This window comes from Pecten maximus, chromosome 7, assembly GCF_902652985.1.
Source record: "Pecten maximus chromosome 7, xPecMax1.1, whole genome shotgun sequence".
NCBI lineage: Eukaryota > Metazoa > Mollusca > Bivalvia > Pectinida > Pectinidae > Pecten > Pecten maximus.
The window spans coordinates 45,105,577-45,177,665 of NC_047021.1; the positions used below are offsets into that span (position 1 = coordinate 45,105,577).

The 72,089-nt window shown below is 36.9% G+C and overlaps 1 protein-coding gene and 1 non-coding gene across 2 annotated transcripts; one reads left to right on the plus strand and one right to left on the minus strand.

Annotated features, from left to right (window-relative positions):
- Positions 1-23,350: 23,350 nt before the first annotated feature.
- On the minus strand, positions 23,351-34,104 carry LOC117331065 (NADPH-dependent aldo-keto reductase, chloroplastic-like). Its single transcript, XM_033889662.1, has 10 exons — positions 34,025-34,104; positions 32,950-33,117; positions 32,746-32,862; positions 32,040-32,114; positions 31,298-31,414; positions 30,772-30,893; positions 30,508-30,589; positions 27,337-27,420; positions 24,109-24,191; positions 23,351-23,737 (listed from the first exon to the last, which is right to left on the minus strand). The coding sequence occupies exons 1-10, from the start codon at positions 34,064-34,066 to the stop codon at positions 23,698-23,700; spliced, it is 930 nt and encodes a 309-aa protein (XP_033745553.1). The 5' UTR covers positions 34,067-34,104; the 3' UTR covers positions 23,351-23,697.
- Positions 27,740-27,811, plus strand: Trnas-aga. The gene has a single exon. It is a non-coding gene; the product is annotated as a tRNA-Ser (tRNA).
- Positions 34,105-72,089: the final 37,985 nt, after the last annotated feature.

Genomic DNA, 72,089 nt, shown 5'->3' on the forward strand with positions numbered 1-72,089 from the left:
ACAACGACAAATATTTGATATATAATATATATCTATATTTTGAGGGAAAGCCAAAAAAAGCATTACACTGACCATGTATAAATGAATAAGTATCAACTTCAATAAAATGCTCTTCTTGGTCCGGATGATAAAAAGGAGGTTCGCAGGAGTCTTCTAGAGGTCTGGTTTGGTTTGTATTGTTTAACGTCCTATCAACAGCTAACGTCATTTAAGGACGGCCTTCCCTGTGTACGAGATCGTTTGTATCGTTTAACGTCCTATCAACAGCTAACGTCATTAAAGGACGGCCTTCCCTGTGTACAAGATTGTTTGGTTTGGTTTGTATTGTTTAACGTCCTTTCTACCACAATACCCTGTGTTATTCAACTCTCAGACCATCAGTTAATCATTGCAGCTGTTGATTAACAATATGTTTATACCACACGTGGTTTAAACTCTGTACGCATTTCGATTGGCTAACACGGTGAACTTTGACCCAAGCTGCAATTGTTATTGACGTCATCAATAATCTAATGACGTCACATCATCGGGTCCCGGACGTCACCGGTACACTTTATTTGCATACGCGAAATTATACTTGGCCACGTTTCCTTTTGATTCAAGCCGATATTATTGTGGTAGAAACAGGTCACACGACTCGAAATTTTTGGATATGGAATTTATTTCACACTCGTAAGTTATTTTTTAAAAGTTGCAAAAAACACTCGCTAAAGCTCGTGTCTTTTGTAACTTTTAAAAAATAACTTACTCGTGTGAAATAAATTCCATATCCAACAACCACTCGTTGTGTAACCTCTATTTCTACCGCAATACCCTGTGTTATTCAACTCTCAGACCATCAGTTAATCATTACAGCTGTTGATTAACAATCTGTTTATACCACACGTGGTATAAAATCCGTACGTATTTCGATTGGCTAACACGGTGAACTTTGACCCAAGCTGCAATTGCTATTGACGTCATCAATAATCTAATGACGTCACATCATCGGGTCCCGGACGTCACCGGTACACTTTATTTGCATACGCGAAATTATACTTGGCCACGTTTCCCTTTGATTCAAGCCGATATTATTGTGGTAGAAACGGGTCACACGACTCGAAATTGTTGGATATGGAATTTATTTCACACTCGTAAGTTATTTTTTAAAAGTTGCAAAAAACACTCGCTAAAGCTCGTGTCTTTTGTAACTTTTAAAAAATAACTTACTCGTGTGAAATAAATTCCATATCCAACAACCACTCGTTGTGTAACCTCTATATCAACAGCTAACGTCATTTAAGGACGACCTTCCCTGTGTTCGAGATGGTTTGTATCGTTTAACGTCCTATCAACAGCTAACGTCATTTAAGGACGGCCTCCCTTGTGTACAAGATTGTTTGGTTTGGTTTGTATTGTTTAACGTCCTATCAACAGCTAATGGTCATTCAAGGACGGCCTTCCCTGTGTACGAGATTGTTTGGTTTGGTTTGTATTGTTTAACGTCCTATCAACAGCTATGGTCATTCAAGGACGGCTGCCCGTATGTATGAGATACAAGCGTGTGGTGTACATTGTATGTGTGTGTTTTGGGAGAATGCGGTATATTTATAACAATAATGATAATAGGCTTTATTTATTCTTGATAACATATGGTCAAGCAAAATGTACATTACTTATAACATCATTACAATATTGATATCATTAGTTAATTAGAAATACAAAAATGTTAAGTTAAAATAATAATTGGATACATAAGTATGTAATATATGTAGCTATAAAATAAATAGTTCAGTAGTAAAATAATGACGGATAAATTTCACAGTTATATTATTTGAGATTGGCATTTTGCACTAATATTCCAGTTTCCTGGTAGCCTGATCAATCATGCAGAGTGATCTGCTTCTGTGTTGGTCATATCAACTCTTACCACGTCTACAGAGTCATCAGCATGATTGACCAGGCTTCACACTGGTCAACCAATTTTTTTTATATAGTACAGATACTTCAAAACTTGTGTTTATCTCGTAGTGATAACGCGGAACTGATGTCGACATTATAGCGCAACCTCACTGAAACATACTGCCGAAGACACCCAGCTGGATACCCTCCTGGTCACTTTGTACTGATGATGGGCGAACCAGTCCCCACAGTCCGAAAATGCTGGGCGTTAAGCAGGTGTAATATCTACAATTTTGTATACTCTGGTATGTTTCGGTCATAGAGCGCGGAAACGCAAGCCTTGAATTCGCGAGGGAGGAAACCGGAAGTTTCTACGGAGCAGGGTCCAGTATGTGGCTCTTAACCATTTCACACCAGACCAGGATGAAAGGCGGTGTGTTTGGATTCAAAAGCGCCACCCACTCAATGCTTTTACGGCTTATATCACTTCCACAGCATATAGTTTTTTTAGAACAAGCATCTCTACCAGAGGTTTTGATGACAAGTCTTCTGTCTCACAGCGCTGTGGCTACATATTCCATTGACGTTCATATGCATTAATTTAGTTATAATCTTGATGACCGCCCCGCTGGGCTTTGATTCTGAAACATTTGTACGAGGAACTAATAAGGGTTCTGATTTTATCTGTTTAAATACATCTCCTGTTGCCAAAAAAAAAAAAAATAAAAAAAAATTAAAAAATTATTAATGGTTATATACACAAAAAGGAAAAATTCTTCTGGTTAATGATAATTTGGCCTCAAGCTTCAAAGTACATACGCGGTAATGACAGAAGAAAAGCTGGTCTTCTGTAAGCATTTAAAAGATAACAATCTTAAAGAATCCGAATAAGAGCGGAAAAGGACCATCTAATGATTTATCAATCATGTTACACACCCTGCTAATGGACCTCGTGCCATCTACTAATGTATCATGATCATCCATAAACACACCATCGTCACTCCGTTTTCACTTTAAATGTGCTCAGATTACGAGTTTCAATTTTCGTCTAAACTCGGTTTATCTTAAAGCGATACACGGTGACGCAGGGGATGGCCTGAAGAGATAAAAAGCGTTACACACCGTAATTTAACACCAGAAGAAAAGAGTGATTAGATGGCCGAATTCGGACACTGATTTAATCAGCTCGGACAATGGACTGTAGGTCTGTATCTAGGAAAAGGAAGTCACCTACCTAAAAAGGGAAGACAGAACGACGTCAGCACTTCCGGTTGCGATGTCGTCGTTGTGATGGCTAAATCACTTAATCATTACAGTAAAAACAATTGTATAGCTTTCAAACTAGACGGAGGGTTTCTAAACACGCATTCTCGCCATTTGTCAACGTCCATCTTCAGAGTGGTAAGCATCGTGGTCAACACACTGCACGATTTCTTAGGAGTGATTATTTTAAATAAAACACGGTTTCACGAATTACATTACCTGGTTTTGTTATCATCGCAATCAATCCTAAGCACGGAGAGAGAATTGGGGACATGGCTTGTCAGTTATTTTGTCAATAAAATGGATGACACTATTCAAACAGATATCACTTGATCGTGTCATGGATAATTCTGGCGCATGGTGTGGGAAATGATCCGCCATATTAATGTATTGATAGTTAAAGCATGTTTTAGATTGATATGACATCATGGATAGCTACCGTACTTCATCTCTAAACTGAAGCTTTTCCGAATTTTTTCAGATCTTTCAAATGACCAGTATTTACTGCTAATAAAATGTTGGAGAATCCTGATACTCCGAAATTAAAACATACCTATATTGCATCGGAAATGGGATTTTCTGATGAACAACAGGGAATCTAAGTCATAATCGACAAAAGAGGGCATAAGAGCAATATATTTTTGCATGGAGACACTTGAAAGTACAAGAAGAATTAGACACAGCGGATCGCGGTCTTGGTTTGGTGTCCGAAAATGGGACTGTTGTAGCAATGTGTAGTAAATGAACAAGTTCACGCCATCTTTCTATGCAACAAACAGCTAGACGGTGTAAAGGATATTTATCAGTGCGAGAAATTTGTTCCCGTTGACAATTCGGAAAATATTTTGAAAAAGTTGTTCGATTATACGGATAGTAAATGATGAGGGAAAACTAAAATTTAAGAATTTTTATTCTATTTTAATTATTTTCATCAGAGGCGTATATATCACAAATATACGTGTCTGTTTTCATGCACGTTTTTGTTTACCAATCATCACACATACCAGACATTTTAAGTTCACCATTTGTACGAGATGTATGAAGAAAACTAGTACATTGGTTCCATTTCCTATCATCGTCTGATTCTTTGTTGATGATGGCCAACAACATTCTTGTTGTAGTTTCACGAGGACTGATTGATATGTTAGACTATGCTTCAGGCAGTTACGGGAACTTAAGCGCCGCGGAAAGCTCACTAAAGGCGTTTTACTCCATCAGCCGCGGAAAGCTCACTAAAGGTGTGTTACTCCATCAGAACAATGGTCCTGTTCACAATTCTGTCATTGCCAGGGCTGTCATTCACGTTTGTGGCTTTAAATTGATTGAGCATCCGCCTTATTCACCTTATTTCGCTCCATCAGACTTATTTATTTCCAAAACTGAAAAGCAGCTCTTTCAGGCACCCACTTTCAGTCCGATAATACCGTCATACATGCACTGAACAGCCAAAAAAAGTAGTTCTGTAAAAGTGGCATTGAGGCCCTTAAACATCGCTGACAAAAGTGTATAGATACTGAAGGGAATTATGTTGAAAATTAATACAATATGTCCAGAAAAATTCAAATCCTTCAATATGAGGCTCACAACATACCAATCAGCCCTCGTAGTATGGTAAAGTGTCTGTCTGTATGATGGGCTATCATTCTTTTTATATGCGAGTATGTCTGTCTGTCCGTACTCACGCAGATGTACTTCCAAGGTGATTTCGCGATTTATTCCGTGAAAACATCTTCGTCGCAAGCCATTAGGTGACGAAATTTGTTTTTTCTTCTTCTCACAATTCATCATTAAACCCCTCTTTGCACGTGTTTTTTTCTTTCTTTTTTTTTTTTGCGACGGAAAGAATGGAAATAAAAGTGAATCAGTATCAAAAATCTAAAACTGTACGCTGCACCCCACACGCTATAGGAGAAACGAATGCAACCAATAAGTCAAATTAACCCTTACGTCCGTCCGTCCGTCCGTCTGTCTGACTGTCTTTCTTTTTGTCTGTCTGATATATATTCTGTGTAGAGGAAGGGAAATTGAACATAATCACCACCAGATAATACAAATTCTATCTTGGAAGCTCGTAAATCATATAAAACAATCTCAAGGTCATAACACTCGATCAATGACCATAGCAAGGTCATCACGCTCTACCTGTATAATTGAAAAAGTCAGTTACCACTCAGGAGTGTCAAACAAGGAAAGTGTTTCCGGTCAGACATTTTTTACACACTCTACATAATCGTTTCCAATAAATCACCAATTTCTATCTAATTCCACCGGGTAAGCGTTGGTGTTCTGGTTTTATTAGCTACTTCCGGTGCCATCTTTGTTCAATAACTAGATATATTTACGTGTCAGCATTGTAATAGCATTACAGACTTCCGGTGTCAATCTGACCGACATCTCTATTTCAACTTATAACTTTCGTCTTTCTTCTTTGCCGTCCTGCCGAGTGGTCCTGTTGTCATCACTTAAGTTCTGATTTTGAGAATGCGACTGAAACCAGATTTGACCTAAATTTGAGTGGCGGTCGTCGTCGATGAATGAGAGGCGTTTTTCATTCAAAAACACCTGGTTTTATTTTCATTGTACTTTTTCTTTGAAAATCCATGTTTTTCGTGTTTTCGTATTTTTGTCCACTTTTGATCAATTTTGAGTTAAAATTATGATATCGTTATTACGTCGCTTTTCTCTGTTGTTTTTCACAAGGGTACATGTATGTTCAGTGAGATCCGCCAATAGTTCAGTGTGTTACGGAGAGAAAACTGTTTCCTGTGGTATGCGTATCCGGTCAAACATAGGGATATGAACAAATCGACCTGTAAGCCTCTCGTTCTGAAAGGAAGTACGGACAAATTGGAACGCGAACCTCCAATTCAGGAAGAATTCTCAGACAAATCGAAAAAGACAATATGGACACATTTGCCTGCGAACCTTTCATTCAAAAAGACAGTATGGACAAATTGTCCCACGAAGCATTCATTCAGAAAGACGGTATGGACAAATTTGCCCGCGAAGCATTCATTCAGGAAGACTGTATGGACAAATTGTCCGAAGAAGCATTCATTCAGAAAGACGGTATGAACAAATTGTCCGGCGAAGCATTCATTCAGAAAGACGGTATGGACAAATTGTCCCGCGAAGCATTCATTCAGAAAGACGGTATGGACCAGTTTGCCGTAAAACTTTCATTTAGAAAGACGTTATGGACAAATTGTCCCGCGAAGCATTCATTCAGAAAGACGGTATGGACCAGTTTGCCGTAAAACTTTCATTTAGAAAGACGGCATGGACAAATTTCCCCCGAAGTATTCATTCAGAAAGATGGAAACGACAAATTTGCCCGTAAATCTTTCATTCAAAAAGACGGCATGGACAAGTTGCCCAACGAACCTTTCATTTAGAAAATTGGTATAATACAAAGTAGTCGTCAATCCTGTTATCCGTCCGCGAATTTTAATCACCAAACCGTTTAAAGAACGGCTTTAGACGGAATTGGATTGTGCCTGTAAGTAGCCTAGAGTGATTAAACAGTTCATTCTCTCTAATTACCGCTGCTGTTATTTTACGCTTGATTAGACTTTATTCATAACTTACATTAAGACGTTATGATATCATTATCTTTATGTGTATCATATTAATAAAAATATGAGTCAGTTATTCAATCTTAAAATCGATAAAAAGACTAGATTTTTCTAAAATGAATAATTCAACTTGACAATAGAATAACCATGGACTTTATTTCTACAGACCAAACATCTTCTGTATCATGTCATGTGTGTTTCTAGGTGAAGCAAAGGTAATGTCACGTTCTCATAATAAGAGCCGTGTTTTGGAAAGTCTACCATCAGGTATATATACGAGCATCAAGTATCTACAATGTCATATTACATGATATATTTGCTAGTCAAGGGTTCCACTCGTATATATACCCATTACGCTCTGAGCTGATTTAACCTTGTCTACATACAAAAATGTGTTCCCTCTTAGAGGAGAATTTAATCATCGCTCATCGCCAGCGAAAACTTTAATCAACTTACATGTTTAAAATAAACAGATTATTTATGATATTTTCATTTTCACATAATAAAAGAAAATAAATAATTAAAGCAATTTTTCGTGTAGTAACAGATAATTATATAAAATATCACCTTCCTTTGTGTTTTGGCGAAATACCATGACACAGTCCACAGTCGGTACTATCACTGCAATTACTTTTTACCTTGACTGTCAATCCCGTATGTAAGACGAAACTTTATTGGATGTTTTGGAAAAACAGGGCGTTACAATTTGAAAGTTAAGAAAATAAGGCGAAATCCGCCAAAATGTGAATTAGATGAACCATTGCCAAGCGAAGATGACAAACATGAATAATCCGAACACGTCATATTAATACCAATGTACAATGTACACTGTATCTAACATACGTTTTATAGATAACACCTTGATATCTAGCATATCATACAAATATGAAATGATTTGAAATTGCTTTTCTTTGAGTTCTGTCTTAGCAGGGACGTATAATATCTTATTATATGTCCCTGGTCTTAGTTGAAAGGGGAACACAGTTTTGGAAATGCAATAGTTAAGATAAACCAACCAGAATGTATCAATGCCCTTGAACAGTGCATGTTTTGTGATTTAAGGGGATGGACAAGGATCTGTCCAACAGGTGGCGCTGTGTGATTAATGAAATAAACAGAAAGAAATGGTGCTGTGTAATTTGAGAGGTGAGCACGGATCTGTCCAACATATGACACTGTGTGATTGAGTAGGTGAACAAGGATCTGTCCAACAGATGGCGCTGTGTGGTTTAGTAGATGAACAGGAATATGTCCATCAGATGGCGCTGTGTGATTTAGTAAGTGAACAGGAATATGTCCATCAGATGGCGCTGTGTGATTTAGTAGGTGAACAGGAATATGTCCATCAGATGGCGCTGTGTGATTTAGTAGGTTAACAGGAATATGTCCATCAGATGGCGCTGTGTGATTTAGTGGGTGAACAGGAATATATACATCAGATGGCGCTGTGTAATTTAGTGGGTGAAAAGGAATATGTCCATCAGATGGCGCTGTGTGATTTAGTGGGTGAACAGGAATATATACATCAGATGGCGCTGTGTGATTTAGTGGGTGAACAGGAATATGTCCATCAAATGGCGCTGTGTGGGTTAGCAGAAAGGAGAATTTGCCAATGCTCATTAAACCAGATGCTTAACATAGAGGACCTACTAATCGATAAACAAGATATTTTATAGCTTGACAAGTACATTTTAACTATTAAATATTGTTGTGCGTTTAACTCCGCCATAAACATCTTAATTAACTTGTACGATAGTTTTACACTCCTTCACCAATTTGAAAAATGAACTAATGAAAAAATCCTTAATTGTAAAGCAGATTGATATTTCGATATTGTCATAAGACCGCATAACTTCAGCCCACGGTAAGCTAAGCGATCAGCGCCATGTTGCTAATTAGATAAACAAGCGCCTGCGCGACTGATTTCAAAGATTTATTGGACCCAGATAGATCGATTTTGACGCTGAAACCGTAAAACAAACACATCAAACTTGCGTAAAGATTAAATCAAGTTAATGACTCAATCCTATGTAAGACTCTTAAGTTATTAGCATGTCTCTCGTTCCAGTTGTTGTTTACAACAGTGCATAACATTATGTAGCATTTCACCTTTGTATAGTACACGTGATAAATGGTCTATTAATAAAGATTCCAATGGATGGTGTTGGAAATCGTATTTCATTTAGATCTTGTTTTCTTAACACAATTTCACATATTTGTGAAGATTCAAAGTGACATTGAATTTTCAGCTACTTCATAACATGTAACACCAGCGGGTATTTTCAAGTACTACATTTTCATCCGTCATACATATGACGTCATACGTAATACATGTCGCCCAGTACATATGACGTCAACTGTTATCGATCCATAGGAAATGTTCGTTGCCAACTGCGGGCATACTACCGTATACGCAGTCAAAATGAGGTACAATCCTTATATTTACATCAAACAAATCGTTTAAATACAATACGAAGAAAATAAATTCAAGGTGTGTTGCGACGTTGGTAACTACGGCAGCCGTGGTTGCTAAGGTAATATAGTGCCAGCGAATCTACGTAAAGACACCAAGTATTGTTAACCGAATTAATAGAAACAACTCAACATTTTTGTTTAACACCTTTTATGTTTTTAATTGATTGATCTATTCACAATCCATAATTTCCGTTTCAGATTAACTATGGTTGTCAAGCACAGCGTGTATTGTCACAGATTTAGTAGTGACGTGGTCAAATGTTCTTCTGGAACTGCAATTGCTGTTAGCTTACCTCATGGAGAAGTTAAATATGCACTCATTTCAGCAATATTCGATTTAGTCTTTGACTCTGCGATTGCTTTTTGTGCAGAGATCATCGGGTAACAGGAGAAAACGCTAAAGTTGCGTTGATCAGTCCTTTCAAAATGGCGACGTCTATTTGACGTTCTGGTAACATCACAAATAGACGACGTCATAATTATGGTACCGATTCCCCCGCTTATAAATCCACTGAGCCTTTTTTCATTGCATATACGCTCATTTATTCGCAGTCAGAGTTTACTAAGCTGAAGAAGGGAGAGAGATGTAAATATATTTGTAAGTCGTCCAGTACGGATGATGTCAACTGTTAGATACAATGTATGATATATCTCGTCATACATATCACATTTGTGTGTCGCACAGTGCATATGACGCCAAGTGTTATAAGTAATATATCTTGTCATACATATGACGTCATCCGTCATATATGATGTCAAACAGTACTTATGATGTCAGCTGTTATGATATCTTATCTCATTTATGTAACAGCGTATTTGTTTGGATTATGTTGATCACGTGCCTGACTGTCAAACTATCGTTTCGCCACTCTCGATCGAGCAGCCCCAATCATGCCTCGTCCCCTCTCCCAATAATCGCCCCCATTCGGAGTCTCTCTTACATGTCAGCAGGAGTTATCGGTCTTTGCCCGCGAATTCCGAATCCAAACAGACGACAACATATTTCACATTCCAAATACGGGAAGAAACACTGAAAAATTATATCTTTATGTTTTCAAGACAAAAGTTTTAAAAGATTCTTGAAAGAAAATGAACTAGAGAAAAAATTGACCAATTTGAACAAAAGGAATTGGACACTATCCTGTGGGGATTTGCTGAAATTCTGTTATTTTTTCAGTTTAATAAACCACTTGCTTCCCTTGCGTCAGGGATATATTTGTTCACTCTCGACATGTCATTTCCCCTCGGTCATATTTATGGTGTCGCCGGTCACAAGCAGTGACAGACATTCCCGAATTCACTTTCCGATATGGAAGAATTAGAAAACGGAAAATGCCAGATTATGGTCAGGAGTCACCGGCGTTTGCATTACTGGACGTATCCTAGATGATAAACACGTGCAACGGAATTCCAAGTAAATGTGATTTTCCGTTTTTTCTACCCATGTAGTATTTGTTATTGTGTCCATTTCATGGAGATCTCATTCTGTCTACTTATACATACATTTATAGAATAAAGTCATCTTTCCACAAGGAACTTTCAAAACAGAAACGCATTATTATATATATTCATCATAGCATAAAATCGTAGACATTCACGCGGTATGATAGGAATTAAAAACATCCACTAACTATTAATTCCTCGGAATCCATAACATAATTATATTTTGTACTGAACTACTCTTAAGTATATATCTACTAATTGTGTACTCCTAAAAAACCGAAATTAAAACTCTGAGCCAATACCCATGGATAGCGTTTATCTTTCGTTTTCCTGCATGTTAAACGTTGTAAGCAGTTATTGAAGCCTACAAACCGCCCCTTCAATTCCTACAGAGAAAGGCTCCATGCTATATATCATGCTTACCGCGGTGCCGTACTCATTACAGGAATCCCATTTTGTGTAATTAAAAAGCCATTTATATCTATAGCGTTCCCGATAATTAGAATTAATTACTGACGTTTTAATGAGGTCCAGACTCCTGTTTAAAATCGTATTTATCAGTTGAATTTTCAAATTCAAAAAGCAGAAATGCGAAGATGTTCCGAAATTCTGGTTCTAGGTCACACTGTCTAGAACTAAGGGACAATCTAGAATTCTCTGTCTAGAGAGTTAAGCATTCTGTAAGTGAATCTCGATTCATCAATAACTATTACTGTTTATATGGCCTTAAACAATACTCCTATAACTACTAAACGTGACCATTAAAGCGTCTACCGCTAAAAAAAATCACGTTTTTTTTATATGTCGTAAAACAAAGATTTTCCCTAATTACGAAATTACCTATATCCTATCGTTATTGAAATATAACTTGCTAAATACTTTTCACAAACACGGTGGTAAATAGAATGTTATATATATGACAAAATTGTGTTAATCACATACCAAAAAAAGCAAATGTATATATTTTATCAACCATCACGTGTGTATCTGGGTTATATAATGTCATCTTTCTATGTTAGTGTATTGTTCCGTAATTTGTGTCCATCCATCACCGGAAGTTGTTTTAGATGTAATTAGACGACTCGAGAATAAATGGCCGAAACCAGCCATACTTGTTCTCAGCCTTTTACGCTACCAAGCGATTATCTACACAGCAAGAATTCCGCGTGGACCCAAAAAGACCAAGTATACATACCTGTTAAAACACTTGCTGCTTCTTAAAGTCAAAATCATTATAAAATACATCTGCTTCTTATAAGAAATACTAGCTGCTTGATGAAAGTTGAAAAAAGCAACACAAGATTCTTCTAGAAGGTCATAAAAAACTATAGCTACATTGTACTTTCTGAAATTCGAAATCGCTAGCTGCTACCACAAAAACAAAAACAAAAATCCCACACAAGCCTTTAATAGAAAGTCAAAATCACTTACTTCTTCTAGAAATTATAAAAAAAACAATGGCTGCTTTTTAGAAACACACAGTAACAAATGCAGTATTAGTATTTTTCTTTGGTTTAAAAAGTATTCTTATTTCGGTTCTGTTAATCTCATGTATATCTGGTTTGACGGTTCCAACAACCCTCGATTATCTTTTAAAATGTCTGATGTTGTTACCCTGTAAATGACGTCATACAGAAGTATTATTTATGCCGGAAACACTTCGGACCCAGGATCCTAGCGATTTTAGTCTGTCCTCTTTCGTAGTGAAAACCGCATTCAACACATTCATTCCATAACACAACATGTACTACAGTTTAAAATGTATTTCCTTGTGAAACCTGTAGTTAAAATCTGCGACGTCGGTTGATTTAATTGCAGGTGACAGACTTCCCCCGGAGAATACTCGATTCACTTCCGCATGATGTCCCTCCCCTGCCTCGAAGTACAACAATGTCAAGTTGTAGTAACGAGCAGGGGTCTACGTCTCTGACGGCTGCCGCTGGTAAACTCCATTAGCGACATGTTTAACCAGAACACCCGATGATAAATTATATTCTGCAGCGAATTCATAAAACCAGGCAAAATAGATGTCTTATTTTGATGTTCTTGCCAATTAAACGATAATGAATATTAATTATCTTTTTAATGAGATATTGGATTTCATTCCTTCGTTAAATATCATAAGTTATATTTCTAACACTGTGAATATTGACCAACAGCAATGTAGTGTTAAACTGCATAAAAGTCGCAGATATTTTTGTTCAGATGAAAGGAAGGTATCGCAGGTTGACCAACCTGCTCTACTGATAGCACGGTAGATTTTAACAGGTAATACCGGGAAATGTGAGTGGTGTATTAAAGATGGCCCACAGCAATGTTGACAAGCGTGATGTCATTAGATATTGCTTGAAACGGAACGCTGGAAACAGATTTGGTAATATTGTTTTCGCCGCACATTACGGGTATAATAAATCAAAAAGGAAATTCAATAATTATTTCCGTTATGTTTCACTTGCAACATGTGAAAACATCACTATTATGCATTTCCTCGTTGTGTCACACTCGTGAAAACATCACTATTCTGCTTTTTCTCGTTGTGTCACACTCGTGACTCATGTCAGATTTCAGATCAAAAATGAAATTTATTACTATTAGATCATTTATCGATAATAAAAACTCTTCCATGGTCTTCAGCAACCTACATCTCTCGAAATCCTTTGTTGTTAGTAGTTTTCCGTCAGATTTCGACATCTGTCACGGAAGTCGAGGTAGTGGTTACAATTCCGCGAGCATCGAATCTAGAGAAAGCGGGAATGTTACTATCTAAAAATGAAAAAATAACAATGTGAAAATTTGAATCATCATGCTTGTAATACAGCTTATAGTGCAAGCTATTCCTGCTGGTTACGTTGTAAGTAAACACGGGGCAAGCTGCTGATGCTGAAGAGAGACTGTAGTATCCAAGTTAAAGTAATGTATCATATCATGTATATGTATTTGAAACTTCAATATTATAATATCGGAAGCTAAAAAGGTATAATATCTTATCTGTGTTACAAAGTCGTCGTGTATACATGTATTCATGATTAATGACTAAATTTTAAGAGCACAAGGAGAACGATGGTAGTTAAAAGGTTTAATATCTTATGTTGAATACAGACAAAAAGAAGCTATGAAAGTATTTAAACGTCACGGAGGTTCAGTTTTTTTTATACAACTTTATGTCGCTGTACTAGAATAAATGCTCGATATAAGTTGACGGCCAGACAAGTTTCCCACTGGGTCAGATAGTCCAGAAGTGGAGTCCCTCACGACGTGTCGTATTTCATACACTTCTGTAAGATTACCGAGGAGAAAATATCATACGAACATGGTGGTTCTCTGTTGTTGTGTTTGTTGTTGCTGTTGTTGATGTTGTTGATGATGATGTTGTTATTGTTGTTGCCGTTGTTGTTGTTGTTGTTGTTGTTGTGGTTGTTGTTGTTGTTGTGTTTGTTGTTGTTGTTGCTATTGTTGTTGCCGTTGTTGTTGTTGTTGTTGTTGTTGTTGCTTCTGTTGTAGTTGTTGCCGTTGTTGTTGTTGTTGTTGCCGTTGTTGTTGTTGTTGTTGTTGCTTCTGTTGTAGTTGTTGTCGTCGTCGTTGTTGTTGTTGTTGTTGCCGTTGTTGTTGTTGTTGTTGTTGCTTCTGTTGTAGTTGTTGCTGCTGCTGCTTTTGTTGGCCGTGTTTGGTAGACCAGTATTACAGTAAATGATGTATTGTTTACGAACATCTTCTCTAAATAATTTATTTTTCAATTGTTTTCAAAGACAGATGTTTGGATGCCAACCATTCAAACACAGTTTCTTCCTGTGTTAAGAGAAACACCATCATGGTCACATCGCCTATCATGATTTGTCAATGGTTGAAGTAACATTTGTGTTTTGAGTAGGTTTGTGTCCTTATGACGAGGCTTCTTAGAACAAAGCCACCTAAAATACACTACACAATATAGCTATTATATATAGTTTATGTTAAGGCATATTTCTGTGTTGTGGGCGTCCTACTAAATGAGGAAACTTTGGGTAACCAGAAGTGTACAGAAAATATCAGACGCACATATGATAAATGTTTACATCAAAACAATTTATCATACTTTAGCTATTGTTTAACAATAATGTATATAGATAAGATTTTTAATATCGACTATGAATAAGCTTTCTGCATATGGTGAGAATTAATCCCAGCTCACTTGACTTACGCGTCTAGACTGCAGAAATATTCTATTTTCGAATGATCTTGGTAATTTTGTTGAAAAAAATACAGACATAGCTAAGACAAGCGATCTAGTATTTCTCCCGTCACATTACCTGAAGACGAACTTTATTAAACTAGATTTTACATTTCTGCCGAAATTCTGTTTCAGATACTACCGATTATTTGGAATTACTCAACATACTTAACATACTAGCAACAATATTGACAGAATTTAATTGGTTTGAATATTTGAAAATGTAGTGTTTTGTCTGGAAGATGTGTTATAAAGGGTGTTTGCAAATGAATGCATTTGCCTCTAAAGCATAGACGCCCATAGCGTCTCTGAATACGTATGACGTAGTTTCATTTATTTTGGCTCGACAGTATCAAAATTGCATTGAATTGGTTATATATTGTGTTATCACTGTAGAACCTCTAAACATGGTTTATTTTGTCAACATCCTCTAGTCTAGGACGAATGACTTTGTCAACAAGCTGAACTGCAGCGTGTGAGATGAGGACAGATGAGGGTATAACATGAATACAATTGGCAGCTTAAAGTAAGATTGAAACTGGATTAAAGTAAGATTTAAACTGGATTAAAGTAAGATTGAAACTGGATTAAAGTAAGATTGAAACTGGATTAAAGTAATGTTGAAACTGGATTAATTACAGATTGAAACTAGATTAAAGTAAGATTGAAACTGGATTAAAGTCAGAATAAAACTGGATTAAAGTAAGATTGAAACTGGATTAAAGTAAGGTTGAAACTGGATTAATGTCAGATTTAACCTAGATTAAAGTCAGAATATACTAGATTAAAGTAAGATTGAAACTGGATTAAAGTAAGATTGAAACTGGATTAAAGTAAGGTTGAAACTGGATTAAAGTCAGATTGAAACTAGATTAAAGTCAGAATAAAACTAGATTAAAGTAAGATTGAAACTGGAATAAAGTCAAATTGAACTAGATGAAGGTCAAATTGAAACTAGATTAAAGTCAGGTTGAAACTGGATTAAAGCCAGATTGAAACTAGATTAAAGTCAGGTTGAAACTGGATTAAAGCCAGATTGAAACTAGATTAAAGTCAAATTGAAACTAGCTTAAAGTCAGAATGCAACTAAACTAAACTTGTTTTCAGATAATTGATGTTACGTTACATAAACTAGTTAAGCCACCTTAATATCAATTATTGGTGATAATCCAGTGCGAGGAAACCATTATAATTTATTAAAACAACTCTCGCTTGCAAGGAGGACTTTGATAAGAAAATCACTAATCCTTCTGGTACAATTATCTGAATTATCAATGAAAGTGCTAGAGTTAAACATATGTATTGATTTAGGGATAGTCATCAACTACACATACTTAGAGGCTGTAACTGTAAAATCGAATGGTAAAGACGAATGCCTCATACGCTACAATCTAGGTTTTGAATTCTCCTCATTGCCATCATGAAAGCAATTCAGTCAAAATTTCCAGCAAAGATGATATTTTCGATGAAAATGCTCCTATTTGGTGGGGTGTGGGTGTGGGTGTTGTAAATATCATGAACAACGGAAGTATTGTAATTAGCAGACTCGACGAGGCCAGTTATCGTAAATTCGTGCGATTGTTTTCGGACCCCTAGCCGGCATGCTAATTCCGGATAAGATACGACCCCATTACTTTTGCCCTAGAAGGTTAACCCAAACTAAGTCTGGATGATCCAATATTAGTCGTTTAAGTGTCAACATTTTCGTAAATTACGTAATTTGGCTTTGTTTATGTAGCGTCTGCAGACCGACAGTATCGTCATCAAAACGAGGCTTGCGCACAAAGGGAGGTAATCCTGATAACAAAAATAATACCGCATGGGCAAATCAACAGGGGACCGAGAGGTCATAAACCTGTCTGATATTCTTGTCCAGTTTTAAATGGAACTAATAAAAAAGATGATAGCATATGTAACCTGCCCATAAATAAACTTTATTTTCCTCTCTTCTGCAATTATTGTCGGCTAAACCCGTCGCAAATGTTAGAGAATTATGTTAGAGACTCTCTCTCTTACACAAACTGGCAATTTTTCGACCATATCTACGGATATATCTTCTACTGTAGACAAACTGTCCTAGCAATTTGAGAATATGGGGACCACTTAAACGGAAGAACGGACAAGGTAAAATCTTGTTTGGAGGAAAATCGGATCAAACCAGACAGAATAAATGGAGAGAAAAAGAAAGTTTGAAGGCACACAGATAACGTGCATGTAATGGTCAATGTATGTCTGTCGTCTGCTCGGGTATCTGATTTACTTTTTGACGCTTTGGCATGTGGTCTCTTCGGCGCGTTCTAAAAGCACCAACACGAGATTTAACGGATAAAATGACATCTTGTCGCGTTATAAACCCGCAAAAAAGGCTACAACAAGCCACTGAGCCAAAGCGCCAACACGCAAACACGACGTATTGAACACTGTAATTATCGTGCATAGAGTGGCGTGTTGGCGCGGTAAAATGTTTTGGCAAAATCGCGAACAGGCTAAAGTGCAAACACGAGATGGCCGTAATAAAACACAATATCAGATAGGAGACACTCTGAAAAAAACAAACATAACATTTCATCACTTCTACTGTCTTTTGATTGGTCCTTAACTTACAAGTAAATGGCGAATGAATGCCAAAAACTTCAACCACGTGACAGCATAAGAGTTGGAGGAAACTGGGAACTGGACATTCCCCCAGACCCAAAGGCTGATACTATAATGTGATGTAAAATGATATAGATTTAAAAGAAAGCAGAGCAATCTGTCTACCAGAAAAATACCACCAAAAGCAACACTGCACAAATAAAGAGTTGGCTCCCTCTTATGACCGAATACAACTGCAACTTAGAACATTCTCATTAAAAAAATCAACATTGAACAAAAATATAAATAAGCAACCTATGTCTTTTTAACCTTGAATTATTTGAGTCAATCTATATAGCTTAACTAAAAATTGCTCATTATGCTGATGTAGTATTTTAATTTTGAACACCCAATGCACAAATTAGACCTCCAAGGCTGAATAGCCCAATTAGAATAATTGCTTTAATTTTATACTATTAAATTAAATGGCGATACAATAAATATGACTTAAATGGGCTCATCAAACCTTACTGAGTGTATGATAACTCTCAAAAGAGTAAGGACGTCAAAATACTGAAATAGAGACATAATCGGCAAATGAAACTATAAATTGATTTAAGCCAATATCAAGCAAAGGTCCGGAAGAGTAAAATTGCACCTGGTTACTGTAATGAACAGGTCACATGTCACACCATGCACGCTTGCAACTTTTTCGTTTTCACCGAATCAACGTGTAATGACACCATCGGCAACAAGCAACACACAACATACAAACGAAATAACAAGCCATTAAACCAATCCTCAGCAATTTGGTGCTATATGGCGGCTCTTACACTTTGGATGCAATCGGATTTCAATGATAACGATTTACCTGTCTCGGTAGCTTTTCCAAATATATCTACCGGATATACTATGCGAAGGGGGATAACTCCAAAATTAAGGGAGGTAACTTGGTAACTGTAAAGAGCAAAAGAGAATTACCGCAAATAGTCGAATACTGCAGGTGCATACTAGAAAAAGGAATTTTATAAATGGATATCAAACTAGCCCCAGAATAGATAAGCTGGTCTTCATATGTTAGATTAAAGTATATTTAAGAAATCATTTTTAATGATTTTTACTGATAAAGTCTTATTTGACGAAGTGCACGTCCTTACTTCCCTGAAAATCGATTTCGTCAGTGTATAACATCATATCATATTGAATAAAAGTTCAGATTACATATAGTTGCGGCGAAGTCATATGCATACATAAGTTGCGGCGTTTAATACAAACCAAAACAAATTAAGGTTTGATGTGATATTCATCAGCAGTACAATAGGTGGAAATTGTATGCAATGTTTTTGTGTCATATTTCGTTTTAAAACGGAAAACAACATTCCTTGAAAGGTTAGCCAAGGGTAGGGTTATTGAAGACTTTTCACTTTGAAAATTATATAACGTAGGTACAATCATATTACAAAGGTACACTTTTATAACAAAGCTTCAGTTACATTAAGAGATACATCTATATAACACAAATTAAGTGTGCAATTAATTACACATTAGAAAACATGAAGTGCTATTATAATGACGAACACAACTATCACAGACATCAAAAGATAAAAGAATCAAAGGGTTACATGTATATTGTGGAGAGTTACGTTAAAAAACTACTAAAAGGCACAAGTCAGAATCACAAGATATCGGAATGCAGAAATGAGAGAATACCTGTAAAATTAACTCTAAATATACATAATATACTGTAGCAATGTATGAAAACAACGAATAGACACTTCAAAAGACACATTCGTTGGATTTAGTCTATATCGGGGAGGTTTTACAGTTGAACATTCAATTATACTGTCAACTTTGCTAGATAAAATCATGCTGAACCTCTGAGGGAGATGGATTGATATTGACTTTAAACTTGTTTCCAGATCCTTTTGCAAATTATGAACTGATAGTTTTATATTTTTGCATGCAATGTCTATGGATTAGATAAACAAAATACTGTTTAACCTAATAGTTTGTGGATGTGTGTATGTGCGAGGAGACATATTTGGAAAAAAAAAAAAAAAAAAGGAAAAGAAAAGACCTGATCTAATGTATGAGGTGAATATAGGAGTAGATAGGAGAGAAATATGTCAGTCAGTAGCAGTTTGTAATCGCGTGGTTTGTCAAAGATATTGTTTAATATGTTCGGATAACTAGCAATCGTATATCGGTAGTTTCTGAAAATTAACGAGTTTGAGAAGTACCACCTAATAAGGGGAGCCATTATGATTGATGAATTATTTCCTTTACTCTCGTTAAAGTTCATATAGACTTTTACCTAATGGTCTTTAGTCAAGAATGTCTAACAAAAGGAAGTAATTCTTCTTAAAATTACAGATTTGGTTTTATCTAACAACACCGCAAAATGCTTTAAAGAATTATCCCGATCGATATGTGTATAAAATCTTGAATCTTAGTTACAGATGTTGGCTCTTTAAATGTTATTTAATAGTAATGTGTTTTTGAGCGATATTGTCAACATTGTTTATATTGTTTTAAATAAACGACACATATAAGTCTCTTGAGTGACTGATTTGAAGGTATTCTAATTGTTGACTGCCAAGCGTCATAATGAAAAAGACAACCCCACATATCTTATAATTATTTGTTTCATGGTTTATCTACTTAAGTAGGTATTATTCTTACTTCGTGTTATTACATGAAGGTATTTTTGTTAAAGTAATAATCACCTCCTATTCTGCTCTGCACCACAGCACTGTTCACATTTAGTATCGAAACGAAAGTAGGTGACGTCATCAGATGTTGTGTAGCTGAAATGACGTGCTTTTTGAACGTCCTATTATTTGTTCCTATGGTGTTATGTTCTCAATTATGTAACCTATCACAAGTATCATACTACATACATGCACATGTACAAGAAGATCCATTTTTACAGTCTTACAATCCTACAATACAAATAATTAATATGTATAAGATAACAGGCAAACCAAACATTATTTTAAAGACATCAAGGGGTTTTTGAGGTGGACATTACATTTGTTCATGTAACATTTCGAGTACTCTAGAGAAAGTGTCTTAAACGTTGTTTTTAACCCTTTAAAGTACCCACACTGGATTGGGGTGCCAGACCCCTAATTCCACATTTTCTTTAGACCAAGAATTCCTTTAAGATTTCTCTTGTTTTGTCCTTAATTTATCGTATGGTTTCCAGGGTTTATCGTCCTATGAACAGCCAAGGTCGTTTTGAGTCGACGTCTCCTTGTAGAAGTTGGTGACTACCCCACTGAAAAACATACTGTAGGCCTGGCACCTACCAATCAGAGCAATTAAAATAAAGTGTCTTGCCCAATGACACAGCCACAACAGCACAAACAGGCACAAAAAGGTTTCTCAAAAACACTAATCAACACGGTAAGGAAGTATCGAACCAAGAACATCGGACCTTCTTCCGAGATTACATGCCGGACGCTCTAACCGACTGAGCTATCACAGCCCCCTCACCTGAGGCTACGTGACCGACGCTCTAACCGACTGAGCTATCACGGTCCCCTCACCTGAGGCTACGTGACCGACGCTCTAACCGACTGAGCCATCACGGTCCCCTCACCTGAGGCTACGTGACCGACGCTCTAACCGACTGAGCTATCGCGGCCCCCTAACCCGAGGTTACGTGGTCAGCGCTCTAACCGACTGAGCTATCACGGTCCCCTCACCTGAGGCTACGTGACCGACGCTCTAACCGACTGAGCTATCACGGTCCCCTCACCCGAGGTTATGTGGCCAGTACTCTAACCGACTGAGCTATCACGGTCCCCTCACCTGAGGTTACGTGACCGACGCTCTAACCGACTGAGCTATCGCGGCCCCCTCACCGTATATCATTGCCTTTAAAGTACAGCCGTGTGATAAGTGTTATCTAAATACTAAATCCATATTTAATATGTCATTTCTGTGCGGGCTTCCTTTGTACAAACTATTGATGTTCAAAATACTACATTCTATGGCCTGTCATCATCTGAAATATATCATACCGCAAGATGCACACCCACACAGTACAGCAGCATGAGAAATGCCTAAGATCGCGTATTTTCAATTTGCTATGATTGTCTGATCAATATTAAGGATTGAAAAATAAATAGTCACCTACGCAGTACAGCGAGTACACTACAAACATTCGACAAATGCCTGCGAAACATAAGTCGGTCAATGGTCATCTCTAATGAGGACTTTTTGGATTAGAACTAAACAAACGCCGTTCGGGGAAGACATCAGGAAGAGAAAACGGGGGTGGATTGGCCATACAATGCGTAAAGCACAAGCAAACGTCACTCGACAGAAATTGAACTGAAACCCCAAAGGAAAAATATTGGCAGACCCAGGCAGAAGTGGCGAAGAAGCACGGACGCTGATATGAAGACAACCGGTATGACTGGGCCAAGCTGAAGAGGGTCTCTGAAAACCGTGTCCGTTGGAGGAGTACTGTTGTGACCCTTTCTTCCCGAGTGGAACCAGAACAATAAAAAAAAACCACAGTACAGCAGTGTTAGAAATTGCTAATGTCGCAAGTTTTCTATTTGCTACGACTTTCTTATTAATATTAAGGATTGAAAAATAAATAGTCACCCACACTGTACAGCAGTGTGACAAATGTTTAAGATCGTAAGTTTCTGATTTGCTACGATTGATCAATATTAAGGATTGAAAAATAAATGGAAGACTCTTGTACTTAAGATTACTGAAGGCCATAACATCATTAGTGTTGACTGGTTATTATAGCGAGGGCGTAGGTCAGTTATCAAATTTCAACAGGTCCAAAATGTTACTCAGGGGTGTAAAACACACCAGAAATTGTTCGCATCTATACTGTTCTGTCTAAAGCAATAGTGAAATTAGGGTAATTAAAAATAAGATTTATTTTTCGGCGGAATACATATGTAACCCCATGTTTACCCCATGGATGTAGCTCAGTGTTCACGGTATGATACTTTGTTTGTAAACGTGACGGCTTTTAATATGGTGTTTACATTGTAGATCTACATATACTGTGTGTTAACTATCATACTATGGCATTAATTGTACACGTGCATTTCATATGGCTATTTTGTTTCCCCTATCTGTCTCCAAATTAAATGGACGAACTAGGCACCAAGAGGAACCAACACATGAAGTTTGATGAATACAATCCCAGTATTTCGAAAGAAACAGTTTTAACAATGGTTGTTTACAGACGGATCACAGACGGATCAAAGACGAAGAGCGATTCGTATAGCCCGTCATCTGATAATGGTGGATTTCTAAAGGGACCACAGAACCAAATCAAAAATAGATTGTGGGTTTTCCCTGGTTTTCCCCGTTTTGGCAGAAGATTTAATAGGAAGATGAATGCATCTGGGCCTACTGATTGGATATTTAGGTGAGAGAAGTTTCCAAAGTTTTATGTGTGGGCTGGGCAATACATGCAGATGTAAAATATATAGAAAAAAAGGTTTTTTTTTCCTAGCCTGTTTTTGTCAGGGGGAGTTAATTAAGTGTGTATTTTGTTGTAAATTTAGATGAATTTTTGGTGCTGAATTCAATACAAGATGGTAGCTCCCATATAAAAAAAGTTCAAATTGGTAGAATTTGTAATCATTCTATTTACAGGTTTCCGAGATGACATACTTCAAGATTCTGGCTAGTGGACCAGTGTTGAAAACTCCATTTAAGCAGTACAGTGGTAAACGTTATCATTACCGTCTATGGGAAATCATTTGGTTCCGTGGTTCCTATACTATCTTTGGAAAGGGTTTGCAGCTATTCACATCTTCACATCATGTGTACATGTGTTAATTCAGTGTTAAACATAAGTTACACTACTCCAATACGTCTCTTTTGATGACTAATACAACACTAAATACAGATAATGTATAAGGGGAAAAGGATAAACAATTCTATATGAACATAGGTTATTGTATTGCAAAGAAATAAAATGGGTATTAGACATATACTAGTATGCAGTTCAAAGGGAAAAATCCACCTTGTCTGAGGCCGAAACCAAATGCCGCCTGGGAACATTGTCGTAGAGGTTACATATTTTCAATTATTCAATAACGGATATTGAGTACATCATGGTACTAAATACACAGGCATAGAACTCTTGACAGTCAAAACATTTATATAACAAGAGCATGCTACAGCACCTTAGCCACACAGTTCTGAATCATCGGACGAAACTCGCAAAGTCTTTGTAGTGATAGCTTAGATATATACTGTCACTCTTAGAAGCTGTTTCAAATCCTTGTTTCAACAAACGTCGTAATGATACTGAGGATGATTCTTGTACCTAGGAATAAAAATAAGGATATAAAAGATAACAATAATATATTATAATAAATGATTAAAGGCGTTTGATTATTTTAGTATTATAGTTTGTCCCTGTCCTATCTTACATCACTATCACTATCACTATCATAACTCTACAGCACCCATAGCAAATTATTGATGATTTTGAGAAATAACATGCTCAGATAGACATTTTGGTATATTACATGACTAAATATGTGCAAAGTTGTAGATATTTATTTGTTTTTAAAATTCAACATAATTCTCCTACATGTATATAGATGACCATTTATTTATACCCGACCTTCATGACATACAAGGAGGTCCATTCTTTAAAAGTAAATGTCATAATGATACTCATGGCTACCTTACCACAGAAAGACGAATCGACGTATTCCGTTGTCAAGTTCGTCCATTTTGTTCATATCAGCATCACTCAAAGAAAAACAGAAAATCTGCAAACCAAAATCAATCCCTATATATTTTTTTTCTGCTACTACCTCATTTTATTAATTTCAAAATGACCACCAAGTAAATGAAACCATAGACTAACATGACAACGTAACACATCACGGACGACATGGTTTACAGCAGGAACTTGCGTCTTGGATGTGGAAATATTCGCGTGCCAATATTTTCACGTGTTATTATATTCGCGTGTGGATATTTTCGCGGAAATTTAATGATCGCGAAATAAGCGAAAATTTCCACGCCGCGAACATTTCCACTTTTACAGCAATCTTTCTCTGCCTTTGGGGTGTGACTACAATCTCAACCCGAGGGGGAATTCATGAACGTCCATCCCGAGTCTTGCCGAGACTTGCCGAGGGTTGGACATTCATGAATTTCCCGAGGGTTGAGATTTCTTTGTCACACTCGCTAAGTAGGGAGTGACTACTTTTTCTCCCACCACTCAAAATCATTGCATGTCAAATCGGTGGTCAAGGTATGTTTGTAAACAAATGCACATGGTCGGTGCATGAATTCCCTCATTTGAAGAAGTACACATCACAACCCCCCCAAAAATGCACCAATATCATTACACAAGGAAACATAGGTCTACAATAAATAAAATTTTATTTACTCAAGCAGACACTAAAATAAAGTGCCAGTGATACTATTCTGATATTAATAACCTGGTCATTTCATAAAACTTTGTGTCTCTTACGCACAGGGGTTGACAGAGAAATCCCTCACGTCTAAAACTGGAGATAAACCGATGAACTGAGGGAGAAATACTTATTTACGTCTGTCAACCGAGTATTTTATGGACCTGAAATTATATTTATATTTCAAATATTATGGAAATGATTCTCTATGCTCTACAAATCAAACTCTGAGGACTCTGATTTAGAACAATATCATTTCCATGACGTCATTTTGGCTTTGTGCTGTGTGTCAGATTTGTTGCGAATCAATGACAGAGAGGTATTTGATTCAAAATTACTATTCTTTCAAATGAACGTACAGGGAAATGGGTTGAAAATAAGGACGTATTCATTTAGGAAAGACAAAGTTAAACATAGATAAATGTAAATATGCATGGCGCCCTTAACATTACCATTATATTGATCTGTCACTCGTATTACATGTATATTAACAATAAGTTCATTCTAACATGCGTTTGATTATTAAATATCTCCCTAATTTCAATCTTCAAAACAACTTAATATATACTCTGGTAGCCGACATATTCATATCAAAATTTATATACAAGGTTTATCTTTACACAAACAGTATAAGTAACAATGTGTACGTGTGTCATTCCAACGTTTCAAGACCGACTGGTCACTGTCAATCTCCGACTAGCTGTGTGAGTGGAAATCAGGTGTATCTGTACGTCTATGTAAACAATAGTAACTATGTATCATCACTCGATGGGACATTCCGTCTAACGACAAAGAGTGTATATACACATTGTACCGAAAAGGCTACTGAGCGGATGTAGACATATTCCCATGTCCCGCTTGAGTTAGTAATGGGTCATAAATGTGACTTAACTGGTGGGCCCCCTCATCTCTGTTCATGACTTTGGTTTGTATGGTTTTAATGGCTTCTTTAATTTGTCTTGCTTTTGTGTTTTGTTTTTTCTTCACAATTTTTGCATTTTCCCAATCAATTATGTGGTAGCATAGTCTGTTAATGCCGATTTGTTGTACTGGGCTGTAGATGTTTTTCATGTGTTTCGTATACAAGTGGTGTTGCTCATTCTTTCCATGTCTTTTTAGGCATTTTCCGAATGATCTTCCCGTTTCTCTTATGTATGATAGCTGCCAGTTCTTCCATGGGATTTGGTATACTACCTCTGTTTTGTCCTGAATGTCTTGTCTTTCGGGTGTACTAGTAGCTATCTGAGTGTTGTTAATGGTCTCATCGGGGTGCTGATATGGTGTTTTCTCATCACTCTTGAGAACGCCTCAGATGTCCCTTTCACATAAATGAAAGTAATCCTGACTTTGTATTTGGTCAGAGTAGGATATTTTCTTTTCTCCTTTTTTCTGTGTTTCCATGTATCGCTCTTTTTTAATTTGTTGTTCGACCGGTCGACTCTTCTGTACTGTGTATTTACACTCTATGTCGATAGACGAAATGTCCCATCGAGCGATAAGTAATGGATATCGGACGAAGTGGTGGTATGCATCGCTATATTAAACTGAGCACGTGCTCGTTGTGCAAATACCGAGCCGTGAAGCTTGCTATTTTTTTTAAAGATCCCGCTCGCTAACCATCCGTCTACTCTGCAACTACACCAATACCCGTGAATGTTTTATTTTGGAGACCATGCGGTAATACAAAGTTACAATTTCGTCGCGTAGACATACACATGCAACTGATTTCCGCTCACGCAGGCAGTGGGAGCTTTACAAAGAGACCAGTCGGCCTTGAAACATTGAAATGACGCACGTACGCATTGTTATATATACTGTTTGTGTAAAGATAAACATTGTATACATAAACATATCAAAAGCTGATGAATGTTATTAGACATATCAATATACATGTATATTATAAGGGAAACAACCAAAGCCTTTGTTTACGCGCTCGCCTTATAAACAGTAAATCACTTATATTTCGCGTGAGATTTATTTTCGCGTTAATTCGCGAGGAGAGTCAAACGCGAATTCAAATCCGTCGCGAATATTTATATAAGAATGACAAGAATAAGAAGCGTCCATTTTGAATCTACCGTAATCTTTAGTTGGTGAACAGACATCGCCGTTAAAGTAATAATAGAATGATATATTATATACTTATATCAGAGTGTAATTATATATCACAAAACACTACATACGAACGAGCGTGAAAGCTATATTTACATTGAAAATAACTCACTTCACTCTCCACAGGGAAATATCGCCGACCTGTTAACGTCATTCGCGAATTTAAAGTCATCTTGAGATCAGAATTATGTATTCGCGAATAAGTCGAATGAGGTGAGTTCGCGAAATTAAGTACTCGCGAAATATAAGTGATTTACAGTAGCCAAGCAGAACGTGACATACACCCTGATGCCATTGTCACAGTCGTACTAAATACACGCATACCTATGGGTACAAGCATGCATATATCAATACTTATATTTTCAGAATTAATAAGTACCTGTAAGTTCTCTTTCATCCTCTGTGGGTTTTCGGATTTCGGAACTACAGCTATACCCCTTTGAACAAGGTTCCGAAGAAGGATCTTTAAGTAAAAGAAACATTTATTTTAGCGATTGTTTGATATAATGACTAATTGTTTTGAAGGTTTGAAACAATTTGCTGCTTCTGACGTATATACTTTCTATATTCCAATTAATCATTTTTTCGTTTTGTTTTAGTTCAATCTTATTTTTACATAAGTTTCCTTCGTATACAATGTACGTATTGTTCGAGCGGGATATATCTTTATTTATATGCAAATCGTCTCTGTTGTGTTAGGACCTTACTTTAAAAAAAAAAAAAAATGTATTCATTATGTACACATATTTCTGTAGCGGAACTGGACTGGGTCGGTCATCGGAGACCAGGTAGCTCAGTGGAAGAGTGTCCGTCTAGAGTTCGGAGGGTCCCGAGTTCGAACCCCGGCCTGGCCGTGCCTTTTTCAACTCCTATTACATTTGGTGCCTGTGACCAAACCTTGTTGCAAGTGAGGTGAATACTTGACAAGGGGATGCCCGAACCTGAGTTGTGAGTTGTGAAGTCTTCGGGGTCGAAGACTTTAAAAAAAAATAGGAGGGAAGAGTGTAGCGGAATTGGACCGGGTCGATCATCGGCGACCAGGTAGTTCAATTGGTAGAGCATCCGGCTAGTGTTCGGAGGTCCCGGGTTCGAACCCCGGTCTGGATGCTACATTTTCTCCTCTCCTGTTACATTTCTATGCCTGACAGGACTAGCCAGATGCGATCTAGAATACCGATTCCTGCTGTTAGGATTCTTGATGAATCACCTTACGTTGAGATATAATTGTATTGCAGCATTGTCCAGATGTATTGAGGAAATGTCGAGTTGTCCAGATGTATGGTGGAAATGTCGAGTTATCCAGATGTATGGTGGAAATGTCGAGTTGTCCAGATGTATGGTGGAAATGTCGAGTTGTCCAGAAGTATTGAGGAAATGTCGAGTTGTCCAGATGTATAATGGAAATATCGAGTTGTCAAGAAGTATTGAGGAAATGTCGAGTTGTCCAGATGTATTTAGGAAATGTCGAGTTATCCAGACGTATGGTGGAAATGTCGAGTTATCTAGATGTATGGTGGAAATGTCGAGTTATCTAGATGTATGGTGGAAATGTCGAGTTATCTAGATGTATGGTGGAAATCTCGAGTTATCTAGATGTATTGTGAAATGTCGAGTTGTCCAGATGTATAGTAGAAATGTCGAGTTATCTAGATGTATAGTGGAAATGTCGAGTTATCTAGATGTATTGTGAAATGTCGAGTTGTCCAGATGTATAGTGGAAATGTCGAGTTATACAGATGTATGGTGGAAATGTCGAGTTATCTAGATGTATTGTGAAATGTCGAGTTGTCCAGATGTATAGTGGAAATGTCGAGTTATCCAGATGTATTGTGGAAATGTCGAGTTGTCCAGATGTATTGTGGAAATGTCGAGTTATCCAGATGTATGGTGGAAATGTCGAGTTGTCCAGATGTATTGTGGAAATGTCGAGTTGTCCAGATGTATTGTGGAAATGTCGAGTTATCCAGATGTATGGTGGAAATGTCGAGTTGTCCAGAAGTATTGAGGAAATGTCGAGTTGTCCAGATGTATAATGGAAATATCGAGTTGTCAAGAAGTATTGAGGAAATGTCGAGTTGTCCAGATGTATTGTGGAAATGTCGAGTTATCTAGATGTATGGTGGAAATGTCGAGTTATCTAGATGTATAGTGGAAATGTCGAGTTATCTAGATGTATGGTGGAAATGTCGAGTTATCTAGATGTATTGTGGAAATGTCGAGTTGTCCAGATGTATTGTGGTAATGTCGAGTTATCTAGATGTATAGTGGAAATGTCGAGTTATCCAGATGTATAGTGGAAATGTCGAGTTGTCCAGATGTATAGTGGAAATGTCGAGTTATCTAGATGTATAGTGGAAATGTCGAGTTATCCAGATGTATAGTGGAAATGTCGAGTTGTCCAGATGTATAGTGGAAATGTCGAGTTATCTAGATGTATAGTGGAAATGTCGAGTTATCCAGATGTATTGTGAAATGTCGAGTTGTCCAGATGTATTGTGGTAATGTCGAGTTATCTAGATGTATAGTGGAAATGTCGAGTTATCCAGATGTATTGTGAAATGTCGAGTTGTCCAGATGTATAGTGGAAATGTCGAGTTATCTAGATGTATGGTGGAAATGTCGAGTTATCTAGATGTATAGTGGAAATGTCGAGTTATCTAGATGTATAGTGGAAATGTCGAGTTATCCAGATGTATAGTGGAAATGTCGAGTTGTCCAGATGTATAGTGGAAATGTCGAGTTATCTAGATGTATAGTGGAAATGTCGAGTTATCTAGATGTATAGTGGAAATGTCGAGTTATCCAGATGTATTGTGGAAATGTCGAGTTGTCCAGATGTATAGTGGAATTGTCGAGTTATCCAGAAGTATTGAGGAAATGTCGAGTTGTCCAGAAGTATTGAGGAAATGTCGAGTTGTCCAGAAGTATTGAGGAAATGTCGAGTTGTCCAGAAGTATTGAGGAAATGTCGAGTTGTCCAGATGTATAGTGGAAATGTCGAGTTGTCCAGATGTATAGTGGAAATGTCGAGTTGTCCAGATGTATAGTGGAAATGTCGAGTTGTCCAGATGTATAGTGGAAATGTCGAGTTGTCCAGATGTATTGTGGAAATGTCGAGTTATCTAGATGTATGGTGGAAATGTCGAGTTATCCAGATGTATAGTAGAAATGTCGAGTTATCTAGATGTATAGTGGAAATGTCGAGTTATCTAGATGTATAGTGGAAATGTCGAGTTGTCCAGATGTATTGTGGAAATGTCGAGTTGTCCAGATGTATAGTGGAAATGTCGAGTTGTCCAGAAGTATTGAGGAAATGTCGAGTTGTCCAGAAGTATTGTGGAAATGTCGAGTTGTCCAGATGTATAGTGGAAATGTCGAGTTATCTAGATGTATAGTGGAAATGTCGAGTTATCTAGATGTATAGTGGAAATGTCGAGTTATCCAGAAGTATTGTGGAAATGTCGAGTAGTCCAGAAGTATTGAGGAAATGTCGAGTTATCCAGATGTATAGTAGACATGTCGAGTTATCCACATATATTATGTTTACTCACCTGTCCAGGTGTGCGTTTATACTTCTCGGCAATTTCCATAATAACAGGATGTTCTACCAAGTTATCCGACGATTGTACTCTACTGGAAAAATAAAATGTCGTTAAATTAATATCATCCTTTCTTAAAATGCATTTGATTAAATACAAAATCTGAAACACATATTTTTACAGCCGCACAAATATGAATTTAAAAACAAAGTTAATTGCAACTGTGTAACAGAGTTATTTGTCTTTTGGTATTTTTTGTAATGTCTTCTATTTTACTTGATATCTGTCGTTCCGGTGAAGAAGGGGGATCCTAGTGGACTGAATGCTTGGAGTTGGATATTCCTGGATTTACAAAACTCTTGGAGTTTCTTCTGGGGAAACCTGACATGTGCCTCCACCTGTATAAAGATAAAGTATAAATTAATAAAAAGAAGGGGCAAAATATAAATCGAAATAAGAATAAGGATGAACACACAAAGAAAGCATGTTGAAATTGAAGTCGGCTTATCTAACAGAATGATACAATTCCATAGGTCATGTGTAATATGATATATAATAATAGGGGGCCGCGGTGGCCGAGTGGTTAAGATGTCCCGACACTTTATAACCAGCCCTCCACCTCTGGGTTCAAAACCTACGTGGGACAGTTGCCAGGTACTGACCGTAGGCCGGTGGTTTTGCTCCGGGTACTCCGGCTTTCCTCCACCTCCAAAACCTGGCACGTCCTGGCTGTTAATAGGACGTTAAATAAAACAAACCAAATATATAATGAAAACGTAATCCTATTGTTATACTACTTTACCTGATTGACAGCTGGTGGAATACGGGCAACCTCACATATATAATCTAGTTGCTTGGTATTGAAGTTTGACACACCGATCGAATGCGCTTTGCCCTTGTAGACTGTGTCTTCCATAGCCTGTTATATGAAAAACAAAGGAAATAGCAAATTAGCAAAGGAGTTTTTCTGCTTTATCAATGACACCAGCCATATAGACGAAACCCAGCTTATGTTCTCAAAATAACAAATAAACAATGTTGAAGATATACTCAAAAACAGATAAACAAATGGAACTAATGTCAAAATGACGATCCTAAAGAAGAACATTAAAACAAGATGATGCAATTATAGAAACTCTTACCATTAAAGTAACCTCATACCATTCTAATAACCTCATACCATTAAAATAATATCATACCATTAAAATACATGTAACCTTATACTTTTAAAATAACCTCATACCATTAAAATAACTTCATACCAATAAAATAACCTCATACATTTAAGATTACCTCATACCATTAAAATAACTTCATACCATTAAAATAATTTCATACCATTAATACAATGTCATACCATTTAGATAACGGCTTATCATTAAAATGCCATGTCATTAAAATAAAGTCATTTCATTCATTACAGTCAGTTTATGATATTTTTTATCAAATGAATCCGTTATTATGAATTCATTTTACTTACGTGGATATAATAACCATAATTGTTAGTCTGATAACTTTCTTAACACAGTACTTTTGATAGCTACCTTCCATGTTTCTCTTAAATCAACCGACATCAGTTCCGTAGATTGAGTAATTTCCTCCGTGTAGGTATCCATTTCCTGTATGACAATATAAGAATTGATTGCATTTCTGGATTTTTAAGATTAAAATCTATACTTAAAAAAAAAAATACCGAAGCCGGTTTTCCACTTTTTCATTTGATCATTTGATTTTCAAGTATCTATAGCCGCCTACAATTATTAGATATTGAACCTTACATTGGTATCACATCCTTTTGTCAAACAATTCGAGCGTGGCCTCGAGAAAATGTATCTAACCACCAATAATCTCTAGGTGACTATTGTAAGGGATTGACCAAAGACATCAAAATGAAACAATAATTGAACACAACGTTATTAAATTTTGTCTCTCGTTGATTTCAATAGCCAATATTGACAAAAGTTCAATAGAGTGTTACTGTATCTGTATTACACCTAAATTCATGCATGCTGTATAAATACTATTTTCCAAAACTTATCGTTAATCCTATTGTTTTCTACAGACATATACACACAATCTAACATGAATATAGGTTTTCACTCAAATGCGCCAATTCGTTTATTCTTTTGCGATTTGTGCTTTAAATTAAACTATGCTGAGCCAAATATAAAATGTCCCATTACATTAATTTTGATGTTAACTACATTTTGTAATTATAAAATGGTCCGTTTTCGTATGTTGCTTCCTTACCTTCAGGGCACATGGGGTATGAATAAGGAAGAGGTCCACATAGTCAAGTTTAAGTCTCCTGAGGCTTTCGTCTAACGCTGGTCCTACGGCACTTCCCTTCATATAAGTTGGGGATAACTGTAGGCAGACAGACATCCTCATTACATAATTATTCTACATAAAAACAACGTGTTTATCATGACCGAACTAAGTTCCTTTACTTACTTTTGTGGTGATGTGAACCTCCTGTCGACTGAGGGTAGTGGATTTCAGATATTCTTGGAGTGTTGTACCAATAGCTTCCTCATTTCCATATAAAAACGCTGTGTCAATATGGCGGTAACCCATTTCAAGTGCTCGCTTTATGGTTACTTCTAGCTTCTCAGGAGAAATCTGTTATATGCGAACCAAGGTTGGTTTATGTACAGGGTGATACTGAACTGATGACAATCAAATGCTTGTTTTATAACCTGAATTCCGTTATGAACTTTGTTTGAACAAGGATTAGATTTCATCATTTCTTTACCAATGTTTTTTTTGTGATATTTCTATGTGTTATCTCTGACTACAAGTTGTTACTGATGGAATGGTTCTGTCCGTTAGTTTACCGGGACACACATATCCTACTCATTTGTTCCTTTTGAAACGAGAGGATCCACCGGTGTGTTATGCATGTGATGCTCAATTCACAGTGGAGCATTTCTTAATAGAATGTTCCGATTTCAAACACATTCGTGATAAATACTTTCGAGTCCCGGATATGAAGGCCCTTTTCAGTTCCGTGGATTCGAAAACAATATTTAGCTTTTGTCTGACGTCATCTAAAGCATGTGTATTTTTAATGCCATGAACATTTTGTGCTACAGGAATAAAAACTTAAAAAATATATCTCGATTGATCAATGTAACTTGCAATAATTTTATGCAGAATTGTTGCATAAAAGGTAAGAATATTGAAATATAATTGATGGTTTTATTTTTATTTCCACAAACTATATTTTTGTTGAAAACATTCGCGGGTACTAGTAACGTCAAAATAATAGGTTTTTTGACAGCGAGAAATCTTACTTTGGACTTCTATAACACTACCCTGGCTGAATAGAAGTTATATCAATACTAAACTGGTTTCTTTAAAGTATTCAATTCGTCTGCAATCTTGTGAGAATTATATTTCTAAAGAAAGCGTCTTATTGGACGAGGATGACAGTATAGGGTTGTACTCTACATCGATATACAAAACTAACCAAGAGTCTTCGGAAGGAAACATCCTACACAATTAATATGAATGGAGTAAACATTACCCTTGATGTCCCCAAGGCTACTTGAGGGATTCGGATGTCCATCGTTTAGCGTTATATAATCTGCCATGTCAACTCGTCGCAACTAGAGCTGAAAAAAGTATAAAATCATATAAGTAACGAATTTCGCTTGATGCAGATATCTGATCTAAACATATGAAATATATTTTCTAAATTTTGTTTATTTCATGTTATATCCTATATAAGAGAGAGCATAACACATTTGCAAAAGGGGGCCGAGGTGGCCGAGTGGTTAAGGTGTACCGACACTTTAACACTAGCCCTCCACCTCTGGGTTGCGAGTTCCAAACCTACGTGGGGCAGTTGCCAGGTACTGACCGTAGGCCGGTGGTTTTCACCGGGTCTTCGGCTTTCCTTCACCTCCAAAACCTGGCACGTCATTAAATGACTTTGGCTGTTAACAAAAACAAACCAAACCAAACCAAACACTTGCAAAAGAAAAATAAATGCCTTCCAAATATCATCCAGAGTTCAATGCAGGTTATTTTGTTCTAACCATGTAAAGAAGACTAACCTATTACGTATAAACGAGATAGAGATAATGAGCTCCGTGTTAACGAGATAGAGATAATGAGCTCCGTGTTAACGAGATAAAAATATATATTAACGAAATGATATACTATGTATGAACGAAATTTCCTATTCGTACTAATGAATTATTTGGTCTCGTGTTGAAACAAAATCACACGACTTTATAGGTTTAAGTAGAATAGGACCATAAAAATATGTGTCCGACTATTATTATCATTGCGTCATTCGCAATCAATTAGTAGACAAAAGTCAAAATGAAAATATATGAATTTTGATGAAGATTATACTAACCAACTTTGTGTGAGGTGGAGCACGCCTACTTGGTGTTTGAAGCATCTGTGTCACTATGTATAACGGCGTACTTTGATAATGCATATCAGATACTATATCTTACATTAACAAGAGGCCGATAGCCAAGTTCCTCCCTGGACCGGATCTTTCGACTAGAAAGCTATGAATTTTCTGACAAATTTTGATTAAAAGTTGGAAAAAGATCTGTTATTATTTTTATTGTTCATAATTATTTTATATTTTATTCTGGAACTAGTAAAATCTTCCAACGGCGTAAGTTAAAGATTAACAACTCGTTCGTGTTACATTCGTACGAGTCATCACCAACTTGTTATTAAAACAAGGTAACGTAAATACTATATTGATGACCCTGTGATGTTATCAGATTGGGCGTGACCGAAACCTAAGGTAATAGGCTAACTAATTCCCAGACAGGGCATGTCTGATATACTTGTACTTGATATGTTGTATGTATATATGAAATATATTTCTCTCGGTACAACTACGACAGGAAATTCAAATATATATCTTTGTATCACCAACACATAGTGTATATATGATACATTGTGCTAATAAATAGATATATAAGTTAGCAACACAAATGACGAAGGAAGACAACTTCCTGTCATAGTTGCACCGAGATATTTGTAATATATGTACAATTCGTATCCATGTATGTAAATACATTACGATCCAGGTATTCATATCATCTTATAGACGACTTCCACAATGATCATGTCGGGTTATAGGGCCGACCATCACTGCGCCATTGAAACGTTCTTTTTTAAGGACGCCGATGTGGCGCAGCGTTATAAGCTGCGGATATTTCTGGCTAGGCGATAAGGTGCCGTAGATCGTGAGTTCGAGGCCCGGCCACGGCACGAGTCGAAAAGTTGTCTTTCTTCGTCATTTGTGTTACTATGTTATATATCTATATATGTGTGTGTCTTCCTTTGTCATTTGTGTTTCTAAGTTTTATATATGAATGCAGGTGACTATTTTTTTGCCATGGAAACTGATTCTACTGTCGAGTGTGTGTGACCCGAGAGGTTATTGATACAAAAGTAGCATACCCCGTTTGCGGGCCCCTAACACCAATGCGTTTATTCTCTTCATAGGTTTTCTGTAGATTAGGGTATTCTATAATAGTAAAACAAATAAAAGTTTTCCCTAATTACTCGCTAATGAATTAAGCCAATGTCATACCAAACTTCTCAACTCGAGCTTAGCATAATACCGTTCATTGTATTTAATCGATTGTGTTATGTAGGTACTAGGAAAGCTGAAATAGTTGACGAAAGACAAACTTTGTCCAACAAATACGACCCATGACTATACCTCACTCGGACTACGTACAGGGAGGTAAAAAATCCCCTATCACTTAGACGTGCTCCTATATAAGAGGCAATTCATGATCAATACCTTACATTTATCATACATTTTATCAGGAAAATATGATATGAAATAACTTACCACTTGCCGTCTCCGTTGTAAAGGTTTGTACAACGCACTAGAAATGAGGTGATAACGATTTATGTGCATACATATTCACTGAAACGTTAAAGTGTTTCTCATTATAATGAATGTTATGTCTAACAGAAAATAACCCAAACCCGCCATATGTTTATTGGAAAGAGAGAATTTTATCATCTTCTGACAGGAGAGTTACACTTTTTCGAGTCCAAATGAAGAATCGGGCCACAATGAAAATCCGGAAAAACAATTCATAGAAAATACCTAACATCTACTCCCTTCTAAACCTTAAAATATTTACTGACAAGATAATGTTATTGACTAGAAATTATACTTGTAAAGTTAACACAGCCGTTGTCCATGACATTGTCACTGTAACTCCTGAAGTTATGTTAGAATTGACTGTTAGCTATGAACTGCAGTCCGTTACCACTAACGATTTGAGACGGTAATCGTTCATCACACATATCGTTCGAAGTACATCAATACTCTTTATATAATGTTCTCATAGGCAACATTTCCAATCACTTAGAGTACGCACACAACCTAATTTAAAACCTGGCATTCAGAAAAGGACTACGTGGCGCCACTTTAACAGTCTTGCATCCTGTACAAGCCTTGCACAATTGTCTATCTCATAATTTGTATAATCAGGCCACCAAACATAACCACGGGTCATCGCCTTATTTTCGCGACTCCGAAGTTTAGCTATGGATTGCTGTAGGTTAGGATTCCTGATTGTAGTTTAGGAGGTTCAATGAGTTCTGCTTTCCTCGTTAGTATGATTTCAGTCTAGTATCCGACAGTTCCTCATTCCAGCCATTCATTACAGACTGCAGTACGGTTGTTATGAGGGGTTCATGATTTATCTCCCCTCAAATCTGTGTTTTTGTGACCACTGATTCACTTGTATGGCGTTTACGAACTCGTCGGCACTACCGACCATGATTTTGTCAACTTGCATAGATAATCTCTTCTAAACTCTCTTTGTGTCTATGTGCTGTGGTAGATTGATGATCAATGTTGTATGTCAGGCCGCAGAGAAATAATGCCTATTGCTGCATCCTTGCTTCTGTAGTCAATGGAATGCTCTTCCTTGGATGGAATATTGTAACTAATGGCTAATGATACAACAATACAGCTCTCAGACCTACCGGTGATGTCTCAAGTCATAATATTACCTGTTTCGTTAAATTCTCCTGCGCATTCACCATTCTACTCCCATATCCGTTTTTTGTGTGTGTGTTTTTTAAAGTCGATGCCGGTGATGGAATATAGTTGATAAGTTCGGCAAAAACCTCGTATAGTATTTACGACACCAAAATATGCCTTTACCTGTTTGACGTCAATATGCACTGGTGCATGTAGAATCTTCCTCCATCTCCATTTGAAGATAAGCATGTTGTAGATCAAGTTTTGAAACTTTCTGGCCACCAACAAAGGAAGAGAAAACGACTACAGTATGTGGAAGAGGGTATTGGTCAACCTCTAACACCGGGTTAAGTGTCACTTTAAAGTCTCCACAGAGTGGCCGAGTGGTTAAGGTGTCCCGACACCTTATCACTAGCCCTCCACCTCTGGGTTGCGAGTTCAAAAGCCCACGTGGGGCAGTTGCCAGGTACTGACCGTAGGCCGGTGGTTTTTCTCCGGGTACTCCGGCTTTCCTCCACCTCCAAAACCTGGCACGTCCTTAAATGACCCTGGCTGTTAATAGGACGTTAAACAAAACAAACCAAACAAACCAAACTCACTATAGTTGGTTCTTGAAAGAACCCTAACAAGCCGATCAAATTCCTCATCGACCTTAAGCTTAATGGTATAGGGAACTGACCTTGTCTTTCAGAACTTTGGATGAGAACATTGGCTTTTAATTTAATCTGGCCTTTATGTCTTTCAATGTGCCCATGTCATCTTGGAATATTGACGGAGGTGCATTCATAATTATCGCGGTGTATTGTTGTACACTAGAATTGGAATCAGAGGTTGAATCTATGTACAGATGATGTGAATGCTTGGCTATTCAAGTGTAATTTCACGATTCCATTCCCACCTAAATAATTGCCTGTCCCCATCCGCGACAACATACAGGTCTAACCAACTTTGTAAGACTGTCCATTAAAATTGACCTATCTAAAGTGTGCTCATCTTTCAAAACAAATGTCCGTTTTTTACAGGAATTTCATTTTTACTGTTTAGGTATTTGTTGTAAACATCCTCGGTGACAACCAAAACCCCGAAACCAGTGTCTTAGTTCCTGTACATTTATCTCGGGCATTAACCAAATCAAATCTCTGCCAGTACTGTTTGTAGATCATATATTCACCAACTTAATTTGAGCAATGAGCTCCAGCTCATCATCTTTTTATTCAGTTCCAACAGAATGTGTCTTGCACTGTTGTAAACCTTGTCCACATGATCGTGGTTTCTTATAGTTTTATTGCATCCTTTGCTGCTGTTGTCATTGCGACTGCCAGCTCGATTGTCTTCCATTAGAAAGGTCTGCATCGGATAACTTCTTTGTGAATATGTCAATTTTACAGTCTGATTACCAGCCTGTCAAGAAGTGAATCGGTTAGCTTGCTGCCAACTTTTCCGCTATGTACGCTATGTATTCGCAAAGTGTTTCTCTCTCTCTCTCTCTCTCTCTCTCTCTCTCTCTCTCTCTCTCTCTCTCTCTCTCTCTCTCTCTCTCTCTCTCTCTCTCCTAAACGATGACACGTCTAGAGTACAACTACCATCTCACCTCCTAAACGGTGACACGCCTAGAGTACAAACACAATCTCACCTCCTAAACGATGACACGCCTAGAGTACAACCACCATCTCACCTCCTAAACGATGACACGTCTCGAGTACAACCACCATCTCATCTCCTAAACGGTGACACGCCTAGAGTACAACTACCATCTCACCTCCTAAACGATGACACGCCTAGAGTACAACACTCTCTTACCTCCTAAACGGTGACACGCCTAGAGTACAACCACCATCTCACCTCCTAAACGATGACACGCCTAGAGTACAACCACCATCTCATCTCCTAAACGGTGACACGCCTAGAGTACAACCACCATCTCACCTCCTAAACGATGACACGCCTAGAGTACAACACTCTCTTACCTCCTAAACGATGACACGCCTAGAGTACAACCACCATCTCACCTCCTAAACGATGACACGCCTAGAGTACAACCACCATCTCACCTCCTAAACGATGACACGCCTAGAGTACAACCACCATCGCACCTCCTAAACGATGACACGCCTAGAGTACAACCACCATCTCACCTCCTAAACGATGACACGCCTAGAGTACAACCACCATCTCACCTCCTAAACGATGACACGCCTAGAGTACAACACTCTCTTACCTCCTAAACGGTGACACGCCTAGAGTACAACCACCATCTCACCTCCTGAACGATGACACGCCTAGAGTACAACACTCTCTCACCTCCTAAACGATGACACGCCTAGAGTACAACACTCTCTCAACTCCTAAACGGTGAGAGTCGAACAAAGACTAGGACACATGTACCAGCTAAGAACTAGGGCACATTAAATGAATGTTGACCTATTTATACCTTTAGAAACTTTCTCTATTCAGGCGAAACACTGTTTCTCAAAAATGTTTTTTTTTAATAATCCCAGACGACTTCAGCTTATCTGATTAACTTGGTATCTGCTCGCGGTCGTTATAAAATTAGAACAGCTTTCACGGATGAGAGTAAACTCCCAATAGTCCGCATCAAATCGGACGGAATCACTTCCTATCGAGTTTTGCACTGTCCATCTAATCGCATATCACGCGCTTATATTCACAGCAAAAGACGGACCATGATTAACTGATAGGATAGCTAGGAATGACAACCATCGAGCCGGTATCAGACGGTTTGTGGAGTATTGGAGGAACCATGCTACATCTCAACCCAATGTCCCAAGGTGAAATCATATCTGCCACGACCAAATTATGACAAACTGCAGTATTTAATATTGGTGACTGGCTATCTGGATAATTACTGGTAAAACAAGTATATTATATTATACAGCAGTGAATATGTCGTTAGTTTGATAGAAATGTGTTTGAGTATCAAAATACATTGTTCGTTGTAGTAGCCTTACGTTGTCAATCACCCTACCGTACACAGGTCAGTTTTGTACCTAGCTGTATATTTTTATATACATACATTTGTAGGTTAATGGTCGGTTTATAGTTAACATTTAAAATTTAACTCAAACTATATTCATGTTGCTTTTTTTGTTGTTGTTGTTGTTATTTTTTTGTTTTTTGTTTCTTTATATATATATATATAAATTTACATGGAGCACAATCTCATGTAATTTGGCAATATTTGCTTGATATCAAATTCCAATCCTGAACCAACTTCTGGTTTACAAGGAGCATGCGCTCACGAAATAAATGTAAAATTCTTCTATTTTCTTTTTGCACTGTTGCTGTCCTATTACAATTATTTCTCATGCTACCCATCTAATCAATTAATTAATTAATCAAGTTCTCGTAGTCAATTTGCTACGAAAGGTAGAAGAAAATGGTGAAAATATACCAGCGTGATCCTAATATCTTCAAGTAAAATAAACTGGCAGTGTTGCAATTACGAGTTCCCAAAATAAAATTCTTCATCTTAACTAGTCTACCTACAAAAGTGTACATATCAGAAGAGAATATTGGTATAATAACTCAACTAGAATAATTCAAAATCGACAGGACGAGGGGAAATTATGAACAAATGATAATTGGACCAGGTGTTCCGGAAAGAAGCGTCTTCTGCTTCATCGACGTCACCCGCCATACAGGTACAAGGTCAAGATCACAAGGTCAAATCTGGGTGTGTCAGTCAACAAATAGAATCAACATATTGGTTTGTTATGAAGTGTCATTATAACGTAGAAATATTCAGTTTGATAGATTCTACACATTTACATGTACATGTTAAAATACATAACGGATAGGTTCCACCTGTCGTTTTGTGAATTTGGGAATTGCAATAAAATAACGAAAGTATTCACGTATTCACAGGCATTCCTTCGATGATAGCAATTACATGTATTCTTTTTATTTGGAATCAGGATGAGAAAGACTTTCAGACAGGATAAAAAATACTGATTATTTTACAAAATAGAAAAAAATTGTATCACCCCAAGTTTCCTAAATATGATTATACGTAATACAATAAATGAAAATTTGATATATCCCCTAGGAAATGATCATGATTTTATCATATCAAATGTCAAGACTTTCATTCAAGTTCTAATGCATCTTGGAATAATCTCGATACAAATGAAAAGTCCAGAAAGATTAAAAAAAAAGCCTTCTCTTGAGAATTTATTCCGCTGTTATTTAGGGTTTGGCGAACGAACAATATCTGAAATACCTCCTTATTTCATTTGTGTCACTGCCCACACTTTATTTTTTCATTTTCTTTTTGACTGTTGCTACCATATTACAATTATATTTCATGCTACTCGTCTATGGCCATGTTTGTAAAATTGATGTCTATAATGGATGGGAGAGAGAGGAGATAATGTTGTTATAACTTTATATAAATTCTAAATGTTAAAGGTGTCTGGCCATCTTAAATATTAAAGACATCCTGCCATTTTAAATGTAAAATGTATCCGGTCAATTAAAATGTAAAATGTATCCAGCCAATTAAAATGTCAAATGTATCCGGTCAATTAAAATGTTAAAGGTTTCCAGCCAATTAAACTGTAAAATGTATCCGGTCAATTAAAATGTAAAAGGTATCCGGTCAATTAAAATGTAAAAGGTATCCAGCCAATTAAAATCTAAAATGTATCCGGTCAATTAAAATGTAAAAGGTATCCAGCCAATTAAAATCTAAAATGTATCCGGCCATTTCAAATGTAAAATGTATCCGGCCATTTCAAATGTAAAATGTATCCTGACATTTTAAATTTTGTGTAAAATATATCCGGCCAATTTAAATGTAACATGAATCGGGCCAATTCAAATATTAAAGGTATGCGGTCATTTTAAATGTCAAATATATCCGGTCAATTTAAATGTAAAAGGTATCCAGCCATTTCAACCTCATTCTTTAGCAATTACGAGTGTCTATGCAAGTCTCCGTGAATTTCCAATAAAACATTTCAAACCTTTAAGAAGCAAATCTGTACCACCCGACCAACCTGGTCAGATATTATAAACTATATCATATCATATTTGCATTATCGTAAATAAGACAAGCATCATAACCAAGAAACACGAACACCAGGAAATAGATCTATCTGTTTAATCAGATTCTCGTAGAAAGCAAGTTCCGGAAAAAAAATCCGAAAAAGTCTTTTAGAATATGACATTGTGTCTCATCGACCAATAAAAACCCGAGAATTTGTACTATATATAGATCAGATGTGTTACTTGAGATACGTTACTATATAATGCATCACATAAAAATGTGGCATGATTTTGTTACTGCATATTTCATCTCCGAGTTGTCATGTCTGACGACCAATGGTGTGTTCCGGAGAAATGTAAAACCAGATCTATGACTAGTGACGTTTTTATTGTCGGAAATCCATTAGACTGTATATAATGATTTGGATACGGAGAGCGATCCTTGCTGGATAACAAGCAAAGTGTGAAATATTAATTGCCAAAACAGCCCAAGTTAGACTAGTAATAGACAACAGATTAGTGATAAGTGCTCGCCTTCCGTAGGAACATTGTAGCTACATCAAGCTTATACTAACACTACACCAAGTATCCGTTACTTTCTGGCCGTTTTGCTTCCTCTTCTTACTTATGGCTCATGCCTTGTTACGCTTACTAATCTTCGTACATTTACACCTAAATGAGGCAAATTAGTTTCACAATATAAGCATAATCTCCTTGTTTAAAATACAGCTTTGTTCAGTTTCATTTTCTACTTTTTATTGAATCAAAAAAGGGAGCAGTTAATTGATAAAAGTGCCAGAATGTGCTTAAATACCCACATCACTGTAACTCAACAATCGGAATTCATCATAAAGCAATTATTCTAAATACAATGTAGCAATCTAAAATCAGAAACGTCACGCGATGTGGACCTAGCTTCTTAACGGAGGTTTGTGGGCTTTTAGTTTGCCAATTGCAGTGATATCACTATTCGTACATATACCCATAAAAAAACTCGAATAGCCAATGAATGTATCCTGGTTTGAATCAAGTCACCCTTACTTGTACGCCAATACGGTAATGCTTTTTAGCACTAAAACTGAAAACTTTTTTTTTTCGCCCATATCATCAACAGAGTTTATGTGATAGAACTTCGCGATGATGAATCTGCCCCATTAAAGTATAATCACATCTTTACTGTTTAATACATTTATGTTCTTGTTTCTTGCAATCTGAAACAAAAAAGGTGGCGTTGCAATTTCATTCTCAAGGTTAAAACGCTTGGAAAAACCTTGTAAAATAACCTTGAATAGGAAAGCTTGGGGTATTATTTTTTCTTTGCCTTTATACTGTAAAAAAGATCAGATAACTGATGAGATAGTATCCTTAGAGATCCGCGATAACAACTTTGGTACTGAAAACCTTTGAGAACCTGGTAGTTTAGATCTCGGAGATCCTCGGGTTTGTTCAGATCTCGGAGAACCGCTGTATTTTAGATCTCGGTGATACTCTGTAAATGTTTGGAGATTGGAGAACTCGGCGGAAACTTGGAGAACCTCAATGATAGCTTCGAAATCCTCGAGGAACGCCAGGAGAGCCCCTTGTACATTGTGTAAGAAAAAGGGACAGATCTTAAAAATTGTATTCTGTGAGTTCAAAAGACAAATCTGCAATTGATGTGTCAATCTCAGTCGAGTGTACTAGGCATACTGTTGCCAAGTCCATGCGAATGCTCGGATTTATCAAACGTACATGTAAACATTTTACTCGAGTGTCTATTTTAAGATCTTTATATATAAGTCTCGTGAGGAGCCAGCTAGAATATTGTTGTCAAATCTGGTCTCCTCACCAAACCCCTCTTATCCACCAGATAGAAGTTGTTCAGCGCAAATTTTTGAAATTTGTATGTTTTAAGGCACACGTCGATTTTAATTCTATGTCTTACGCTGAAACTTGTAAGTATTTTAAACTTCCAAGCCTCGAACAAAGGCGAGCATATTTAGACTGTGTTTTTCTTTTCAAATGTGTAAACAGTGTATTTGACTATCCTTATTTAGTTGAGCAAATGTGTCTTTTAGTACCCGGTCGTAATCTACGATCATCCCGTTTTATTCAGTTTTACTGTCAGAAAAGTCGCATAAATATTAGAAAGTATAGAGTTTTAATCAGGTTCAATGTAATTTTAATACTTTTGATCTTGCTACAGACTGTGATATGTTTTATTTGTCTCTCACTGGGTTCAAAGTTCGATTACAGCATATTTTTTTCCACTAGTCAATACTTTTGTACATATATGTCTGTTTTACATTCATAACGAACTGTGATATTTTATACTTATGTTGTATTTGTTATCCATTCTGTAAGTGGACCCCCGGGTCTGTTGAATTGGCAATAAATAAATAAATATATTATTGTACGCAAATCGTTTCTACATAACAAGGATATATTCTAAAATAACAATATGGAGATTGGCGTACCTACTCTTTATTTAAGGATTAAACTGTCTTTTTTTGGGGTCTATGGCCGATATAGATGCCAGAGCTTTGCAAACAAACGTCATATTGTGCGCATCTATATCGACAATAGACACAAAAAAACAGACAGTTTAATGCTTATATTTACATTCTAGACATATTCGTTTTGTTATTTTTGAAAATTAAAATTGAGTAGGCATAAAAAATACCAATATTCAGCGATTTCGTCAATGGGGTTCGACAAATAGAACAGCCTCTTTTTTCAAAATTCAATTGTCACGTTTAGATTGGCAAACAAAAAAGTGCATTGAAATAATACGAAAAAAACACTGTTCAATTTTTTTTTATTATTTGTGAAATAATAATGTATAAAATGTCTTTTTGATACTTTTTAATTAACATAAAAAACGATTCACGTTAGTTACAAGTAGTTCCGGTGGGTGAATATATTCATGCGCGGCATGGATTGATTAGTGTCAATTATGGTCACATAGACTGCAAATCTTTTTACTTAGTTTATATCGTGGCTTTGCCACCAAAATGTAAATATAAGTGTTATAAACTTTACCTTTCAGCCTTCACTATATCATTTTGAATTACCACTTATGTTAATAATCTTGCAGCAATGCGATTGCGAAACTGGTGGTTTCTTGGTGATTATAGACAGCCACTCCAAGCTTGTCATCTTTTTCTTCTTCACGGGTGAACTTGACGACAACACGTCATGATTAAGACGAAAATCCTTCAGAGTATATCGAATCTTTTTCCATCTCAGACACAAGGTCATTAGTCTGGTGAAGGTGACAGTGTAGTCATCGAAACATTCCTAAATATCATATTGGTTGTGTTATATAAGTTCTATCATATTTAGTTTACCAACTTGAAGAACATGTTCCAGAAAGTCACTCCAAGCGTATATATATGGTCAGGTCCATGAAGACCATCGAGGTTTCGCGTTCAGTGTTTGCATCATACGGCCTTCCTGAGGAAATTGTGTCGGATAACAGGCCACAATTCATATCGTCAGAGTTTGAAGTGTTTTTGAGGAACCATGGCATAAGCATACATTACTTACAACCTATCAACCAGCCTCCAATGGCGCTGCCAAGCGCAATGTACAGGTCCTACAGTAGACCTTACTGAAGCAAGTGTTGGATTAGAATAAAAATGTATCAATCAAACATCGATTGGCCAATTTCTTTATGAAGTATCGTGCAACTCCAGATACTGTGACTGTTGTCTCTCCTGCGGTTACTATTCCTGAAGAATTCGCACCAAATTCAGTATTCTTAGACATAATTTGGGAAAACGAGTTGACTTTCAACAGGAAGGGCTGGAAGAAAGGGACACTAGGACACCGGCCGTGTACATGTTAGGATTTTCTCTCGTAACCAGTCGTTGAGGAAAGGAAAAGCGGAGTGCAGGATCGGTAGGAAAACAACTTCGACCTTTGACATATTTGGTTCTTTTCAGTCTTAGTTAAGTTCATGTGGACCACTTACTGTATACGAGTGAGAAATATGTGGCGTTTAAGTGTTACATCTTGGACAAGGTATCCCTAACACCTTTTGACCTCCCAGGAAACCTCTTGTGTGTTCTCTGTAATACACAGTGAGTTCCGAATACCATTAGTAGCCATTGTGGTCCGAGTGCTATTCTTCAGGGCTCCAGCAAACTCCCGCCGGTCGATATATAGCATTCCTGTATTGACCTTAAAAGTCGAAACCACAAGATCTGTATATTTTGATAAACGTTTTCGAGATATATTCAGCTCCGTGTCTTTTGCTCAGATTTCAGTTTCTAAGGTGACGGTCTCGTTGTAGAAAATTGTTTTTGCGATACGATGGCGACAGTTGTTATACAACGTTTAAGTAAGGCGATTAGTTTTCCTTACTGAAAAAAGGGAAATGATAAACAATGAGATAAGTTTTGATGTTCTGCAAGCGTGTACACGAACCATTGTAGATATATTTACAACGTCGCCATTACCGCTCGTCACACCAAACGTCATGGTGCATCTGATTGTCACGTGACTTTTAAATGATCGCCGGGCCATTAGCCGAGACTTGATTGCGTTACTCCGGTAATTTCTACGAGTAACAAAATAGTTATATGGTAAATATACAGTATGTTTCACAGCTATCGATTGAGTCCTGGTAATATTGCATGAAGCTGGCTACTGTTGTTAGCACCTTCTGAAGACCAGCCTCTGTCGTTTGAAATAATCAAGAGATAAAAAGAATTACAGCCATTCGCCACGTCTGCAGAAGTGACACCTATAATGACATATATTGGACCACCTTGATTTGTAACGTCAGTTATAGTGTAGATCTGCCAACGATGAAATATCCTCAAATATTTATCACTTCCTGTGATCTATTGAACATACATTGTAGGCAACACGACAGACACCGATCTCAACAAATTTGGAAAATAGGGAAAAACTGGCCCAGGAAGTTGTGGATGGCCAAACTGGCTATGGATGTTCTGGAAAGAAACAAAAACAGACAATGAAAGATCCGGAAGAAAAAAACTGGCTAAGAATGATCTGAAAAAGGAAAATGACCATGGATGTCCTACTGGGAATAACTGTGATTTGGAGTGCAAAATGGGGTGTTCTGGAAAATGAATCTTGGTGCTCTGGAAGGCAAAATTGTTTTGTTATGGCGATAAAAACTGGTGTTCTCGAAGAGGAATCTATACGTAGCCAACTTGTTGTTCTTTAAAGTGAAATGATTTTAAGCCTGGCGCTGTATACTTTTGTTTCTAGAATTTATTGCATTTGTTTACGATTACTAGCCAATACACAAAAATGTAGCTACAAATGTAGTTGTCCTTGGTGTAACTGTCCACAACACTACACTGTGTTTTAGACACCATATGTGTTCGCGTTGCGTTGGAGCCTTCAAGCTTTTAGATTTGATTAAATCAACATATTTGAGCCATCAATATACGGGAAGAAAAACCCCGAAAATAATTCTTGTTGTGGCCTATTTTTCTATTTTAATTGAAATTGATGTATTTGGCTGAACAAAGTACATTGAGACAACTTCCTAAATGATTTGTAAAAGAGAGAGAGGCTCCGAACTACCACTTCATCATTTTGTCGTGTTCTAATTAAATTGATTTAATTAATTTTTCGCGTTATATACAGAGCCAATCCCGAAATCCACCATGTCAGAAATACCATTAAAATCGGTATTGATAGAACAGAAATGATTATTTATACATCAAACATTGTTCAAATTAAGAACATCCCCCGGGAAGCATACTGTATGTGTTTTTCATAAGATATTAATAATCTGGCTGGATGGCGGTATATCATAACGAGATAAATCACATGTTAGCTACCTAGTGATAAATAGCAATTTTGAAATAATTACATTTTCGTGACACATTGTTTTCCATATCTTAATAAGTGATAAATGTTTATTTATTTATTTGTTTTCAATAAAGGAACATCAATTTATCCCATGTTATTATCGGTAAATCATTGTATAGAATGTATTAGCGATCAGGTAAAATACGAACTGATCAAAGATAAAAACAAAACTAAAATAGTCCGCCAAATGACTGAGACAAAGCCAAGTGGACGTCTGACTACATACAAAGGTGACTGACAACAAACAAAAGTGGCTGACAACATACAAAGGTGGCTGACAAGATACAAAGGTGACTGACAACAAACAAAGGTGACTGACAACAAACAAAGGTGACTGACAACAAACAAAAGTGGCTGACAAGATACAAAGGTGGCTGACAACATACAAAGGTGACTGACAACATACAAAGGTGGCTGACAACAAACAAAAGTGGCTGACAACATACAAAGGTGGCTGACAACATACAAAGGTGACTGACAACAAACAAAAGTGGCTGACAACATACAAAGGTGACTGACAACAAACAAAAGGTGGCTGACAACATACAAAGGTGACTGACAACAAACAAAAGTGGCCGACAACATACAAAGGTGGCTGACAACAAACAAGGACGTCTGACAACATACAAAAGTAGCTGACAACATAATTAGGTAGCTGACAACATAATTAGGTAGCTGACAACATACAAGGACATCTGACAAAAATCAAGGTTTGCAGGCAACTGACAAGGATGGCAGAGAACATGCAAGAGTCGCCGACAGGAATAAATGATGAACATACATGTTTGGCTAACAAATAATATTTGACATCGAATAGGATGATAGACAGCCAACAAAGATGGCAGATACCGTGTATTGATGGTTGACAAAAATGAAAATAAAAAAAGAAAGGTTTCCTGTATGCCGTATGATGATTTAGGTAGAGGTTTTGATGAAAACGACAGTTAGCACTAAACAAATGTAACAAAAAAAGATATAGAAGGATTTCTTTCATCTGTCACACACTTGGAGAGATTCCATCTTAACCTCGACATTCCTGAGATCTTGATAACGATCTCCTCACGGTATGCATCGAAAATGAAAGAGAAGAAAGAGAAATACGTTCAGGAATGACTTGGGTTAAACCATTTAAATAGGAAACCTTTACAACCTGCTAGCTCCGGTCATGGGAAACTTGTCAGATATCTCGTTAGAACTCGAAACCACCTATTTGTTGTTGCAACACATCGCTTCTGGTATAAAAACAAAACAAAGTCCACAGTGAAAACACGTTCCTAGAAAAGTACGGCAGCGTCTCCACACAGCACCGATATACACAATAGAATTAACACACACAGTCAGCCATCTTTGTATGTTGGCAGCCATCATTGTATGTCGTCAGCCACCTTTGTATGTCGCCAGCAACCTTTGTGTGTTGTCAACTATCTTTGTATGTTGTCAGCCACTTTTGTATGTTGTCAGTCATTCTTGTATGTTGTCAGCCATCCTTGTATGTTGTCAGTCACCTTTGTATGTTGTCAGCCACATTTGTATGTTGTCAGTCATTCTTGTATGTCGCCAGCAACCTTTGTGTGTTGTCAACTACCTTTGTATGTTGTAAGCCACATTTAAATGTTGTCAGCTACTTTTGTAAGTTGTCGGCCACTTTTGTATTTGTATGTTGTCAGCCACTTTTGTAGTTGTATGTTGTCAGCCACTTTTGTATGTTGTCAGTCATCCTTGTATGTTGTCAGCCATCCTTGTATGTTGTCAGTCACCATTGTATGTTGTCAGCCACATTTGTATGTTGTCAGTCACCTTTGTATGTCGTCAGTCACTTTTGTATGTTGTAAGCCATCCTTGTATGTTGTCAGTCACCCTTGAATGTTGTCAGCCACATTTGTATGTTTTTAATCAGCATTGAATGTTGTCAGCCATCCTTGTATGTTGTCATCCATCCTTGTATTTTGTCAACTACCTTTGTATGTTGTCAGCTACATTTAAATGTTGTCAACTACTTTTGTATGTTGTCAGCCACTTTTGTATGTTGTCAGCCACATTTGTATGTTGTCAGACGTCCTTGGTTGTTGTGAGACTTTAGAAGTATGTAGCAGTTAAATTTAAACAGACTAAGGGTTGTTTACCAAAATTTAGAATCCCCTGGTTATGCCGATCAGGAGATTTATAGTTGTTTAACGATAACGACAACAACAATGATTTTGTCAATAGTGTCCATTTCAAGGAACAATGATTTATCCACAGTTTTATCTGTATACTCCTCAGCCTATTGTAGTGTAGCCTTTCCCAGATCCAGCACTTAATTGGTTGTGTTTGACAAATATCTATAGCACTCATTTCTATACGACTTTATTACAGTTTTGTAGTGTCACATCTCAAGTGCTTTGCTAATAGTCGTATTCATACAAGTATGAGCTGTAATATATGGAGATATGACTATAGCAAACGTCATCGTACCGAGTACCTCACAAACTGTGGAACAATATCATAAAACGAGAACACTATTCTAACAGTTTTACAATTTAGCCCATCTTAAATAATAAAAGACAACTACATTCGCCAATGACCCATCCCAGGTTGCAACTGTTAGCCACAAAAGGCTGTTCACAACGCTTGTTTTGTTTTTGTTTAACGTCCTATTAACAGCCAGGGTCATTTAAGGACGTGCCAGGTTTTGGAGGTGGATGAAAGCCGGAGTACCCGGAGAAAAACCACCGGCCTACGGTCTGTAACCTGGCAACTGCCCCAACGCACCGGCCTACACTACAGTATTATAACAGTGGGACATTGTATAGCCCATATCAAATAATGAGAAGCAACTGCATTGCATATTGCCCTTCTGGTTTACAGGAAATGGAACCGCCATTACAGCATGATTTCCTGTTCCAGAGGAAATTAACACAATAAATGGCGATACAGGTGTAGTGTCAAGGTCGCTTCTCCCTCAGGTTATAGATACATGTAGAACCGTGATGATATATCCCACAGCTAACGTAAACCATCCACACACTGTTGCCTCTTCCTCTCACACTGTTAATGAGATGAATCCTACTGTGAAATTATCAACACATTTACATTATTTAATCGGTAGTGTACATACCAATTACTTTCAATCCTACACGTACAATCAGATCTAACTAGGATCGATAGTATATAGTTTCTCCTGTGTGATCTTTATATTTGCTTATTTGTGTTTTTTCAATTAGTTTCCAATTGATTAATCTAAGTCCGCATTAACCAAAGTCCTTGGTAAAAATCTATGAAGGGCTGTTTTTGTTTGTATTTGCAAAAAAAACCCCGAGTGATTGAGGACTCGTGTACTAAAATAGTCATATGATACTCTTTGGGCCTGAAAAAAAGTAGATCAACATTCGAAAAATCTCCCTAAAAAGTCTCCTAAACATGATTCATTGTACCGTTCACATCAGCGCTCCATTATAAACTATGATACTGTGGGAAGAAAACGGACAATATCAAACGTCTAGTACCTGATCGTAGTTGTTTGTGACTTTGCTTGATTTGCTGTTGTTCGTTGTTTTCCGTTGTTGTTTGTGACTAAGCTTGATTTGCTGTTGCTGTTCGTTGTTTCCGTAGTTGTTTGTAACTATGCTTGATTTGCTGTTGCCGTTCGTTGTTTCCGTAGTTGTTTGTGACTTTGCTTGATTTACTGTTTCTGTTCGTTGTGTTTCCTTAGTTGTTTGTGACTTTGCTTGATTTGCTGTTGTTCGTTGTTTTCCGTAGTTGTTTGTGAATAAGCTTGATTTGCTGTTGCTGTTCGTTGTGTTTCTATAGTTGTTTGTAACTATGCTTGATTTGCTGTTGCTGTTCGTTGTGTTTCCGTAGTTGTCTGTGACTACGCTTTATTTGCTGTTCGTTGTGATTCCGTAGTAGTTTGTGGAGTCTATGCTGTATCTTATGTCGATATGTGGGTTCTTAGACACTTTATATGTTATACTCTACTTGTATTTGTTGTCGACCTTGAATTCAGATTTTAGTCTCGTGGATGGCACCAGTGTGTATTAACACTACGATTTATGGTCGCATTTAACTGTGACAAGCTAACAATATAAACATGTGTATGGTGATACCGAACACTATACATGTTATTAGACTGATCGGATTTGTTTTCCTTCTATTGACTGGCTTCCACAGGGACCAGGGAACCAAATTATTTCCCATAGACGATAATGTTGACGTTTACCACTGTCCTGCTTAAATGGAGTTTTCAACACTGGTCGACTAGCCATAATTTTGAAGAATGTCATCTCGGAAACCTGTAAATAGAATGTTAAAAAATTCTACCAATTTGATTTTTTTTATATGGGAGCCACCATCTTGTATTGAATTCAGCACCAAAAATTCACCTATGTCTTTACATAGAAATACACACTTAAATAACTCCCCCTGACAATATATATATATATTACATCTACATGTATTGCCCAGCCCACACATAAAACTTCTCTCACCTGAATATCCAATCAGTAGGCCCGATGCATTCCCCTTCCTATTAAATCTTCTCCCAAAACGGGGAAAACCCACAATCTATTTTGATTTTGTTCTGTGGTCCCTACTTAGTGGAGCCTATTTCAACCCTACCATTCCTGTTACTTAATGTGTAACTAGCAAAGCTGACCATTGGTACGATAGAAACGCATGGGAAGGATGCTTCTTCCTATGCTACCGAAAACGGTAGGTAGAGTGTTAAAGATCGCAGTGAAATAATGAAGGATGCCCCTCCATCCTGGATGACCTGCACTGTAGCCACATGGAGTTCATGATATAGTTATGGTTAGCAGACTAGTTAAAAAGAGGTGCTTAGCTTCTCTGGGGTTCCAGAGAAGCTAAGCACCTCTTTTTAACTAGTCTTAGTAAAGATCGGATAGCTCTCAGTGTGTTGGGTTCCTAGACCATTTCTGATCTACGTCTTTTTTTGGCGAACTAATCCTGAGAACAATGGAAGCAGCAAGGCTTTGATCTGCCAAAGAGTTAAAGGCTTTCTGTCGAGTGATCTCAACATTTCAGAAACGATCAGGTTATTCTTTGGTAAGGTAATCTCTAGAAGTTGGGACATTTAGAGTTTTTGGCATTTAGGGTTGGACATTTAGGGTTGGACATTTAGGGTTTGACATTTAGGGTTGGACATTTAAGGTTGGACATTTAGAGTTGGACATTTAGGGTTGGACATTTAAGGTTGGACATATAAGATTGGACATTTAAGGTTGGACATTTAAAGTTGGACATTTAAGGTTTGACATTGAGACATTGCTGTCGGCGTCATCGTTGTTGTTGTTGTCGTCGTCATTATCGTTGTTTTATATTATGTTCGTTCTGTTGTTGCTTATACGGCTTTAAGGTAATGATCTTTTAAAAGCAGTTAATGTCCGCTCTGCTCCACCTATAGTTGTTTTTTACTATGATTTGTTTGTTGTTTATTTACGCTCTCCTTTCGTATTTGTTTGTAGAGGTTTGCGGCGTCGTTGATGTATTCGATGTGGAGTTGGGGTTCCTGGCGACTTTGTATTTTATAGAAATGTTTATACCCTACTTGTATCCGTGTCGGCCTTGAATTCCTATTATAGTCTCGTGAATGACGATGGTGTATAATAACTTTGTGATTTATATTCGCATTTTGCTGTGACAAGTTAACTAAACAGAAGCGATTGTATGTCCATACCAAACAATGTAAGAAAATCAGATATTATTATTATTTTTATTTTTTTTTATTTTGCTTTATATCTGTATTGAAACGATTAGAAAATGCTAACAAGTGGTTTTAAATCTCGACCTTGGAGTGTATAGATGTATTGATTTAATAACATCTCTGTAAATCTTATATGAATCGGCCACATTATAGTGGGAAGTGACATATTATCTACGTAATTGCCAATAAAGCCCTCATTTGTATTTTCATCTTACTTGCTTGAGTTTTTTTTCTTTAAGCGCCGATGTCATTAAGAATTACATTTTAGAAGATTTCCTTGTAGAAATAAACCATATCAGAATCATTGATATCTTCTGCGAATACTGTATTTCATTTTTACGAATAATTTATAAATAATCACTGGTGTAAGTCATTTTAACATAAAATTATACACAAATACATGTCTTCATTGTTTTAACTTTGAATTGTAATTCAGATCAGAATTTGAAGTAAGTTTCACTTTATCATTTTAATATTATAAAACATTATTCAGATCACAATTTGAGCGTACGTTTTGATTTATCATTTCAATAGGTTGTATCTATTTAATGGATTAGAGGCCGCGTTCCTAACCACTAACACAATTCTCACAAAAGCGACGCTGTTTACAGAGATCATATTATCAATTTCATCGCTTTAATGTTTCTATATTGAATGTATTCAGATCAGGTACTTAGAGGTATAACATTGAAGGGTTACTGTTTAAGTAATCAATCAGCCGATTTTAATACAGAAGTATTTCATTCATTTTAATTTCTTATTAAAACAAATCGGACTTATATACGTGGATTGTAATCACTTATATTGTTTCTCTAAGCTTCAGTTTCTTGGATTAAATCACTGACTTAAAAATATCAATTATCGTAAACGTTAATACCGACGTTATTAACATGCTTCATGGAAGATAGATCAAACAAAGTCACGGGACAATAGGAAATATATTTGTGATTAAACATCACTTGATTGAAAGGTAATTACATATAAGAATTTCCCCCCAAAGATCAGGGGTCTTGCAAGCGTAGTGCTTGCTGTTCAAACATATATGTCGACTCGCACGGGTAATCATTCAATAGTGAGTTGTTTTAAGAGTTCTACTTCACAGTGTTCAAACAATTCTGATGTAAGGTCAGTAGAGCTAGTCCACGACCAACATAAATACCACTCTTTCCAAGCCTCAATATAATTTGTTTGTTTTTGTTTAACGTCCTATTAAGGACATGCTAGGTTTTGGAGGTGGAGGAAAGCCGGAGTACCTGGAGAAAAACCACCGGCCTACGATCAGTACCTGGCAACTGCCCCACGTAGGTTTCGAACTCGCAACCCAGAGGTGGAGGGCTAGTGATAAAGTGTCGGCACACCTAAAACCACTCGGCCACCGCAGCCCCGCCTCAATATAAGTTCAACTTCAAACAAAATGGCTCCAGGAACAACTCCAATTAATCCTGCAACGTTAGTCACCAGCACATTCAGATCAGCCCTTTAGAACATGAGTTGGTGAAAGGTTTTCGTCCAGATCGTTCCTTGCATTATGAGGGCGTTTGCTCTGAAACGCTCTGTTGTAATATTAAGTCTGTCAAATGTAGGGAGATACCGCTTGGCAAAATCTTAAAAAGGAAAGGTTTGCCGGCAGGGTAGATGACCTTTTGATAGTCATTTATGAGTTTCAGATACACCATTTGTCTTACCCCCTACGTTAATTCTGGATTTATCTATAGATGTTCTTCTGGGCATAATATCTTTGGAAAAGAGAGAGGAACTGGTGCAGAAACTTGGCTTAAACACTTTGACGAGTTAAATGGTTTCGAAGTCAGCATTCAGATTAATGTCTGTTTCCCGAAATAACTTTGAAGTGTTAATTTTCAAATTAGAGGATAAATATTTCCACGATAAATGACTACCTTTGGGGCGTGCAAGTTCTTTCTGTTTGTCTGAAAGTATTTTAGAATGTATTGTAAAGAATAGCATAATGTTACATAATGATAGAAGTTAAGGTGAAGTACAGCATTATCTTGATGATATCGTCTTTGCTAGTAAAGAGAGTTTTTATAGAAACAATTATTTAGGTCGTCTATTCAAAGTTAGTGGTGCCCTTGGCGGATGAAAAAACAGTTTGGCAAACTCATATTATGATATTATTGGGACTTTAGATTGATGCTGTTGAAATTAAATTTGAAATCCAAAAAGGTAAACTAGCTTTTCTGAAAGACAAAATGACTCCCCCTCTAACCATTAAAAAGTCATTTTAAAACAGTTGCAATCTGTTATAGGTTCTTTGAATATTTGTTCTAGTGCTTTACTCCCAGCAAGAACGTTTATTTAGAGTTTCTACAGTACAATGTCTGGAGTTAAAAAATATTACGACATTATATGGTTCAAAGAAGCATTTCTACAATACAATGTCTGGAGTTTTAAAATATTACCGCTTTTTATGGGTCACAGAAGCAATGAAATAAGACATTCCTATTTGGCTTCAAGTTTTGAGTCTGTTCAGTGGTTATTGCAGTTTTTAAGATCCTAGTTGGATGTTTGAAGGTACTTTTGGGTCGTGTACAGCATTAGGCACTTGGTCTTACGGTGGAATGCTTACGTCATGAGGAATGGGTATTCATGACATAGCCTTTAACACGAACAGATTTTTTTTCTATTATTATTGACATTACATTTTTGGATTTGTTTCATGTAGCTATGGCTCTCATTTTTTTTTTTTTTATTTCTATGGTTCAGAATTGGCCAGAAAAACTCTGATTCCAATCATAAACGAAAAATCAGCAAAATCTGTGAAGATGATGTATTTGTAAAGGCCTTTTGTACTCAAGTCCGTGTTTCCTAGTGTTCAGTGTAGGGCATAGCACATCAAAGTATAAATGCCGCTGCTAATTCTCGCCAACAATGGGACCGATTTCTTGCGCTTGCCCCTCAAGCAGCTACAACGCCGACAGAGATATCGGAGGTTCATCTGCAGATACTTTCCAGCGTGAAGCTCAAAGATTCCTGATTGCCTCATTGGCCTCAAACACACACTTTAACACCATACAGACGTGAAGTCATTCGATACTTTGTGTAAAACACATTATAATTTAGTGTGGCCTGCATCTGTTCAGCTATTAGTGAATTCATTGTTCGTCCTTCTTGTCCATGTGTATCTGCTAATACAGCAAAATCTTACTTGGCTGGTGTAAGTTATTAAGTTAGGTGGCTGATATAAAAGAATAATTCATTGTAAAGAACTTCCTGTTTGGTATGTCTATAATTAAATAATATGCTTGACTCCCGCTTTGAAATGCCAGTCCAGGTCTTGATCAACATCATACTTGTTTGTGGTATAAAATTCCAAGTTTAAGGCACTATTGTTTGGAGTTGGGTATTCTCTGACCTTCTATGCCTTTTTACAAGTTGGGAGTTAGTAAAAAGGACTTGTGTCACCACGCTTTGTAGACACAAAGTGTGTAATTTGTGAATCTATCATTAAATTCAAACTTCCTTATTCTAAAACTGATCATGGTGTTGTGATACCCTGTTTCTCGATAATTTGTCTTTAAAGGTACACGACCAGGTTTTTATGCCAAAGTAGTGGTTCCACGGCGACAATATTTGAATTTTCGGCGGTGTTGTAAAGGGCTTTGTGCTCTATTTGGGTAAATGCTAATAATTCTTTCAGAGTAGGTTCAGCAGGTATGACAGCTATTCAATGGTTGTCTGAGGAATAAATTAAAGATATTGGGCGCTGGGAGTTCAGAGCTTACAAAATAGAATGTTTCCAACTCCGTACTTTGTTTAGTACTTTGCAGTAGCTGAATTTCAGCTCAAGTCAGTTACAGATATCGCGTCTGTAAATTGTTAGATCGCCCATTATCAGATGGACATTTGTACAAGTACACGCAAAGAATTCTCCTGACAGAAGCAATCTTGGACTAGAACGAAAAGCGGTCAGGGATAGGTTGACACAGATGTCAGTTACTTCCCCGTTTAACGTCATCATTGCTCTTTGTAGGTCCTCCCCAGTTGCTAGTTTCGGGGGAAATGATATCGGTCAGATGTCATCTCGTGTTCTTTGACATGAAATATCGAAAACACTACAGGTTCTTAAAGATTTATTACCAACTAACATATTCATATGGGCGTCTATTCGCCTAAGGCTTTCACGGAAAGGGGAAAAAAATCACATCGGTGTTAGCAAAATTAAGATTAGGGTCAATAGTCAGTGTGTGCCTCTTAAGAGACACGTATGTGCTTATATATGTTCGGTATCCAGAAACTGAGGAGGACTACCAACTAATTTCCGACTGTGTTCATTTAAACTTTTTAGACAATGAACAACAATTTATCTTTGTTTTAGGCATCAACAGGCCTTGCGTGCATTCTTAAATACTGACCAGCACTTTTCCCTTCCTCCTGGCGAAAACGGTCCTTAGCAAAGTGACCACGAACGACAGTGCTTATTGGTGATAGTAGATTCGATTTCTGTATCTTGTTGTTGAGCAATACTAGTTATAAGGGTTGTTTGGGTTGTTTTTTTTTTATAAATATTTTCATGCCTGTGTTAACATTTAAAATAATAATTCTTTTGAAGCCCATTGAACTGAGTAGTAAGACTGTTTTAAGCATCATATTCAGTCCCATTTGTGATATTCGAGTGACGAATTCGGCCATTTATTTTATATCTGTCGTTTGTGTGTATAGATTGCCAAAATCGCTCACTAATTGTGGTCGGTTATCGACAATACCGTTTGTAATATCTGTGTGACCCATCAGTTCAGTTAATTTGAATCTTTATTTGCCTGTTTATAAATGTAGATTGCCAAAATCGCCAATGAATGGTTTATTGGCAAACAACCATTGCTATATATCGGTATACCCAATTTTGCCAGGCATTATATCGGTATTTTTAGCTCAAGCTGGGTTTTGCCATTTTGCGGAGTTTCTCTCGTCCAATAACAACGCGATTGATTTTAAACTAACAAATCATTGTTTGCGAAACGTAAGTAACATTGTAAGTTCTCTTTAAAGTACCCCTGATAAATCCTGAAATTATATCTCCTTTTTTAGGAGTATGTTATGTATGAATTGATAGTGCATCACATGTAGACGAAGAAAAACGCAAATCCATTGCAATTAGTGAGGCTCCACAATAAAGAATAGAAATATGTAAATGTGAATTCATGTAGATGAGGATCACGTGGAGTACTGGAGGACTCAGTTCGGAGGACACACTGTTTACATCTCTTGTCTGGACTATTTTTGACCAGACATTGTCGTGTGTACCGCAGACGTTGTAAGCGCCGATTTTTCTGTTCAAGACGTGAAAAACCCAGACTTACTATTTTTGTAAAAGTATATCATTCATATTCAAATGTGTATTCCGTTAAACTTGTGTTGTTTGTTTCGTTATGACTCGCGCCTGTAGTCTTGTATGGACTTTGCGTTTTATTTTTCTGTTCCGTTTTGCAAATCAGAACATACACGAGGGAATCTCAATATTATTTACTGTATATTTGATCATATTCGCGAGGGATTTAATTTCGCTTTATACGCGGTCATTAATAAAACGCGAAATTAAAAACCAACCAAATATTTATGTTTACAAGCAAATTGATAGAATATCTATATCTTACAGCTAAGTTGTGGCTACGCGAAATTAATGAACGTGAACTAGGAACGACGATGGAATATTAGCCACCGCGAAATATAACAGCTTTATAGTATCATAGAGAAGCTGGCCATCTGTGATATATTTTGAAACATTTTTTTTTATAATGGGCTACTCTCCTATAAAAAAAATAATAACGTTCTTTTGATTGAGAGCAATATCGTTATTTGAATAAAATCAGATAAAACGCCTAGGTACTCATAGGGTTGTGTTCCACTTAACTTGTATTGAACACAATAAAATCGAATTATTCCCGGTGGTATCACAGTCAATTACACATCCTATTCCAGCTTGTCAATGCCTTAACTGGTAATGCAAAGAGTGGCGTCCAAATGGAAACACATTTAGTAGCCATGTATACTTAACGGTTTCGGGTTTCCTTCTAGTCCGAAGTTTGTCGCCGGGTCGCACTCGTGACCCGTCCCAATAACCCCGGCTGTACGCCGTATATCACGATTCGGGGTAATCTTTATATTCGATCTGCGTACGTGGAGTGTTAAAAACGTCCTGTAGCTATGCATTAGACAGGCTCTCCGAGATCAAATTGACGATTACTTCTAAGATAGTGTTCTACTTGTATAAGATAGCGTTAATTTATCTTAAAAGCCTCTAATCTAGCATTTGTATTGAACTGTTGTTTAAATAGTCATGTAGAAAATGTTTGATGTGCGGGTCCCACATTTATGATAAAATGATATTTATGGCGAACTCATAGTTGCTTATTACTGACTAAGCTTGGAAGAAATATTTCATTTCCCCGAAACAATGGTTAAGTGGGGTTAGGAGAGAAGATAAAAAGAGAAATAATACATATGGAATTTTATTCTCACGCTGCCGCAATTTTCCTTTAACTACAGCATAACACAAATATGTCCAGTGCTAACAAATAGGGACAAATATTCCAAGCGTCAACTCATGAGATCAAATATTCCTAGCGTCAACTCATGAGATCAAATATTCCAAGCGTCAACTCATGAGATCAAATAGTCCAAGCGTCAACTCATGAGATCAAATATTCCAAGAGTCAACCCATGAGATCAAAAATCTCAAGCGTCAACTCACGGCGTCAGATTTATCAAGCGTCACCTCACGAGATCAAATATTCCAAGAGTCAACTCATGAGATCAAATATTCCAAGAGTCAACTCATGAGATCAAGTGTTCCAAGCGTCAACTCAAGAGATCAAATATTCCTAGCGTCAACCCATGAGATCAAATATTCCAAGCGTCAACTCATGAGATCAAATATTCCTAGCGTCAACTCATGAGATCAAATATTCCAAGCGTCAACTCATGAGATCAAATATTCCTAGCGTCAACTCATGAGATCAAATATTCCTAGCGTCAACTCACGAGATCAAATATTCCTAGCGTCAACTCATGAGATCAAATATTCCTAGCGTCAACTCACGAGATCAAATAGTCCAAGCGTCAACTCATGAGATCAAATATTCCAAGAGTCATCTCATGAGATCAAGAGTTCCAACCAACAACTCTGAAGATCAAATATTCCAAGCGTCACTTCACAAGGTGAAATATTTCAAGCGTCAACTCACGAAATAAAATACCCTAAGCGTCATCTCACGAGATCAAATATATCAAGCGTCACCTCATGAGATCAAATAGTCCAAGTGTCAACTCATTCAATTAAAAATATCAAGCGTCACCTTACGAGGTCAAATACTGTATGTCAAGCGTTAACTTCAGAGATTAAATATTCCGAGCGTCAACTAACGATATATAATGTTCAAAATATCAACACACTTCATTGTGTGAGGAGTCCGTCGATTGATCAGATATTTGAAGTATAATTGTATGTCTCATTCGGCCAGGCACACCTCCCCCGAAAGGAAGGTTATCATAATCATAACAGATAAGTCACAGGTTTATAGCATTACCAGTTGTTATCTGCCTGCTTAATCTGAATCTGCATTAGTTGAGGTGTAATCACCGAAGACATGAAAAGAAAGCCACGTAAAGTAAGACACGTAAAGTAAGACATGTAAAGTAAGACATGTAAAGTAAGACATGTAAAGTAAGACATGTAAAGTAAGACATGTAAAGTAAGACTTGTAAAGTAAGACATGTAAAGTAAGGCAAATAGTGAGACATGACAAGTACGAAATATACAACATTGTTTGTACTGGAATGTAGAGAACCAATAGTATATTGATAATAACTACATTCTGTTCGAACACGTGGCTTCATTAAAGCAACGACGATGTCCAGAGTTACCACGTGCGTGTGTCCAGATTACATGGGTGATTTGTCTTGGCCGACTGTCTCGGCTCCTTCCTGTCACGTGACGTGTTATAATTTGAAGACTAATCGTTATCCAAACCACTTACTGAACGATTCGTCTGCCTGAGCTATTCAACAATGGGTAACACTAAAAATGTAACAAGGAGTCTGTATTGATACAGTTAGCAATGTCCATCCGACCCATCTTTCACTCGTTAATTGGACAGGCGAGGTCGGATGTCATGTCCTGTCATGTCTGTCTGTCTGTCTGTCTGTCTGTCTTTCTGTTGTCTGTCTATGTTCTGATTCAAACAGCTGGTGATGTAGCACTATCGACTTTAATCGAGCTAAAATCATCAGAGAGTTCTTCAAATGTAGGTACTGCATGTCAACCGATATATTTCAGCGGTTTTCTTACATTCTCTGCACGTTGTTTTCTATACGGCAAGAACTGTGGATGCATCTCTTCATTATTGTGCTAATATGGTCCGTTTAAGTTCAGCTATAGGATACAGTTATATAATTTTCTACATCTCGAACTAATTGTGCGCCAATTTGTCGTTGCGCTAAAATGTACGTGCACCAAATAAGATATTTTAACAGTACACATAAACTATGCATGTGACTACGTCACAGTTTTTGATATGCTCTTTCGGAACCTATCGTATTTCTTCATTATCAGAATTACGATCGTTGTGGTCTTTCGCATTGCCAATTCTGTTTCTGGGGATAACAACCTTACCAAAAACAGAATATGTAAAAGTTGCATAGCCCCATTAGTAAGTACCACGTTGATAATCAGGATTCGCATGTCTGTCCTTAAGCATGCATGCATGTACTGCAATCACTATTAGACGGAATAAGCGTGAACTGTTTCGGTAAATAGGGATGAATTCTTACAAACTTTTCCAACCATTCTATCCCATGTATCAAATAAATATTAGATAAATTGTGTACATTGTTATTATCATTGCACCGTAATTCCACACTCCTGAAAATGAATCCCCTTGCTAACGAAACACTCAGGTAGTTAATTAACTAATCTATGTATGTATATTTAATGTACGGCAGATTCCAGGTTTAATGGTGTCAAAATATTATATCGTTATAATTCACACGGACGATAACGTGTTCAAGTAGTCCAACTTAAATGATAATTATAAAGGTTATTCAAATAAAATTAAAAAAAACTATCTTCCGTAGATTCATTACGGACTTGACCTAGAACTGCATGGCTTTTGTCGTTGATGAAGATAAAGACGCTTACCCTTTCAAAACACATGGTATTATGCCCTTTTTAGGGGTCTCCGTGCAAATATATATATTTGTTCCCATTTTGACCCCGGTTTATCGATTTTAAGTTTGAATTACTGTAAACGTGGAAAGTTACGCGAGGGGAAAATTTACGCTAATTACACTGTGTCCTATTGATCACGAAAATTTCTCCCACGCCTATTGTTTTGATATCAATCTGCGTAATCTCGAACTACAAACGAATGTGGATCGATCGCGAAAATTACCACACCGCGTATAGTTAACATATCGAAATCGCGAAATTAACCCCCCGCGAAAATAACCACGTTTACAGTACGGTTGTTGTGTAGGTATTCTCTGTTGCCTCTATAATTTGTTCTGTCTAAGCTGTCAGCGAATATGTCACATGCTCAGGAACCGACTGAAAACAGTTTAAGTTTTAATATTTCAATTTCTACTTAAGTTGGACTCAATGAAACTACCAAACTTAATCTGTTTCATTTGCTCATGAATTTGACCAGATTAACACTGATCAGTGCGTATGAATACATGGTTAAAATCCTTCCGCGGAACCATTTCACTTTTTTCTACATTGCTGTTATAAACATGGAATAATTATTAAAATTATCAAATTTATAATGTATTCTTGTATTTTATGAAAGGCCAGATATGCTAAATACTTTTATTTTGACAAAATAATGCTGTTTTTAATCCTAATATGGCGGACTATTTTACTCGACCGCCTAGACATGCACAATCCGGAACTCCTCGGGCTTTTCCGCATTTGGACTTACACATGCTTCGAGACATTAATATCTAGACCGACTTTTTTATTCCAAAAAAAAAAAAAACAATTGAAATATAAGGATTGAATCTTGATTTGGTCGATTTCATGGGGTTATGAATTGAGTTGCTCTTGAGACAAATTCAACATGAACTGTTTCGCAGTTCATTAAATTTGTCTCAAGAGCAACTCAATTCATGACCCCATGAAATCGACCAAATCAAGATTCAATCCTTAAATGAAAAAATACCGCTAAAGAGAGCTACTTCAATCGTCGAGAATGAGAGAAACTGTTTTTTTGGTCCATACGTATAAAATTATACAATCTATGTAAGTAAAAAGGTTACCGAGTTCTTTGTAATTTTGGAATATATTAAAAAATCTATAAAATATATATATAAAAAAAAAATATCCATGTTATGTTAGAAATTGTTGAGGCGTGTGTTGTGTAACTAATGACCTTTCCTTTTCCTGTTTTACTACGACGTCATTTCCGGTGTAAGTCTTTATATTGTGGGTTTTATTGATTCTGTGGCAATACTGGTGTCATTTCATCCTCTTCACCGCCGACAGGAAAGTCTGAAAAGGTGTCGAACAAGAGGATCATCAAGTTATTCTTCCTGATAAAAGGGATTCGTCAATTGGCGATCATCCTATGCAGCTACAATAAACTTTAAAGACCTGCGATGACGTCAGTGTTAATGCTTTTGTCCCTGACGGAATGGCGGAGGTGGACCTGCAGATTTTCCATTAATTAATGTCTACAGTCGACCGACCTTGGAGCCAGTAAATAGGAACATGTCGAGCGTTTTATCCGTTTGAGACGGAAGCTTGAATACGCAATAACAGATTTCAAATAATGTTCTTTGAACCTGTGCTTTGTTGATCTCGTGATACGCTGCACATCATCATGTTCACGTGCTTGGTCAAGCGTGTCGGAATAACTCTATGCACTTTTAGGCACACATTTATTTTTTTGTCTCCCCTTCAACACAAAATAGCATCCATATCAGGAAATCGAACAGTGTTCGTTACGTGATCAAAAAAAAAGAATTTGGTCCACATTTTTTTAAGTGAACCTCATGGATTACGTGGAACTGTCAAGTAGATTATGTACATGTAGCTGGTGAATGTTTTACAAGATACCATGTAATAAGATATCGTAATATCAAACCAGACATGTTCTATTTGGACCTGATCATATCCTAAACTATCAATACTAAACAGAGTTAGGCAGTTCTTTGTTATTTACATATACATTGTAATAAATTTGACTGTGATTTGGCGTCGGGGCTAACGATGAAAATCTGTCTTTACTCATAAAACAATAGAAGACATCATATGGAATGATGGGCAGGTTGACATGTACGGAATCCTGTACCGTACTACGTTTAATTGAAAACCCTGCTTCTTTTTTTTTACAATACCATCAATATTAAGGTAACAAATATTGGACCTATTTCTGAAAAAATTAAACTCGAATCGTTAAAAATTTACTTTGGGTAAGCTCTAATGGAAGATAGTCACAAGGAAAAAAGTATGCACATTGATCAAATTTATAACTATGTGGCACTATAAGGATATGATATGATACTGTAAGGATATGATATGATACTGTAAGGATATGATATTATACTGTAAGGATACGATATGATACTGTAAGGATATGATACTGTAAGGATATGATATGATACAGTAAGGATATGATATGATACAGTAAGGATATGATACTGTAAGGATATGATATGATACAGTAAGGATATGATACTGTAAGGATATGATATGATACAGTAAGGATATGATACTGTAAGGATATGATACTGTAAGGATATGATATGATACAGTAAGGATATGATATGATACAGTAAGGATATGATACTGTAAGGATACGATTTGATACTGTAAGGATATGATACTGTAAGGATATGATACTGTAAGGATATGATACTGTAAGGATATGATACTGTAAGGATATGACACTGTAAGGATATGATATGATATTGTAAGGATATGATACTGTAAGGATACAATACTGCAAGGATATGAGATGATACTCTAAGGATATGACACTGTAAGGATATAATACTGTAAGGATATGACACTGTAAGGATATAATACTGTAAGGATATACCGTAATCGATATACTGTATCTGAAATGTCTGGGAAAGACTGTAAGATATGCTGTAAAAAATACATATTTCTGTAGAAATAGAGGTTTGTATATTATCGAAATAGTATCGTCTATATTACGAAGGATATACTGTAGAGGATTATGCTCACTCTAGGTTTACTGTAAACATCTTAGATAATGTACGTGTTATTATACGTAAGGATGAACTGTAAATAACTGTCCATACAATACGTAAGGATCAGTATGATATCATACTTGTACAGATAACCTGTACTCATATGAAGTTTAAAGGTATATCAAATAGCTGTAAGAACTGATACTGTTGGATCAAATATAAGGAGACCTTGTAAGGATATAAAACTTGTAATGTAGGATCAATACTGTAGGTTGATACTGTAAGTTATACTTAGATAAGAGTACGGAAATAACTTCGGATATATACGCAGATCATATGTAATATACTCTAAGATTGATACTGAAGATCATACTGTATATTGGATACTGTAAGGATATGATATGACACTGTAAGGATACAATACTGTAAGGATATGACACTGTAAGGATATGATATGATACTGTAAGGATATGATATGATACTGTAAGGATATGATACTGTAAGGATACAATACTGTAAGGATATGATACTGTAAGGATACAATACTGTAAGGATATGACACTGTAAGGATATGATATGATACTGTAAGGATATGATATGACACTGTAAGGATATGATACTGTAAGGATATGATACTGTAAGGATATGATACTGTAAAGATATAATATGATATTGTAAGGATATGATACTACTGTAAGGATATGATACTGTAAGGATATGATATGACACTGTAAGGATATGATATGACACTGTAAGGATATGATACTGTCAGGATATGATACTGTAAGGATATGATACTGTAAGGATATGATTCTATAATGATATGATACTGTAAGGATACAATACTGTAATGCTATGATATGATACTATAAAGATATAATACTATAAGGATATGATACTATAAGGATATGATACTGTAAGGATATGATACTGTAAGGATACAATACTTTTAGGATACAACACTGTAAGGATATGACACTGTAAAGATATAATACTGTTAGGATATGATACTGTAAGGATATGATACTGTAAGGATATGATATGATACTGTAAAGATATGTTACCGTATCGATATACGGATCTGAAATGTTGGAAAGCTGAAATGGTAAAAAAACATACTTTTCTGTAGATAGAGGTGTTTATTTCCAAATATTCGCTTTTGATAGATATGGAGGCAGCTCACCTCTGTTAAACTTTAAAATGACTGTTCTTAACGTCCCTGTGACTAAGATAACCTTTCCATAAGACGAATAATGACCGTATAGGATATCATAACCTTTACAAACCTGCACCTCATATAAGTTAGGTATATCAAATAGCTGTAAAACGCAATATTATCAAAATATCACAAGCAGGACCTTCAAGGTTAAAACTGTAATTGTCAGGATCATAACATTGGTTTATACGTTAAGTTAATTATAAAGGAGTTCCGGAACAAAAACCCGGATATCAGACCATCCATTAATCCTCTAATACGTTATGCGAGCTGCAGTGATATTTCGGATGTGTCATAATCACGGTTATGCTAATTCAGCCAAGCGTAGCTCGATTTGTCCGAGTTCTCGCGAGACTTTGTAAATAATAGAGAATTTCGGTATAGCAGGGGTCCATGTCATTGCTTCCGTCGACATTTAGGTGACAGGGCTACTCTGTATGAGAGATTATCAGATCCGTTGACACTAAGATGTTCAGATCTGTTGACACTAAGATGGCTGGTATTTTATATATGATTATACACATATGACTCCATATCAAAGAAAAAAATTCTCTATGACGTGGCTGAGTAAAGCTATAGAAAATTGTTGATATGAAAAGACAAAGTAGATATATGATGGTTGATATAACATACCACAATATCTATACATGTATTTATTTCCATATTGTCCAAATGATATTTTGTTATTAAAATTTTACAATTCATAATTCATTGTAATCGTCATAAAACAGTAAATGATGTCATAAAGAAAACAATGTTACGTTCTTCTCATCTGAACAACAATGGTCATTAAAAATATACCAATGCCCTTCTATTAGTCAAATATTACCTCTGCACTAGGTCTGTAAGTCAAATATTACCTCTGCACTAGGTCTGTAAGCATCCTACCAAACTACTGAAGTTGTAATCTCCTTTGTCTAATACACAATTGTTATCACCATTAAGAATTGTCTCGGTTTTAAAATAAATCCTTTTTTAAACGCGCCTGTATCGTAACCAGGAAATAAAGACATAATAAAAAACAGGACAATTCCCCTGACGGACATTTGTTTCTCTGCACATGCAATTCAGTCGTAGACACTTCCTGATTTTCTGCGTTTTAAACTCATCGTTATCATGTGTAAGGTGTACAGATTCGAGAGTCAGCATCTCGGCTTCAGTCAACGTTTTATACAGATTTACCACATAGTATTCTCTTCAGTAGTGGCTCTTCGTAATTTCATTCTAATTCAACTCAATGTCATACAATGATCTCTTGTACATACTTGGACAATCGAAAACATTATTTTGTGCAAAAAAATACCATATGCATTCACCATCCGGTAGACTACAGTAGATGTTCAATACATTCCCCACGGTTTTGTAGAAACAAATAATTTTGTAATTCTAAACAATAAAAAAAAATAATAATAATAAAGATAAAATGAATAGACTTTCGTATGTGATGTTTGGTGACTCGACTATGGCATCTCCACCAGACATGAAATATGCGGGAGTCTATTGGTCCATCGTCAGCCCGCGATTGGTCCATCGTCAGTCCGCTATGGGTCCATCGTCAGGCCGCTATGGGTCCATCGTCAGCCCGCTATGGGTCCATCGTCAGGCCGCTATGGGTCCATCGTCAGTCCGCTATGGGTCCATCGTCAGCCCGCTATTGGTCCATCGTCAGTCCGCTATGGGTCCATCGTCAGCCCGCTATGGGTCCATCGTCAGCCCGCTATGGGTCCATCGTCAGTCCGCTATGGGACCATCGTCAGCCCGCTATTGGTCCATCGTCAGTCCGCGATTGGTCCATCGTCAGGCTAATACGCTATGTCATCGTCAGCCGTTTATCGACAGTCGATTTCCATCTAGTATTCCTCTCAGTTATGGCCTCGTGCCCGATTGTCATTCGTCATTCCATCTCATGTCAGTACCTAGGTCCTGTCAGCCTATGGACATCGTAACCTTTGGTCCAACGTCATCCTAGGGGCATTCACCCGTAGATGTTCCAAATCCCCCGGTTTGTGCCACTTATTGCCTACATTAGTCATCGTATGACTATGGCTTCGTATGGGCGTTTGGTCATCTCGCCTATGGGCATCTCCACCGCATGGTCATCGTGCAGTCTATGGGTCCATCGTCAGCCCGCGATTGGTCCATCGTCAGTCCGCTATGGGTCCATCGTCAGGCCGCTATGGGTCAATCGTCAGCCCGCTATGGGTCCATCGTCAGCCCGCTATTGGGTCAATCGTCAGTCCGCTATGGGTCCATCGTCAGCCCGCTATGGGTCCATCGTCAGCCCGCTATGGGTCCATCGTCAGCCCGCTATTGGTCCATCGTCAGCCCGCTATTGGTCCATCGTCAGCCCGCTATGGGTCCATCGTCAGGCCGCTATGGGTCCATCGTCAGCCCGCTATTGGTCCATCGTCAGCCCGCTATTGGTCCATCGTCAGCCCGCTATGGGTCCATCGTCAAGCCGCTATGGGTCCATCGTCAGGCCGCTATTGGTCCATCGTCAGCCCGCTATGGGTCCATCGTTAGCCCGCTGGGGAATCAAGATAAGGTATCATTTTATAACAATCTCGGCCATCATTGTACATACGTTTCGCAGGTTATTTGTGTGATGATAGTGCCTGTGTATAGTGACCTCACGTTTAAAAGATTTTGCTTAAGCATCGTATAACAGAATAACGATAGCAATATTCAGAGTCCTACCAAGTAGCATTTCAATTAAAACCAAGGTCATGGAAACTGATAGCTTCTCGGTATTCTCGGTTTTTGTAATGAAATGTGCAAAACGTTATACAAATGTTGATATGATACCAAACCGTCTTCAGCTGGTTATGGGTCTATCGTCAGCCCACTTTGTACCTCTCTTCAGCCCTGGAAACTCACTAAAATCTTCATGAATCTTCAAAACAAAAACATATTATCCTATGATACAAGGAAATCGTTTTTCATTACAGCATTGATGGTTCTTAGCATATTATTTGTTGAAATCGTTTGATAGTTCTTAACGACATATCGTTTCAAAATAATTTAAAGTTTGAACTAATATAGTGGTGAGCCTGTATGTATTTGCTGGACGGTCGTATTTCGTCATTTGACTGAACTTATCTTATTATAATTATATAATGTTGCAACATACAGTAGTAATTGATTTATTCAAATGTCATTGTTTTAGCACACAATAGAATTATAACAAAAGATAACTGTTTTTTACCCGGATAATATCACGGCAAAGACATTTTCAATCATACAGGTAATAGGTATACCATAGAGATACGTTTTGAAACAGAAAAGAAGAACCAATGATGTATACGTTTATTTAGGTCATCCGAAATTAATTATTTGAGATTAGTGACAAAAACAACAGTGATTACCGACATAATAACGAAATCATAGTTCTAACTCAAAACGAGGCTAAAATACTTACAAAGAATATAGATTTTAGCTTGAGTAATCTAGACAAGTACAAGGAGAATAAGACAATGTGTTCCAAAAGAAGAAAAGAGGAATCTGATACATGACCGGAAGCTAAAAAATTGAATAGTCTTGAGATATAGTATGGTCAAAATCACAACAATAGCAATCTATAGTTTTTTGAAACTTATTTTTTTATGGTTGTTGTTGTTGTTGTTGTTGTTGTTGTTGTTGTTGTTGTTGTTAGATAAAACACATGCAACCGAGAGCCAGAGGTATTTCATGCAATATACATCAAAGTTCATACTTCGTACTTAAAACTTAACTCTTCATCCTTTAATCATCATATTACCTCGTTCTAGTTCCAAATTCAGACTTCATTCTTCAGGGTATATATTTCAAAGTTGAAGTATACAGTCTAAAGATACGCCTGGCTTTCTGTAAGTTATTAGCAACTTTTAAAACCAATTTGGAGTTCGATACAGTAAAGCCGAAAATGACAAACTGCATCATACCGCTGTTCCGTCCTGAAAGGTCGTTTTTAATTCAGTTCGGAACAAGGCGATTTTTCTTTTTCTTTGTTAATACTTTTGTCAACTATTCTGGGTAATATACTAATACGTCAACACACGGGCATTAAACAATTAAAACTCAAGACAAAGTGATTTAGTTGCTACTGAAGAATTCGTTCGGCGATTTTAAAACCATGCGTCATGTCATTACTAGCTGAAAGTTATCTATAACAGAATTTCTGAAGTTAATGGGAAAAATGAAATTGCAGTAGTGGTCTCCTAGATTTGGCCGTGAGTACATTTTAGTAAAAATATGTCAACTTAGTAAAATTGTTCTAAAAGGAGACAGCAAATGGGTCAGAAATGAAGGTGTGTCTTACTTAATGACGTACAATGTTGGATTAAATTCACCATGAGAATATTGACGTGAGTACAATGATAATGTGATTAGAATAAGAAAGAGGTGATGACATTGAAGACAGTCCCCATGTGTTTCAACGTACATTGAATAAGTCCAGCTTTACACGACCTACGGGGGCAAACTATCTCCTAAATATCGCCTGATGCCGATCATGGAACTTAGCAATTTATATTTATTGAATCATCTCTCGTTGAAATCGCGATATTGTGAACAAGTTTATGAATGTCCTAGGTAGGTGAAGGGATTATAATGGTCGTAAATGGAAAATTATAAAGTAGAACATTTAAGCGTTGATGTCATTTTTTTTTAGTTTCATCGGGGTATGAAACAAA

What these genes read in the sequence shown, in the direction of transcription:
- LOC117331065 (XM_033889662.1), bottom strand. Translation starts at nt 34,066, where the DNA reads ATGGACATCCGAATCCCTCAAGTAGCCTTGGGGACATCAAGG. An exon ending in TAGCCTTGGGGACATCAAGG is followed by an intron (nt 33,118 to 34,024) that starts GTAATGTTTACT and finishes CGCATATAACAG; the next exon opens with ATTTCTCCTGAGAAGCTAGA. An exon ending in TTCCACCAGCTGTCAATCAG is followed by an intron (nt 30,894 to 31,297) that starts GTAAAGTAGTAT and finishes ATCTTTATACAG; the next exon opens with GTGGAGGCACATGTCAGGTT.